The sequence below is a fragment of the Lolium rigidum genome, chromosome 1 (genome assembly GCF_022539505.1).
Source record: "Lolium rigidum isolate FL_2022 chromosome 1, APGP_CSIRO_Lrig_0.1, whole genome shotgun sequence".
NCBI lineage: Eukaryota > Viridiplantae > Streptophyta > Magnoliopsida > Poales > Poaceae > Lolium > Lolium rigidum.
This window is the reverse complement of record NC_061508.1, coordinates 88260819-88332272: the sequence shown is the minus strand read 5'-3', so window position 1 is coordinate 88332272 and position 71454 is coordinate 88260819. Positions and strand designations below refer to the sequence as shown.

The 71454-nt window shown below is 44.7% G+C and overlaps 5 protein-coding genes across 5 annotated transcripts in view; 3 read left to right on the top strand and 2 right to left on the bottom strand.

Annotated features, from left to right (window-relative positions):
• The first annotated feature begins 32588 nt into the window (after positions 1-32588).
• On the top strand, positions 32589-43972 carry LOC124677290 (dnaJ homolog subfamily B member 7-like). The gene is made up of 6 exons (XM_047213295.1): positions 32589-32714; positions 33110-33203; positions 33307-33377; positions 33468-33524; positions 34358-34645; positions 43940-43972. The coding sequence occupies exons 1-6, from the start codon at positions 32589-32591 to the stop codon at positions 43970-43972; spliced, it is 669 nt and encodes a 222-aa protein (XP_047069251.1).
• A 1159-nt stretch (positions 43973-45131) lies between these two features.
• LOC124648751 (sodium/hydrogen exchanger 6-like) lies at positions 45132-50920 on the top strand. Its single transcript, XM_047188464.1, has 22 exons — positions 45132-45306; positions 46495-46546; positions 46638-46697; positions 46814-46838; positions 46921-47006; positions 47093-47204; positions 47287-47349; positions 47442-47461; positions 47539-47633; positions 47808-47836; positions 48232-48263; positions 48355-48402; positions 48477-48537; positions 48620-48717; positions 48786-48861; positions 49005-49024; positions 49334-49431; positions 49512-49621; positions 49751-49840; positions 50360-50469; positions 50660-50751; positions 50847-50920. The coding sequence occupies exons 1-22, from the start codon at positions 45132-45134 to the stop codon at positions 50918-50920; spliced, it is 1626 nt and encodes a 541-aa protein (XP_047044420.1).
• Positions 50921-53155: 2235 nt separating this feature from the next.
• Positions 53156-57304, top strand: LOC124691634 (heat shock protein 81-1-like). Its single transcript, XM_047224944.1, has 3 exons — positions 53156-53320; positions 54484-54903; positions 55573-57304. Exons 1-3 carry the CDS (start codon positions 53195-53197, stop codon positions 57124-57126), a joined length of 2100 nt encoding a protein of 699 aa, XP_047080900.1. The 5' UTR covers positions 53156-53194; the 3' UTR covers positions 57127-57304.
• A 10067-nt stretch (positions 57305-67371) lies between these two features.
• LOC124648739 (pentatricopeptide repeat-containing protein At2g44880-like) lies at positions 67372-68592 on the bottom strand. Its single transcript, XM_047188455.1, has one exon. It carries the CDS (start codon positions 68581-68583, stop codon positions 67372-67374), a length of 1212 nt encoding a protein of 403 aa, XP_047044411.1. The 5' UTR covers positions 68584-68592.
• A 2664-nt stretch (positions 68593-71256) lies between these two features.
• LOC124677283 overlaps positions 71257-71454 on the bottom strand; it is a 1305-nt gene continuing 1107 nt past the window's right edge. The window contains exon 2 of the mRNA XM_047213289.1: positions 71257-71454. This exon is cut by the window's right edge and continues 81 nt beyond it. Within this exon, the coding sequence (XP_047069245.1) occupies positions 71383-71454 (72 nt within the window). The 3' untranslated portion in view covers positions 71257-71382.

The window sequence follows — 71454 nt, the reverse complement described above, 5'->3', positions numbered from 1 at the left end:
GTTCACTAGTGGTGTCTCTCCAATAAGATAACTAACATGTTGGGTGACAAATTATAGATGGGCAATTGACAAATCAAGATTCAATACATATCAACGATGATTACTATGAGATTTAATCAGGGCATTACGACAAAGTACATAGACCGCTATCTAGCATGCATCTATGCCTAAATAATCCACCTTCAGGTTAGCATCCGCACCCCTCCGAGTATTAAGTTGTAAACAACAGATAATTGCATTAAGTATGGTGCGTAATGTAATCAACACAAATATCCTTAGACAAAGCATCGATGTTTTATCCCTAGTAGCAACAACACATCCACAACCTTAGAACCTTCTATCACTGTCCCAGATTAAATGGAGGCATGAACCCACTATCGAGCATAAATACTCCCTCTTGGAGTTACAAGTATCAACTTGGCCACAGCCTCTACTAGCAACGGAGAGCATGCAAGAACATAAACAACACATATATGATAGATTGATAATCAACTTGACATAGTATTCTAGATTCATCAGATCCCATCAAACACAACATGTAGCATTACAAATAGATGATCTTGATCATGTTAGTCAGCTCACAAGATCTAAACAATGATAGCACAAGCGGAGAAGACAACCATCTAGCTACTGCTATGGACCCATAGTCCAAGGATGAACTACTCACGCATCAATCCGGAGGCGGGCATGATGATGTAGAGCCCCTCCGGTGATGATTCCCCTCCCCGGCGAGGTGCTTGGAGGCGATCTCCTGAATCCCCCGAGATGGGATTGGCGGCGGCGGCGTCTCTGGAAGGTTTTCCGTATCGTGGCTCTCGGTACAGGGGTATTCGCGACGAAGGCTTTAAGTAGGCGAAAGGGTAGGTCAGGGGGCGACGCGACGGGCCCACACCATAGGGCGGCGCGGGCCCCACCCAGACCGCGCGGCCCTGTGGTGTCGGCGCCTCGTCGCCCCACTTCGTTATCCCTTCGGTCTTCCGGAAGCTTCGTGGAAAAATAGGACCCTAGGCGTTGATTTCGTCCAATTCCGAGAATATTTCCTTACTAGGATTTCTGAAACCAAAAACAGCAGAAAACAGCAACTGGTGCTTCGGCATCTTGTTAATAGGTTAGTGCCGAAAAATGTATAATAATGATGTAAAGTATGTATAAAACATTCAAGTATTGTCATAAAAGTAGCATGGAACATAAGAAATTATAGATACGTTTGAGACGTATCAAGCATCCCCAAGCTTAGTTCCTACTCGCCCTCGAGTAGGTAAACGATAACACAAATAATTTCTGAAGTGACATGCTACCAACATAACCTTGATCAACATTATTGTAAAGCATATGAGATGAATGGAGTGATCTGAAGCAAAAGATTGCTAACAAAGATAATGACTAAACAAATGAATCATATAGCAAAACTTTTCATGAATAGTACTTTAAAGACAAGTATCAACAAGACTTGCATAAGAGCTAACTCATAAGCAATAAATTCTTAGTAGAATGCATTGAAGCAACACAAAGGATGATTAAGTTTCAGCGGTTGCTTTCAACTTGTAACATGTATATCTCATGGATATTTGTCAACATAGAGTAGTATAACAGGTGCAATAAGTAAACATGTAAGAGTCAATGCACACAGTTAACACAAGTGTTTGCTTCTAAGATAGAAAGAAGTGGGTAAACTGACTCAACATAAAGTAAAAGAATGGCCCTTCGCAGAGGAAACATGGATTACTATTTTTGTGCTAGAGCTTTTATTTTGAAAACATAGAAACAATTTTGTCAACGGTAGTAATAATTCATATGTGCTATGCATAATACTTCCTACAAGTTGCAAGTCTCATGCATAAAGTACTAATAGTGCTCGCACCTTGTCCTAATCAGCTCAGATAACACGGATTATCATCACATGACATATGTTTCAACCAAGTGTCACAAAGGGATACCTCTATGCCGCATGTACAAAGGTCTAAGGAGAAAGCACGCATTGGATTTCTCGCTTTTGATTATTCTCAACTTAGACATCCATACCGGGACAACATAGACAGCAGATAATGGACTCCTCTTTTAATGCTTAAGCATTCAACAACAAATAATATTCTCATAAGAGATTGAGGTTGTATGTCCAAACTGAAACTTCCACCATGATACATGGCTTTAGTTGGCTGCCCAATGTTCTTCTCTAACATATGCATACTCAAACCATTTGATCATGAAATCGCACTTACTTCAGACAAGACGAACATGAATAGCATCTCACATGATATCCAACAAAGGTAAAAAGTTGATGGCGTCCCCGAAACATGGTTACCGCTCAACAAGCAACTTATAAGAACTAAGACACATAACTACATATTCATCACCACAATAGTTTTTAAGCTATTTGTCCCATCAGCTATATATTGCAAAGATAAAGGAATGAAATTTTAAAGGTAGCACTCAAGTAATTTACTTTGGAATGGCAGAAAAATACCACATAGTAGGTAGATATGGTGGACACAAATGGCATGGGTTTTGGCTCAAGGTGTTTGGATGCACGAGAAGCATTTCCTCTCAGTACAAGGTTTGGGCTAGCAAGTTTGTTTGAAGCAAACACAAGTATGAACAGGTACATCAAAACTTACACAAGAACATATTGCAAGCATTATAAGACTCTACACTGTCTTCCTTGTTGTTCAAACACTTTACCAGAAAATATCTAGACTTAGAGAGACCAATAATGCAAACCAAATTAAACAAGCTCTACGGTAGTTCTCCATTAATAGATTCAACTACATGATGCAAGAGCTTAAACATGATTTATGAGAGCTCAAACAATTGCCAAGTTATTCCAAACCATATGCAGCATTTTCTGATTCCAACCAAATAGCAATTTAACGAAGCAATTTCAGCCTTCGCCATGAACATTAAAGCACAATTAAGAACACAAGTGTTCCATATGAAAAAGCGGAGCATAATATCTCCAATATAAGGATGATGGGATCCAACTTTATTCAAACAAAAATAAAAGCAAACCGACGCTCCAAGTAAAGAACATAAGATGTGATGGAATAAAAATATAGTTTCACTAGAAGTGACCTGATAAGTTGTCGATGAAGAAGGGGATGCCTTGGGCATCCCCAAGCTTAGATGCTTGAGTCTTCTTAAAATATGCAGGGATGAACCATCGGGGCATCCCCAAGCTTAGACCTTTCACTCTTCTTGATCATAGTATATCATCCTCTTCTCTTGACCCTTGAAAACTTCCTCCACACCAAACTTTAAGCAAACTCATTAGAGGGTTAGTGCATAATTAAAAATTCACATATTCAGAGGTGACACAATCATTCTTAACACTTATGGACATTGCACAAAGCTTCTGAAAGTTAATGGAACAAAGAAACTCATTCAACATAGCAAAAGCGGCAATGTGAAATAAAAGGCAGAATCTGCCTAAACAGAACAGTACGTAAAGACGAATTTTGCAGGGCACTTAACTTGCTCAAACGGAAAAACTTAAAACTAATTAAAGTTGCGTACATATCTGAGGATCACGCACGTAAATTTGCAGATTTTTTTGATTTTTTTTACAGAGAGTTCTGCGCGAATTCATGACAGACAGCAATGCTGTTTCTGCGCAGCAATCCAAATCTAGCATCAACTTTACCATTGAGACTTTACTTGGCACAAAAACATGATAAGGAGAGGTTCTACAGTAGTAAACAACTTCCAAGACTCAAAAATACAGTAGTAAAATAAAACATGGGTTATCTCCCAAGAAGTGATTTTCTTTAACGCCTTTCAGCTAGGCGCAGAAAGTGCAAATCAAGTAACATCAAGAGAAGAAGCATCAACATCATAATTTTTCTTACAAGCACAACTTGTTGCAGAGGATACCTTAAATGCTCCATTATCTAACTTTTCTATGGTGGTGCTAGGGGTTTTATCAATTTTAGGCCTATAATAATTCTTTGGTTTAGGCACCTTAGAGGCATACATGAATTTTTGCTCTTTACCCACATAATTAAGCTTTCTCCTTAAACTTAAGAGAAGAAAAAGTTGAACCGAAGGTTCCCATAGCCTTTTCAAGTTCACCAATCCTATTGATTTGATTATCATGGACAACACAAGTTTCTAGGACACCAATTCTTTCATCAATTCCTCCTAGGGATTCATCAAGTTTATCAGTATTATCAAGTAGCATTCCCAATTTAGTTTCAACACTTGGAAAATTTTTCTCTATGGTATCCAATTTTTTCATAACATCCTCAAGAGAGATTTCAATTTTAACTTCATTAACGGGTGGTATTCCAACTAGACTCTCAATGATGCAGCTAGCTTCTAAAGCAGGAGTACCTAGGAAATTACCTCCCGAAAGAGTATCAAGAACATACCTATTCCAACTAGATAAGCCAACATAAAAGTTCCTAAGAATGTAATAGTGGAGTGTTTCTTAATGCACCTATGATGAGCATTACTAATTCTGTACCAAGCATCTTTAAAACTTTCTCCACCTTGTTGCTTAAAAGAACGAACTTCAACTTCAGGATTACTCATTTTAGTAGCAATAAAAGTAAGCTAAGCAAATAGAATAAAGACAAGTAACTAATTTTTTTGTGTGTTTTGATATAGAGCAAATAAACAAGACAGTAAATAAAGTAACTAATTTTTTTGTGTTTTCGATATAGAACTAGTAAATAAAACAGAAAGTAAAGTAACTAATTTTTTTGTGTTTTTAATATGAAGCAAACAAGACAATAAATAAAATAAAGTAAAGCAAGACAAAAACAAAGTAAAGAGACTGGATGTGGAGACTCCCCTTGCAGCGTGTCTTGATCTCCCCGGCAACGGCGCCAGAAAAAGTGCTTGATGCGCGTAGATGTACACGTCCGTTGGGAACCCCAAGAGGAAGGTATGATGCGCACAGCAGCAAGTTTTCCCTCAGAAAGAAACCAAGGTTATCGAACCAGTAGGAGCCAAGAAGCACGTGAAGGTTGTTGGTGGAGGAGTGTAGTGCGGCGCAACACCGGTGAAACCGGCGCCAACGTGGAACCTGCACAACACAATCAAGATACTTTGCCCCAACGTAACAGTGAGGTTGTCAATCTCACCGGCTTGCTGAAAACAAAGGATTAAGCGTATCGAGTGGAAGATGATGTTTGTTTGCAAAGAATAGTAAAGAACAATAATTGCAGTAGAATGTATTCAGATGTAAAAGAATGGACCGGGGTCCACAGTTCATTAGTGGTGTCTCTCCAATAAGATAACTAACATGCTGGGTGAACAAATTACAGATGGGCAATTGACAAATCAAGATTCAATACATATCAACGATGGTTACTATGAGATTTAATCAGGGCATTACGACAAAGTACATAGGCCGCTATCCAGCATGCATCTATGCCTAAATAATCCACCTTCAGGTTAGCATCCGCACCCCTCCGAGTATTAAGTTGTAAACAACAGATAATTGCATTAAGTATGGTGCGTAATGTAATCAACACAAATATCCTTAGACAAAGCATCGATGTTTTATCCCTAGTAGCAACAGCACATCCACAACCTTAGAACCTTCTATCATTGTCCCAGATTAAATGGAGGCATGAACCCACTATCGAGCATAAATACTCCCTCTTGGAGTTACAAGTATCAACTTGGCCAGAGCCTCTACTAGCAACGGAGAGCATGCAAGAACATAAACAACACATATATGATAGATTGATAATCAACTTGACATAGTATTCTAGATTCATCGGATTTCATCAAACACAACATGTAGCATTACAAATAGATGATCTTGATCATGTTAGGCAGCTCACAAGATCTAAACAATGATAGCACAAGAGGAGAAGACAACCATCTAGCTACTGCTATGGACCCATAGTCCAAGGATGAACTACTCACGCATCAATCCGGAGGCGGGCATGATGATGTAGAGCCCCTCCGGTGAAGATTCCCCTCTCCGGCAGGGTGCTGGAGGCGATCTCCTGAATCCCCCGAGATGGGATTGGCGGCGGCGACGTCTCTGGAAGGTTTTCCGTATCGTGGCTCTCGGTACAGGGGTATTCGCGACGAAGGCTTGAAGTAGGCGAAAGGGTAGGTCAGGGGGCGACGCGAGGGGCCCACACCATAGGGCGGCGCGGGCCCCACCCAGGCCGCGCGGCCCTGTGGTGTCGGCGCCTCGTCGCCCCACTTCGTTATCCCTTCGGTCTTCCGGAAGCTTCGTGGAAAAATAGAACCATGGGCGTTGATTTCGTCCAATTCCGAGAATATTTCCTTAATAGGATTTCTGAAACCAAAAACAGCAGAAAACAGCAACTGGCGTTTCGGCATCTTGTTAATAGGTTAGTGCCGGAAAATGTATAATAATGATGTAAAGTATGTATAAAACATTCAAGTATTGTCATAAAAGTAGCATGGAACATAAGAAATTATAGATACGTTTGAGACGTATCACTGGGACAACATAGAAAATAGATAATGGACTCCTCTTTTATGCTTTAAGCATTCAACAACAATAATATTCTCATAAGAGATTCTGAGGATTAATGTCCAAGCTGAAACTTCCACCATGATACATGGCTTTGGTTGGCGTTCCAATGTTCTTCTCTAACAACATGCATACTCAAACCATTTCAACTCATGGCAAATCTCCCTTACTTCAGACAAGACGAACATGCATAGCAACTCACATGATATTCAACAAAAGTGTGACAGGTTGAGGGGTCCCCAGATAACATGGTTACCGCTCAACAAGCAACTTATAAGAACTAAGATACATAAGCGACATATTCATTACCACAATAGTTTTTAGGCTACTTTCCCATGAGCTATGTATTGCAAAGACAAGGAATAAATTTTTGAGAGGTTTTAAAGGTAGCACACAAGCAATTTACTTTGGAATGGCAGAAAAATACCACATAGTAGGTAGTTATGGTGGACACAAATGGCATAGGTTTTGGCTCAAGGTTTTGGATGCACGAGAAGCATTCCCTCTCAGTACAAGGCTTTGGCTAGCAAGGTTGTTTGAAGCAAACACAAGTATAAACCGGTACAGACAAAACTTACACAACAACATATTGCAAGCATTATAAGACTCTACACTGTCTTCCTTGTTGCTCAAACACTTTTACCGAGAAAATATCTAGACCTTAGAGAGACCAATCATGCAAACCAAATTTCAACAAGCTCTACGGTAGTTCTCCACTAATAGATTTAAACTACATGATGCAAGAGCTTAAACATGATCTACTTGAGAGCTCAAAACAATTGCCAAGTATCAAATTATTCAATACAATATGAAGCATTTTCTGTTTCCAACCAAATAACAATAAGTATAAGTGTTGCGGCTTTCAGCTTTCGCCATGAACATTAAAGATAAAACGAAGAACACAAGTGTTCAAATGAAAAAGCGGAGCGTGTCTCTCTTCAACACAAGGATTGCTAGGATCCGAATTTATTCAAACACAAACAAAAATAAAAGCACACAGACGCTCCAAGTAAAGCGCATAAGATGTGACGGAATTAAAATATAGTTTCACTAGAGGTGACCTGATAAGTTGTTGATGAAGAAGGGGATGCCTTGGGCATCCCCAAGCTTAGACGCTTGAGTCTTCTTGAAATATACAGGGATGAACCACGGGGGCATCCCCAAGCTTAGAATTTTCACTCTTCTTGATCATATTATATCATCCTCCTCTCTTGATCCTTGAAAACTTCCTCCACACCAAACTCAAAGCAATCTCATTAGAGGGTTAGTGCATAATCAAAAATTCACATGTTCAATAAGGACACAATCGTTCCCAACACATCTGGACATTACCCAAGGCTACTGAAATTTAATGGAGCAAAGAAATCCACTCAAACACAGTAAAAGAGGCAATGCGAAATAAAAGGCAGAATCTGTCAAAACAGAACAGTCCGTAAAGACAAAAAATTTCGAGGCACTTAACTTGCTCAGATCAGAAAACTCAAAACTAATCAAAGCTGCGTACATATCTGAGGATCACGCATGAATTTTTTCATAATTTTTAGATTCTTCTACAGAGAGAAAAACGCAAATTCGTGACAGCTAAAAATCTGTTTCTGCGCAGAAATCCAAATCTAGCATCAACTTCCTATTAGAGACTTTACTTGGCACAACAATACAAGTAAATAAAGATACAAAGGTATTGCTACAGTATTAACAATCACCTTGACTCAAATATAAAACAAAAATTGCATAAATAAAATAATGGGTTGTCTCCCATAAGCGCTTTTCTTTAACGCCTTTCAGCTAGGCGCAGAAGATTTTAATGATGCTCACATGAAAACTAAAGAATCTTGCAAAACAAGTAGTACTACAGAAAGTAAAAACAAATGTGGAGAAAGAAAGAAAGAAATGTTGTTTAGCTCTTCCATGCATTTAAAATATACTTGTTAACAAGGTTGATCAAGTCTTGCCACCAAATAAATTTTACATGTCATAAGAAGGAATAAACCTCAAAACAATCATGTTACCTTATATTGTATTGATATGGATCCAATCATAATATTTTTATATCCTTCTTTAGGCTCATATATAGGACAATCAATAACTCCCACTTTGATAGTTCTCAAATTAGAAATTGTATTAACTTCATATACTTTATCAATCCTCTTGGGAAAATAAACAGTATGTTCCTTGTCATCAACATTGAAAGTGACTTTTCCTTTATTGCAATCAATAACAGCCCCTGCAGTGTGCTAAGAAAAGGTCTTCCAAGAATAATAGACATATTATCATCTTCAGGCATTTCCAACACAACAAAATCAGTTAATATTAAGCAATTATTAGTAACTTGAACAGGAACATCCTCGCATATACCAACAGGAACAGCAGTAGATTTATCAGCCATTTGCAAAGATATATCGGTCGGTATCAACTTATCTAAATCAACTCTCTTGTAAAGGGAAAAAGGCATCACACTAACTCCTGCTCCCAAATCACATAGAGCAATTCTAACATAATTATTCTTGATGGAACAAGGGATAGTTGGTATACCTGGGTCTCCCAGCTTCTTTGGAACGTTGCCATTAAAAGAATAATTAGCAAGCATAGTGGAAATCTCCTCATTAGGAATTTTCCTTTTGTTAGAGACAATATCTTTCATATACTTTGAATAAGGAGGCAATTTAATAGCATCAGTCAAAGGGATTTGCAAAAACAGAGGTTTCATCCAATCGCAAAATTTATTATAGTGTTCCTCCTCCTTTGATTTTAGTTTCTTAACAGGAAAAGGCATTTGCTTTTGAACCCAAGGTTCTCTTTCATTTCCATGTTTCTTAGCAATAAAATCTTCTTTAGTGTACTTTTTATTTTAGCATGCTTTTCAGGTTCATCCTTAATCTCTTCTTTATCAGAAACGTCATTCTTATCATTATCTTTATCATGTTCATTACCACTTTCAGTTTCAGCATCAGAAATAGAAATACTATTAGGATCATTAACAGGTTCAGAGCATTCTACAACAGTTTTATGTTTCTTCTTCTTTTTCTTAGAGGGACCACTAGTTTCTTTAGTTCGTTGAGAATCTTGTTCAACTCTTTTGGGGTGCCCTTCAGGATATAGAGGATCCTGAGTAGAAATATCACCTCTAGTTGTTACTTCATAAGCATGTTTTTCTTTATGAGTATTTTTTAACAAGTCATTTTGCACTTTAGTAAGTTGATCAATTTGAGTTTGAACCATATGAAAATGTTTAACAAGCATCTTAACATCATCGGAGGTTCTCTCCACAATATCATGCAATTTACTAATAGCTTGAGAATTTTCCATTAGATGGTTCTCTACTCTCATATTAAAGTTATCTTGCTTAACAACATAATTATCAAATTCATCTAAACATTGATCAGGAGGTTTTGAGTAAGGAATGTCTCCTTTATCAAAGCGTTGAAGAGAATGTACCTCAATCGTGGATGAAGGGGGAGTTATCTTACATAAATCTTCTATAGGAGGTAAATTCTTCACATCTTCAGATTTAATACTTTCTCTATAAGAGATTTCTTGGCTTCCCTCATATCTTCATCATTTAATTCAATCATACCCCTGTTCTTCAATATTGGTGTTGGGGTTGGTTCAGGTGTAGTCCAATCATCATGATTTTGGCTAATTCTAGCCAATAATTCTTCAGCTTCGTCCGGAGTTCTTTTCCTGAAAACACAATCAGCACAACTATCCAGGTATGCCCTAGACTCAATGGTTAGCCCACTATAAAATATATCAAGTAAGTCATGCTTTTCCAAATCATGTCCAGGCCGAGCTCTAATAAGAGAGCAAAACCTTGCCCAAGCTTCAGGCAATTTCTCTCCATCTTCCTGGTCAAAACTATAAATTTTCTGCAAGGCAATATGTTGAGCACTAGCAGGAAAATATTTTCGAAAGAAAACATCAAGCAAACCACTTGGACTATCAATAGAATTAGGAGGCAAACAATTATACCAAGTTTTAGCATTATTCTTTAATGAGAAAGGAAAAATTTTAGCAACAAAATAAGTACGTATCTTAATAACATCAGAAAACAAGCTACTCAAAGTAGAAAGCTCATTCATGTGCTCTACAGCACTTTCTTTTTCAGTACCACAAAAAGGTGTTTTCTCAACAATAGATATATGAGATAAATCAAGAGAAAAATCATAATCCTTATCCTTAATGTTTATAGGAGATGTGGCAAATTTAGGATCAGGAGACAGTTTATATCTAACAGCATGTTGTGCAAGAAGCTTTTTAATGTTACTTGTACCAGTAGTAGCATTACATTTATCAATCAAATTATCATCAAGTTCCACATAATCTTCATCAAGATCATCAATAGAGTGTTCAACAGACTCAGGTGAATTAATAGGTGTAACCGCATTTTCATTAGAAATTTCAGTATTTTCAATTTGTCTAGACCTAGCAATTGTAACATCTAAAAAAGGACCTAATGAACCATTATCATCAAGCACAGTAGAAGCATCATCAAAATTATCAGAGAAATTTTCAGATTCAGCAGAAGTACCAACACGTGAAGCTTGTGGTGGTGAAACAAGTTGACTTATCACAGATGGTGAATCAAGAGCAGCAGAGGTACTCAGAGTTGTACCTTTTCTTGCAGCGGATGGTAATATGGCGACTTTAGCATCGCGAGTTTTACCCATGATGGAGGATTTGCAGCGAACAATATCAATTCAGGTGAACTTGCAAATAAAGCTATGCTCCCCGGCAACGGCGCCAGAAAATAGTCTTGATGACCGACAAGAATAGGGGATCGCAACAGTCTTCGAGGGAAGTAAAACCCAATTTATTGATTCGACACAAGGGGAGCCAAAGAATATTTGTAAGCCTTAACAACGGAGTTGTCAATTCAGCTGCACCTGGAAACAAACTTGCTCGCAATAGTTTATCAGTAGCAATAGTTTTATAGTAGTAGCAGTAGTGAAATATAAGCAGGAGTGTAATAAAGACAGCAGTAGTGATTTTAGTAAACAGCAGGATTAAAATACAAAAAAGAGAGTAGAATATACAGATTTTTTAGGCGACCATAGCAAAAAATGCACCATTACATCCCTCACTTTTGTTTTGGTAAATCATCCAATTATATCGGTGGTGGAGATTAAAACACGCCACTCCAAAATGCCCAAGCCAACAACTTCCTAGGTGATCACCTTATTTCACACATTCGTCCTCTTCCTAAACCCTAACCCCCGTGTGGTGGCGCCACAGCGCATCGGGGAAATCACCGTTGCCTATCGGCCTCCTAGAATCGACCTCTCACCCCTCTATCCGCCGCCGTAGGAGGTGTCACAAGGCGGGGTTCATGTTGGGTGTGACCTTGGGGTAGGAGGGAGGTGCCCAATCATACTTCTCTGGTAGCGGTGGTTCGGTGGTTCGCTACGGCGACGGTTTGAGTGCGGCCAGGCGGCGGGAAGGTCCTGAGACCGATGTGGCCCCGTCAGGGCCTGTAGGGATGTCATGGCGCACTTGTGTGCCTGGGTTGGCTCCTGCGCGCGATGATGACTTTTTTCTCTATCGGTACCTGATGACCCACAAGTATAGGGGATCGCAACAGTCTTCGAGGGAAGTATTACCCAATTTATTGATTCGACACAAGGGGAGACAAAGAATACTTGTAAGCCTTAACAGCGGAGTTGTCAATTCAGCTGCACCTGGAAACAGACTTGCTCGCAAGAATTTATCAGTAGCAACAGTTTTATAGCAGTAGGAATTGTGAAATAACAGCAGCGGTGAAATAAAGACAGCAGTAGTGATTATAGTAGACAGCAGGATTAAAATATTGTAGGCACAGGGATGGATGAACGGGCGTTGCATGGATGAGAGAATTCATATAACAATCATGGTAGGGCATTTGCAGATAATAATAAAGCGGTATCCAAGTACTAATCAATCCATAGGCATGTGTTCCGTATATAGTCGTACGTGCTCGCAATGAGAAACTAGCACAACATCTTTTGTCCTACCAGCCGGTGGCAGCCGGACCTCTAGGGAAACTACTGGAAATTAAGGTACTCCTTTTAATAGAGTACCGAAGCAAAGCATTAACACTCCGTGAACACATGTGATCCTCACATCACCGCCTTCCCCTCCGGTTGTCCCAATTCTTGTCACTTTGGGGCCTCGGGTTCCGGACAACAACATGTGTATACAACTTGCAGGTAAGATCATAAAACAATGCATATCATGATGAAACAATAACATGTTCAGATCTGAGATCATGGCACTCGGGCCCTAGTGACAAGCATTAAGCATAACAAGTTGCAACAATATCATAAAAGTAACATCTACTGGATACTAGGCACCATGCCCTAACAATCTTGTGACTATTACATGATCAATCTCATCCAATCCCTACCATCCCCTTCAGCCTACAGCGGGGGAATTACTCACACATGGATGGGGGAAACATGGCTGGTCGATGGAGAGGCGTCGGTGGTGATGGCGGTGATGATCCCCTCCAATTCCCCGTCCCGGCGGAGTGCCAGAACGAAGTTTCTGGTCCCAAGGCGGAGTTTCGCGATGGCGGCGGCGTACTGGATGGTCTCTGGAAATATGGTCGAACCCCCTGGCGTTTTTAGGTCGAAAGGCATATGTAGTCGAAAGGAGAGCGTCGGGGCCGCCGAGGCGCCCGGACCATAGGGCGGCGCGCCCCTCCGAGGCCGCGCCGGCTCGTGGTCTGGGGGCCACACCCCCCTGGTTCGCCCTTTTGGCCCTTCATCTTCACGGTAAAAATAGGCCCATTGCGATTATTTCCGGGGTTTTTCCTGAAAGTCGAATTTCTGCACAAAAACGAGACACCAGTGCAATTCTGCTGAAAACAGCGTTAGTCCGTGTTAGTTGTATCCAAAATACACAAATTAGAGGCAAAACTATAGCAAAAGTGTTCGGGAAAGTAGATACGTTTTGGACGTATCAACTCCCCCCAAGCTTAGCTTATTGCTTGTCCTCAAGCAATTCAGTTAACAACTGAGTGCGATATAAGAACTTTCGCGAACACATTTGTTCATATGATGTAAATATTCTCATGATATGGCAAGTGCTTAAGCAATTCATAATAAGGTACATGCAAATAAAGTCATCTAGTAACTGTGTCAATCATGAAAGAGATACCAACAAACTAATAACAAGCATCATGAAACACTTCAATAAGCAGGATTGCAATGTTCATAGAAGGATATGATAAAGTGGTATCTCGCTTGCCTGTATTTGTAGCAAAACATAAATGCACAGGCACCTCTGAAGTTCATAGAAAGACTAGAAGTAAATGTGTCAAAGATAAAAGCATCAAAGTTATACCACAGCTGATCATATTTTGGAACAAGCATATCATACTAAGAATGACAGTTATGCTCTCAAGAAGGTACTCAAAGAAAGGATGGTGACTCAACATAAAAATAAAAGATTGACCCTTCGCAGAGGGAAGCAGGGATTAACATGTGCTAGAGCTTTTCATTTTTCAAAGACAGAAGTAAAATCATTTTGAGAAGTGTTTGTTGTTGTCAACGAATGATAGTGGGTACTCTAACCACCTCGCCAACCAGAATCTCAAGAGCGGCTCCCATGAAGGACGTTATCTCTACCAGCAAGGTAGATCATCCCTCTTCTCTTTTGTTTACACATGTATTTTAGTTTCATTATGGATGACACTCCCCCCAACATTTGCTTACACAAGCCATGGCTAACCGAATCCTCGGGTGCCTTCCAACATTCACATACCATGGGGGAGTGTCTATTTGCAGGTTAAGTTGCTTACTGATGAATCAGAGCAAAACACGTGAAGAGAATTATTAATGAAGGTTAATTAATTGGGGCTGGGAACCCCGTTGCCAGCTCTTTTTGCAAAATTATTGGATAAGCGGATGTGCCACTAGTCCATTGGTGAAAGTCTGTCCGGAGTAAATGACAAGGTTGAAAGATAAAACACCACATATTTCCTCATGAGCTATAAAACATTAACACAATTGAGAAATAGTTTGAAGGTTTAAAGGTAGCACATGAGAATTTACTTGGAATGGTTTGAAATGCCATGCATAGGTATTTATGGTGGACACTTTGGAACAACTTGGTTTTCAGTGTTTGGAAGCACGAGCAGCATTCCCGCTCAGTACAAGTGAAGGCTAGCAATAGACTGGGAAGCGACAATCAAGAGAGCAATAACTGTCATAATCATGCTTGCGACAAAATAAAATTAACGGAGGCATAAAATTGATACAAGAACTCTGAAGCAAAGTAAATCATCGAGGCTTAATTGACTTTTGTTTAGTCATATGCATGCGTGAGCATGTGCCAAGTCGATTCAAGTGAATTATTCAGAGGAGGATACCACAATGTCATACCGATCTATGAATAAAACAATGCAAGCAAATATTCATGACATGCTACTCATTATTAATAGATTGGAACTAATCATGAGAGATCATAAACTACTAGACTTTCATTAAATGACATATACCTCATATGAACTAACTAAGCATGCTCACATGGACGAGTATATGTACAACAATGAAAAACAAGTAGAGTTCATACCAGCCTCTCACCACAGTCAAATTGCCGTAGATCGTCATTATTGCCTTTCACTTGTGCAGCTTGAATAATAATGTGGAATGAAACCAAGCTCCAACCACCGGAGACCTCTGAACTCCCTAATGAACTTTACAAAACCAAAGAAGAACAACAAATATTTTTGGTGTTTTCGGGTTAGAAACAAGAACAAAGGAAACAAGCAAACAAAGCAAAATCTTTTTGGATTTTCTCATAGCAAACCTACGATAGCAAATAAAGTAAAATAAGAACAAAGAACCAAATAAACAAATGGTGAAAAGAAACAATAGAAATATTGTTGGTCTTTTTGTGTTTTAGGAAAGAAACAAAGCAAAAACAAGAGAATGCAAACTAACAGAAACACAGAAAAGCAGGATTGCAGAAATCTGCCAAAACCTGACAGCAGTACAGAAATCGAATTTAACAAAAATCTTCCATTGCTCAATTCAAAAAGTGTTCAACTAATGAAAGTTAGATAACAACCTGGGGCACATTCTCAAAAAATTTCAACTCAAAATAACGTTCTGGCTGTGCGCACGATTTTTTTGGTAACAGCCCAGAATCTGTTTTTGGACAGCACTTCCCCAAATATCATCTCCCTCTCATTAGAAAACCACTCTAAGAAACTAAACAAGTATGTACAAGTATCCAGCAACCATAATATGCAAAGAATGAGTGATGCCGGTATACCTCCCCCAAGCTTAGGCTTTTGGCCTAAGTGGAGTTCATTCCCACGGTCCCCATGAAGTGGTGTCTCCGTAGTATGACGAAGAACGACCCGGTTCTAGGTATGTGCTGGAAGAAGCAACAGGGTACGTGACGGTGTAGTCGTAGGAGGGCTCGGCGTCCTCGGAGTCATGTTGCTGGTGGAAGCCTTGTATCTTCAGTTGCTCATCCACCTCCTCCTTAGAGCGCGACCATGGTTTCCTGTCAACACTGAACAAATCCGTTTGGGGCAAGAGGACTTCCCTCTCATCCCCATCAGCAAATAACATTCTATAAACAATATTATCCATACTAGAGTCAGCTGTAACAAATTGGTGACTCTTCATAGCAGCAATATCTAACCTAACAGGTGGTAGTTCCACATCAGTAGGGTCAAGAGGAAGATCTAGACGTGCCAAAATACGCGATGCAATTATTCCCCCATAAATAGGCCCCTTGTTAGACAAACGGCGAGCAACAAGAGCACCAAGATGATAAGGTGTCTCTCCAGGTGCCCCTTCGAAAAATAAGACTACCAGTATAATTTTTGTAAATATTTGAGAACTTCGAAAAATGCACATTTCTAGGTGTTTAAGTAATTATTACTGCGCAGGAAAATGATTTCCAAAATCTTAAACAACTAAAACATATTGCAAAACAAAAAGTGCTACAGCAAGTAAAACAAGTGGAGGGAGAAAGAAAGAAAGAAATGTTGTTTAGCTCTCTCATGCATTAAAATATATTTGTTAACAAGGTTGATCAAGTCTTGCTACCAAATAAATTTTATATGACATAAGAAGAAATAAACCTCAAATCAATCATCTTACCTTATATTGAATTGATATGGATCCAATCACAAGAGTTTGCTATTCTTCTTTAGGCTCATATATAGGACAATCAATGGATCCCACCTTGATAGTTTTTACATTACAAATTGTATTAACTCCATATACTTTATCAATCCTCTTTGGAAAATAAACAGTATGTTCCTTGTCATCAACATTGAAAGTAACTTTTCCTTTATTGCAATCAATAACAGCCCCTGCAGTATTAAGAAAGGGTCTTCCAAGAATAATAGACATGTTATCATCTTCAGGCATTTCCAACACAACAAAATCAGTTAATATTAAGCAATTTTGAGTAACTTGAACAGGAACATCTTCACATACACCAACAGGAACAACAGTAGATTTATCAGCCATTTGCAAAGATATATCAGTTGGTATCAACTTATCCAAATCAAGTCTCTTGTAAAGAGAAAAAGGCATCACACTAACTCCTGCTCCCAAATCACATAGAGCAGTTCTAACATAATTATTCTTGATAGAACAAGGAATAGTCGGTATACCTAGGTCTCCCAGCTTCTTTGGAACCTTACCATTGAAAGAGTAATTAGCGAGCATAGTGGAAATCTCCTCATTTGGAATTTTCCTTTTGATAGAGACAATATCTTTCATATACTTTGAATAAGGAGGCAATTTAATAGCATCAGTCAAAGGGATTTGCAAAAATAAAGGTTTCATCCAATCACAAAATTTATTATAATGTTCCTCCTCCTTTGATTTTAGTTTCTTAGCAGGAAAAGGCATTTGCTTTTGAACCCAATGTTCTCTTTCATTACCATGTTTCTTTGTAATAAAATCTTCTTTAGTGTACTTCTTATTTTTAGAATGCTTTTCAGGTTCTTTTTCAATTTCTTCTTTATCAGGCGTATCATTATTATCATTATCTTCATCATGTTCATTACCACTTTCAGTTTCTGTTGCCTGCCAAAGCCCACCGGCGAGCAGTGGTTAAGCAACACGAAGAGCCGGGAGGCTTCCAAGGCGGCAGCGGGCCCTGGTCCCTCGACGTCGTCCCGCAAATGCTCCGGCACACGACCTGGCGGCTGCAAGGGCGTGCCACCTGACCTATACCCGGCCAGGAAGGTGTGGATTGCTTCGATTAGTTCCCTGCATGGCAGTACACGTAAACATTAAATACGAGCCCTATCGGCTCTCAGGTTGCCTCGTGGATCGGCTCAAAGAGCCGATCGCCCCATGGTTCATGTTGGATTTTCAATGACATGGGGATCCCGCTTGATCACAACAAAGCTAAACCAATCTACGACAGTTTAGGGTTTTCACCGTATGATCGGAACATCCTACGCGTAGTTGAGCCTAATAGACACGAAAGATAACGGAAAGCTAACCCTAAAAGAGGCCTAAAAACCAACATAACGTTAATTCCCTGAACATCCCTCTTAGGACTAGCAAACCATACCTAACGCACTACCGGATCGTTCAACCCGTTTGCAAGGCCTAACCATACGGATATTAAACTAATCCTTGATGAACAAGGAGCACCTATAACAGATCGGATCTACTAAGTAACGAACAAGCAAGATGCTGCCCTTACACCTAGATAGGTGTAAGGGCAGCTAGATGTTGAGGGACGGCATAGCTAAGCAGATATATGCAAGAAAAGCATCTACGCAAGCCCCAAAACACCTATGGTAAATAGTGCTACTCGCCATCAACAACGCTTCAGTACGAGCAACACAAGGTAAACGAATAAACGTTGTGCTGCCTAGATCGCAAGATGCGATCTAGGCAGCATGATGCTTACCCGGGAGAAACCCTTGAAAGAAGGGGTGGCGATGCGCCTGATTTGTGTTTGTTGTGAACGTGATTGTCCTCCTTTTCCGATAACCCTAGATACATATTTATAGTCCAAGGGACTTTCTAATTTGGATGTGCACCTAACCGTGCACGAGTTAAACTCTATCTTTTAATCTAAACTACAATGCGATCTACTAATATTACAGATACACGGGCGATCTAGCCCAAACTCTTAGCGCAGGGCCGCTTCAAAGATGCTCCACGTGTAATCTTCAAAGCCCATCTTCACTTACGGCCCACCTCTTGATTTGTCCAAAATCTGGTGATAACACATGCCCCCCTGGTTTTGATAATGATAATTTCAAAACCACTCTGTTTTCTTCGAAGGGTCATGTCGTGGCAGAGCAGAACCATCACAGTATTCTTCATCATGATGACTTGCCCTCTCAACTTCTCTGCACGATTTAACAGTTTTAGCATCATGTCCTCGAGAACCGTCATGGCATTAAATCTTCACTGCATCCCCTCTATTTATCTGTGCCGGACGGTTCGCCACTCCATCCCCTTGCTCTGTTCTGTCCACCAGCACCAAAAAACCCTCTTCCCCTGCAGCAATGTCTTCCTCTTCTTCTACCTCCTCAGGCCTCTCCCTCCAATCATCGCCAAAGAATGAAGACGACCTCCACTCCAGGGCGAACCCCATCTCCTCCGACAAGGAGGAGAAAAAAGTAAAGAAGGAAGAGGCCTCCTCCTCCGCCAGGTACCCGCCGATGAAGCGCTCCCGCATGTGGGCGGACAACGAGGATGATGATGACGACGAGGAAGGAGAAGAAGAAGAGGAAGATGATTCCTCCTCTTCCGCTGGGTATCCGCCGACAAAGCGTTTCCGCGCTTGGGCGGACAGTGAGGATGATGACGATGACGAGGAAGAAGAGGCTTCGGCCGAAGACCTGGGTAGCAGCGACGAGGAAGTCTCCGGAAGCAGCGTCGACGGCGGCTCCGGCGCCGACGATGAGGCCAGCGAGGATTAGCACTGTAGAATTAGTAGTCCCTGAGCAATCGGCTCTTCTTTTGTTCTTCCTTTCTTGAGCAATCGGCTCTTCATTGTAAAAATCCTCTCTTATTAATGAAGAAAATTTCTCTCAGTCACCTTTGCTTTCTTGTCAATTTGGCCGATTGTTCAACGAAGTCACTGCTCAAAGAGCCGATGGCAACGCATCGGTCTCTCATGATAAACTTCAAGATAGATCCATCCGGACCCCTAAACTCCTGGTCAAACAGGGCCAAGCCACAACCGTGCAAACCCTAGATCTTGGAAACGCAGATCCAACTGAATGGAATGTTAAACTCAGCGGCAAAACTCTTGAAATAATGTCCAGTCTCCTCATTAACTTTAAATTTCAGACATTCTTCTACCGCATCCTTCTCTTCCAGATCCTCTTTGCCTTCAGGAGAGCCCTAGGACTGTCGTTGGATCAACTCGAATGCTGAAGCTGGCACTTTTGCAAAACAAGCACCATTCGCCCACAACTGTCCTTGTGATGCTCTATTTCTTTGCATCAACAAACTGGTCCAGAGCCCATCAATGATCATGGCTCGCCCTTCAAATTCCTCCCATCAGCCCCGGCAGTTCTCTCCAGCCGAATGGGCCATTATCGGCTTCCCAACTGTAGTGCAGCGTCAGCCGATTCCAACAAAGTCGACTCTCCAGATCATCGATGTTTCAGGGCGAGCTGCCCCCCGAGCCACTCCAGCTCTTCATCAAAACAGGGCAGGAAAGCTTACGCCCAAGGAGCCAATGTACTAGGACGGCTTTGGAAGGATCAGCAACTCCCTTGAACTAAGAAGCCTCAAACGTAGTGGCCCTCGAACTCCTCCTAGCTCCATTCTTGCGTTTTGCTGCTCAGATTGGCTCATCATCTCGGGCAGACTGATGCAGCTTCTGGTGAGGATGTTTGATGAAGTTGTCACCTTGGTCAAGCCCCAGGAGAAAACGTCACAGCCAATTGGATGGTCATCGGCTGTTCTCATGATCCCAACCTGATCTGCATGCTTACGCAGGCGCTGCTGATCTTGAAGATTTGCTAACGGAGCCACCAACAATTCCACTGAGGAGCTCCTCCAGTAGAGCCTCGCTACGTAAACCATGCTTCTGCTTGTAACAGTCGTATCCCTTGAGTCGATGGCCGTGCATCGGCTGTGCTAAATTTTTTTGTATTTTCGATTTTTTATTAGCCGATCGATTCATGAATCGGCTCCGCTGGGTACATACTTCATGGTGTCTTGTAACTTCTCCGTGTGTATGCCCCCCGAGCCGAATCCTTCAAGTGATTGAAGATATCGGCTTTTCAGCCAATTCAGGCTTGTCTCACAAATCACCACGTTAAAAACATGGCAACTAGCAAATGTGGTGAGACTGATTTTAGCCGATTGCTGGAGTCGGCTTCCCTTGCAGTTGTTGATCCAACTATTTGCTGATAAATGTTGGCCATGGCTTATCCCCAGGACCAATTTTGATCTCTTCTAGTCCGTCAGCTGTTGTAAACTCATATCCCAGCTTCCTATCGCCTGCCAAATCATTGATGAATACCGGCAGAAGGTATGGTGAGGATGATTTTGGCCGATCGCTAGAATCGGCCTCCTTTCCCATTGCAATGTTTACTGAGAGTTTACAACTTCCTGGTACTCTGATATAGCTACGTGGCTTACTTGAGGTGAAAACCTTGCTTTTTATTTTTTGGGGCCGATCGCAGGGATCGGTCTCGCCACGTACGTCCGTAGACTCGGATCTTGCTACTCTGTCAGGCCAGTGGATAAGACCAGCCTTACCCCGTTTTTTGTAGCTTCGATGCGTTCGCAGTCGTCCAGATTGATTCCAGAGAGCAGCTCTTGGTTGTTTGCTTCCCAGATGTTCATGGCGGCCAAAGAGATATCGACTGAATCATCTGCATGAACGACCTCCACTTCATCTCCATCCCACTGTATGATGCACTGATGCATTGTGGACGGGATGCAGCAATTAGCATGGATCCAATCCCTTCCTAGCAGCACAGCATAAGTGCTCTTGCTGTCGACGATGAAGAAGGACGTGGGGATGGTCTTTCGGCCGACGGTTAAGTCCACGTTCAGAACGCCCTTGGCTTCTACGGTTGGCCGTTGAAATCGCTTAGCGTGACGTTGGTCTTGATCGGATCTTCGGTAGAACGTCCCAAACGTCGTAACATGGAGTACGGCATTATGTTGACTCGCTGCTCCCGTGTCAACCAGACATCTTGCTAATAGGCTGCCCATTGATATAACCCTTCGGGTATAGGGCCTTGAGATGCTCGTAGCTCTTTTCTTTTGGCTTCTCGAAGATAACCGGTCGTGGCCCGCAATCAAAGCTGCGCCACCGATACCTCTTCATCTCTCGGAGCACAAAACTCGACGGGAGAACGAACACCATGTTTGTATCAGCCGATGTCCCCGCATCGGCTTTTGTCCGCTTGGGTCGCCACACTTTCTTTGGTGGGCGAGCCTCTCGTCTCCGGCGTTTGCTGAATTTTCACGGCCGGATCGGGTCGTGCTTTCCTCAACGTGTACGAGTACCGTGCCTCGGCTTCTTCCAAGTTCCTTAGCCGCTGCACTCTGCGCTTTTGGGAGTGGCTGAGCCCATCAGGACACCACCTTGGTCGGTGATATCTATCTTCTTCTTCTGACTCGTCGAAGTCTTCATCTTGAGATGACTCAGCTCGTTTGTTCTGAGGTGGGAGAAGTCCTAGTCGCTCGAACACTGAAACTTCATTTGTTCCCCTCCTCTTCTGTTTGCATTCTGGGCAGTTCTCGATTGTAGGCAATCGGCTCATTCCTGAGTCCCGAGCAATGTTTGAAGAAAGGACAGTTCCGAGTGCCTATCCACGTCCTCTCGTTCTCTTGACCTCCCTCTAGCGTGACGCTCATACCCTTCGTGTCGACGGTATTTCCGTTGTCCGCATCGAGCCGACGATATCTATCATCATCTTCGTCGTAGCGCCGACGTCAGTCGTACTGCTGCTCATACTTGTTGAGGAGATGTGCGGAGAGTGGTCGTTGATACCGGACGCTTATCACCTCTTTCTCGGTTAAATACCGTCTGTCATCAGGCTGGGACCGGTCGCGTGGATCGGCCTCCTTCTTATCCTTGCCACGAGAGTGACTACTCTCTGGCTTATCATCTCCATGGCGATCTGCAAACCCTGCCATATTGATACCAAACGAGAAACCTGGCTCGCGTCCTATGCACTGGCTAAGATCGACCATGTTGACTTCCGGAAACGGCTGCGTGTCGACTCTCATGGCAAACTGACCGAATAGCAATCGTCCTTGCTCTATCGCCATCTGAATCTGTCCGCGAAGGACTTTGCAGTCGTTGGTAGCATGGGTGAACGTGTGATGCCATTTGCAGTATGGCTTGCCGTTCATCTCTTGTGGCGTGGGGATTTTGTGACCTTCGGGTAACTTCACTTGTTTCTCCTTCAGCAGACAAATCAAAAATCTGCTCCGTTTTGCTCAAATCGAAGTCGAACCCCTTTGCAGGCCCTGGTTGTTTCACCCACTTGCAGGACACGGGTTTTGCCCCCCGAGTCCACTCCGCTACGGCGACCTCCTGATCTCCTTCGAAATCTTCATCTTCGTCTGTCTCGATCAGGGCGACGCGCTTGTATTTGTCCTGGTACAATTCTGGATGGCGCTGTTCATATGCCGTCAACTTCTGAACCATGTGCGCCGGTGAACCGTACTCGCTTGGAAGGTCGGATCTTTGAGCGGCGCCGATAATCCTGCTACCGCCAGCTCGATCGCTTCCTTCTCGCTTAGGCGAACCGAATAACATCGGTTCTCGACGGTCCCGAACCTCTCGGATGTACTCGGATACCGTCTCTCCTCGTCTCCTGCCGAACTTGGGTTAGATCGGCAAGGCTAGCTTCCGTGGCTTCCGAATGGTATTGTTCATGGAATTGCTCTTCCAGCTTGCTTCCACGTCCGAACCGAGTTTGGTAGCAACGAGGTGTACCACCCAAAGGCTGGACCCGTGAGAGACTCGCGAGAAGAACCTCACGCGTAGCTCATCCGAAGCCGAGACCATGCCCAACTCGTGCCAAGTATCGGCTCACGTGCTCGATCGAGCTGGTTCCTTCTGATCCACTGAATTTTGTGAAGTCAGGGAGCCGATACTTAGGTGGTAGCGGGATCAGGTCGTAGTCGTTGGGATACGGCTTGGAATAGCCGATCATCCTCTTCTTCGGCAATATGCCGAACTTGTCTCTCATGATGACGGTGATCTCATCCACCGTAGGAGCTGCAGAAGCCGATCGTTCATGACTTGTACTGGTGGCATATTTAGTTAGCCACGCCTGTTTCTCAGCATCCGCTCCAGAACCGCTTCCTCGCTCCGGCGACTCCTCCTCGCCGTGGCGATCCTTCCTCGTCGTAACCTGGGTCATCCAGTTGTTGCAGTCAGGGACGTATATGTGCACACGTATCCATGTGGAATCTCCTTGGGCGGCTCATACAGGAATTGGTAGTCGTCAGGATCACCTCCAGTCGTGTAGACAACATACGCCGGTGAACCTTGCTGTTGTGGAGCTGCAAACGTGTGTTGCAGTGGTGGCCTTGTGTAGAGCGGTACCTCCCCTTGGTGAGTTCCTAGAGCAGGACCTGACGGAGAGTACTTGTGCTTCGTGACTTCTTGCACCACATTGAGCGCGACACGCTCCAGAGTATTCACCAAGCTCTCAGCATGCCGATGAAGAGAGTGAGCAACGGCATAGTTGACTTCCTATCGCAGGGCTCTGGTACGTTCATCCGAAGGGAGAGATAGATCTAGTCCATCTAGCGCGCCTTCGGGTTGGAACCCTTTGAACTTGATCCCGTGCGAACGGGTTTTCTCGAAAGCGCCGATGAGATTGGCTTCCAGGATGACCTTGAGCTCATCATATCTCTTCTTATGCTCAGGAGGCAGATCCTCATACTTGACTGGTTCTCCCGCAATCTGCGGTGCAGATGAAGACATGGTTGTTGCGGAAGATTGTCCCGATGTCCCACCGGGCGTGCCAGAATGTGTTGCACTGCCAAAGCCCACCGGCGAGCGGTGGTTAAGCAACACGAAGAGCCGGGAGGCTTCCAAGGCGGCAGCGGGCCCCGGTCCCTCGACGTCGTCCCGCAAATGCTCCGGCACACGACCTGGCGGCTGCAAGGGCGTGCCACCTGACCTATACCTGGCCAGGAAGGTGTGGATTGCTTCGATTAGTTCCCTGCATGGCAGACACGTAAACATTAAATATGAGCCCTATCGGCTCTCAGGTTGCCCTGTGGATCGGCTCAAAGAGCCGATCGCCCCATGGTTCATGTTGGATTTTCAATGACATGGGGATCCTGCTTGATCACAACAAAGCTAAACCAATCTACGACAGTTTAGGGTTTTCACCGTATGATCGGAACATCCTACGCGTAGTTGAGCCTAATAGACACGAAAGATAACGGAAAGCTAACCCTAAAAGAGGCCTAAAAACCAACATAACATTAATTCCCGGAACATCCCTCTTAGGACTAGCAAACCATACCTAACGCACTACCGGATCGTTCAACCCGTTTGCAAGGCCTAACCATACGGATATTAAACTAATCCTTGATGAACAAGGAGCACCTATAACAGATCGGATCTACTAAGTAACGAACAAGCAAGATGCTGCCCTTACACCTAGATAGGTGTAAGGGCAGCTAGATGTTGAGGGACGACATAGCTAAGCAGATATATGCAAGAAAAGCATCTACACAAGCCCCAAAACACCTATGGTAAATAGTGCTACTCGCCATCAACAACGCTTCAGTACGATCAACACAAGGTAAACGAATAAACGTTGTGCTGCCTAGATCGCAAGATGCGATCTAGGCAGCATGATGCTTACCCGGGAGAAACCCTCGAAAGAAGGGGTGGCGATGCGCCTGATTTGTGTTTGTTGTGAACGTGATTGTCCTCCTTTTCCGATAACCCTAGATACATATTTATAGTCCAAGGGACTTTCTAATTTGGACGTGTACCTAACCGTGCACGTGTTAAACTCTATCTTTTAATCTAAACTACAATGCGATCTACTAATATTACAGATACACGGGAGATCTAGCCCAAACTCTTAGCGCGGGGCCGCTTCAAAGATGCTCCACGTGTAATCTTCAAAGCCCATCTTCACTTACGACCCACCTCTTGATTTGGCCAAAATCTGGTGATAACAGTTTCAGCATCAGAAATAGAAATACTATTAGGATCATTAACAGGTTCAGAGGATTCTACAACAGTTTTATGTTTCTTCTTCTTTTTCTTATAAGGACTACTAATTTCTTTAGTTCATTGAGAATCTTGTTCAATTCTTTTGGGGTGCCCTTCAGGATATAGAGGATCCTGGGTAGAAACACCGCCTCTAGTTGTTACTTCATAAGCATGTTTTTCTTCATGAGTATTTTTTAACAAGTCATTTTGCACTTTAGTAAGTTGATCAATTTGAGTTTGAATCATATTAAAATGTTTAACAAGCATCTTAACATCATTGGAGGTTCTCTCCACAATATCATGCAATTTACCAATAGCTTGAAAATTTTCCATTAGATGATTCTCTACTCTCATATTAAAATTATTTTGCTTAACAATATAATTATCAAATTCATCTAAACATTGATCAAGAGGTTTTGAATACGGAATATCTCCTCTATCAAAGCGTTGAAGAGAATGTACCTCAATTGTGGTGAAGGGGGAATTATCTTACATAGGTCTTCTATAGGAGGCAAATTCTTCACATCTTCAGATTTAATACCCTTCCCCATAAGAGATTTCTTGGCTTCCCTCATATCTTCATCATTTAATTCAATCATACCCCTGTTCTTCAATATAGGTGTCGGGGTTGGTTCAGGTGTAGACCAATCATCATGATTTTTGCTTATCTTGGCCAATAATTCTTCAGCTTCGTCCGGAGTTCTTTTCCTGAAAACACAATCAGCACAACTATCCAGGTATGCCCTAGACTCAATGGTTAGTCCACTATAAAATATATCAACTAAATCATGCTTTTCCAAATCATGTCCAGGCCGAGCTCTTATAAGAGAGCAAAATCTTGCCCAAGCTTCAGGCAATTTCTCTCCATCTTCTTGATCAAAACTATAAATTCTCTGCAGAGGAATATGTTGAGAACTAGCGGGAAAATATTTCCGAAAGAAAACATCAAGCAAACAACTTGGACTATCAATAGAATCAGGAGGCAAATTATTATACCAAATTTTAGCATCATCCTTTAATGAGAAAGGGAAAATCTTAGCAACAAAATAAGTACGCATCTTAACATCATCAGAAAACAAGCTACTTAGAGTAGAAAGCTCATTCATATGTTCTATAGCACTTTCTTTTTCAGTACCACAAAAAGGTGTTTTCGCAACAATAGATATATGAGATAAATCAAGAGAAAAGTCATAATCTTTATCCTTAATGTTTATAGGATATGTGGAAAATTTAGGATCAAGAGACAGTTTATATCTAACAGCATGTTGTGCAATAAGCTTTTTAAGGTTACTTGTACTAGTAGTAGCATTGCATTTATCAATAAAATCATCATCAAGTTCCACATAATCTTCATCAAGATCATCAATTTCAGGTGAATTAACAGGTGTAACAGTATTTTCATTAGGAGTTTCAGTATTTTCAATTTGTCTAGACCTAGCAATTGTAGCATCTAGAAAAAGACCTAATGAACCAGTATTATCAAGCACAGTAGAAGCATCATCAAAATTATTAGAGTAATTTTCAGATTCAGCAGAAATACCAACACGTGAAGTTTGTGGTGGTGAAACAAGTTGACTTATCACAGATGGTGAATCAAGAGCAGCGGAGGTACTCAGAGTTGTACCTTTTCTTGTAGTGGATGGTAATATGGCGACTTTAGTATCGCGAGGTTTACCCATGATGGAGGATTTGCAGCGAACAATATCAATCCAAGTGAACTTGCAAATAAAGCTATGCTCCCCGGCAACGGCGCCGTGAAAATAGTCTTGATGACCCACAAGTATAGGGGATCGCAACAGTCTTCGAGGGAAGTATTACCCAATTTATTGAGTCGACACAAGGGGAGACAAAGAATACTTGTAAGCCTTAACAGCTGAGTTGTCAATTCAGCTGCACTGAAACGGACTTGCTCGCAAGAATTTATCGAGTAGCAACAGCTTTATAGCAGTAGGAATTGTGAAATAACGACGACGGTGAAATAAAGACAGCGAGTAGTGATTATAGTAGACGACAGGATTAAAATACCGTAGGCACAGGGATGGATGAACGGGCGTTGCATGGATGAGAGAATTCATATAACAATCATGGTAGGGCATTTGCAGATAATAATAAAGCGGTATCCAAATACTAATCAATCCATAGGCATGTGTTCCGTATATAGTCGTACGTGCTCGCAATGAGAAACTAGCACAACATCTTTTGTCCTACCAGCCGGTGGCAGCCGGGCCTCTAGGGAAACTATCGGAAATTAAGGTACTCCTTTTAATAGAGTACCGGAGCAAAGCATTAACACTCCGTGAACACATGTGATCCTCACATCACCGCCTTCCCCTCCGGTTGTCCCAATTCTTGTCACTTTGGGGCCTCGGGTTCCGGACGAGCAACGTGTGTATACAACTTGCGGGTAAGATCATAAAACAATGCATATCATGATGAAACAATAACATGTTCAGATCTGAGATCATGGCACTCGGGCCCTAGTGACAAGCATTAAGCATAACAAGTTGCAACAATATCATAAAAGTAACATCTACGGATACTAGGCACCATGCCCTAACAATCTTGTGACTATTACATGATCAATCTCATCCAATCCCTACCATCCCCTTCAGCCTACAGCGGGGGAATTACTCACATATGGATGGGGGAAACATGGCTGGTCGATGGAGAGGCGTCGGTGGTGATGGCGGTGATGATCCCCTCCAATTCCCCGTCCCGGCGGAGTGCCAGAACGGAGTTTCTGGTCCCGAGGCGGAGTTTCGCGATGGCGGCGGCGTACTGGATGGTCTCTGGAAATATGGTCGAACCCCCTGGCGTTTTTAGGTCGAAAGGCATATGTAGTCGAAAGGAGAGCGTCGGGGGGCCACCGAGGCGCCCATACCATAGGGCGGCGCGCCCCCCCTCCAGGCCGCGCCGGCCTATGGTCTGGGGGCCACGGGCCCCCCTGGTTCGCCCTTTTGGCCCTTCATCTTCACGGTAAAAATAGGCCCATTGCGATTATTTCCGGGGTTTTTCCTGAAAGTCGAATTTCTGCACAAAAATGAGACACCAGTGCAATTCTGCTGAAAACAGCGTTAGTCCGTGTTAGTTGTATCCAAAATACACAAATTAGAGGCAAAACAATAGCAAAAGTGTTCGGGAAAGTAGATACGTTTTGGACGTATCAGTACCATATGAGCATCGGGGAGGCGGCCTCCTCGTGCCAGAGGTGGACGACTGCGTTGGACCTTGCGTGGAGGATCTTGGTATCCCACACCAATTTGGTGTGGATATTATCCTATCCGTTTACACCCATACTTAGACTCTATGAGCGCGGTGCTCTTAGGTATGTGCAATTTTATGCATCACTTATAAGTTGGCTGATGACCCACATGTATAGGGGATCGCAACAGTCTTCGAGAGAAGTAAAACCCAATTTATTGATTTGACACAAGGGGAGCCAAAGAATATTTGTAAGCCTTAACAGCGGAGTTGTCAATTCAGCTGCACCTGGAAACAAACTTGCTCGCAATAGTTTATCAGTAGCAACAGTTTTATAGCAGTAGCAGTAGTGAAATATAAGCAGCAGCGTAATAAAGACAGCAGTAGTGATTTTAGTAAACAGCAGGATTAAAATACTGTAGGCATAGGGATGGATGAACGGGCGCTGCATGGATAAGATAGCTCATGTAATAATCAAGACTAGGCATTTGCAGATAATAATAAAACGGTATCCAAGTACTAAACAACCATATGCATGTGTTCCGTATATAGTCGTACGTGCTCGCAATGAGAAACTTGCACAACATCTTTTGTCCTACCAGCCGGTGGCAGCCGGGCCTCTAGGGAAACTACTGGTAATTAAGGTACTCCTTTTAATAGAGTACCGGAGCAAAGCATTAACACTCCGTGAACACATGTGATCCTCATATCACAACCTTCCCCTCCGGTTATCCCAATTTCTGTCACTTTGGGGCCTCGGGTTCCGGACAGCAATATGTATATACAACTTGCAGGTAAGATCATAAAACAATGAATATCATCATGAATCAATAACATGTTCAGATCTGAAATCATGGCACTCGGGCCCTAGTGACAAGCATTAAGCATAACAAGTTGCAACAATATCATAAAAGTACCAACAACGGATACTAGGCACAATGCCCTAACAATCTTATGGCTATTACATGAACAATCTCATCCAATCCCTACCATCCCCTTCAGCCTACAGCGGGGGAATTACTCACACATGGATGGGGGAATCATGGATGGTCGATGGAGAGGCGTCGGTGGCGATGATGGTGATGATCTCCTCCAATTCCCCGTCCCGGCAGGGTGCCTGAACGGAGTTTCTGATCCCGAGATTGGGTTTTGCGATGGCGGCGGAGTTCTGGATGTCTTCTCGAAAAGTGGTCCAACCCCCAATGGTTTTCGCGACGGAAGGAATATATAGGCAAAAGGGCGGCCCGAGGGGGTGCCCGAGGGGCCCACCCCATATGGCGGCGCCCCCCCCCCCTCCTGGCCGCGCCGGCCTATGGTGTGGAGGCCGTGGGCCTCCCCCTAGCTTGCCCTTCTGGCTCCGTGTGTCCCTCGGAAAAATAGGAGGTTTGGCTTTTGTTTCGTCAAATTCCGAGAATATTGCCCTAACAGCTTTTCTGGAACCAAAAACAGCAGAAAACAGGAACTGGCACTTCGGCATCTTGTTAATAGGTTAGTCCCGGAAAATGCATAAAAATGATATAAAGTGTGAACAAAACATGTAGGTATTGTCATAAAACTAGCATGGAACATAAGAAATTATAGATACGTTGGAGACGTATCGTTGGCTTTCTTTAATTTTTTTTTGGGGGGGGGGGGGGGCTTTCATGGTGGATACTGCCCAGCTTGAGCTCTCAAGTATATACACAGGATTTAAATAATTGCTTGCATTTCTAACACAAGGACAAATAAGGTTTCCTTCAAAAAATCATATATTCAAAATGTTATCACACCACATATCTTTTTAACCGTTTTTTTTTCTAAAATCATTACCTGCGGTGCTTCCTAATGGTGTCTTCTTGGATCCGATTGTTTCTCCCCTCCCCTATGTTGTTTTTAGATGGTGCAACTCGCCAACTCGTGGTATACACTATTTCAAGACAAGGCATTTCTGAACCCAGGTGAAGATGCTCCTGGTTAAATAAAAAATTCTAATAAAGTAGTAAAAGAATTCAAAAAAATTTTTTTTTTTGGAAAATGAACATGAACAAGTGTTCTAACCATACACCAAAAATCTCCGGAAAAACATATGTAGTGGTCTGTGCCAAAAAGATAAATCAGAGTGATGTAAGAAACAAATCTAGATGTTCCAACCGTATTTTATCTTTTTTGCACAGACACCTACACATGTATTTTCTTGTAGATTTTTGGTGTGCAGTTAGAACACTTGCTCATATTCATTTTCCAAAATTTTCAGATTTTTTGAATTTGTTTACTATTTTTTGATTTTTTATTAAACCAGGAGTATCTGCACCCGAGTTTAGATCTGGTTTTTTCGGTTGAAGGTTATTTGGTTTTGCATGTGAATAGGATCTAGCACCGTTGCTTTACTGGTGGCATGATGGATTTTTTTGGATGCTGGCACTACTTGATGCGAATGTGAAAGTGCATGGAGTTCTATGTGTGATTTTAATAACTATTGACAATAACTATAGACTAATGTTTGCATTGAGTTAGATTAGTAGGAGCTATCCATAGAAAATGCTTGAACATATATGTTGATGTCAAGGATTGAAGAAAGAAAAATAAAGTGCAAAGTTCAAGATAAGCCATTTTAAACCAGGAGTATATTTATGAGAGCTCGAACCTTTACATCCTTCGCGTCATCTTTCCTGTTCGTTATTTGAATCTTATTCACGTGAAGTTTTAAAGCATGTAGTTATTCTCATGACAAGGTTTAGTTCATGAAAAACATATTTCATATAAAAAACTTGTCGCGTTTTCGATGTTGGTGATTTTGTTGGTTCTATGTTTTGGGAAGTTCTTCACCTCTAAATTCATGAAAAAAACTATCCTACTTCTTCACTTCTCTGTTGTGGGTGGTGCGGTCGGTGATTTCCACCACTCACGTCCACCACGAGCGGTGCCGCACGCCGGGGTACTTTCGCGACGGCATCGGTGACGGAACAGTAGATGCGCCGCAGGACTGGCGGAAGAGTAGCCGCCGCGGGAGCTGCCTCGATTGGCTGAGCGAATTGGTGGAGGGCCGCGGCAGCGCGCGAATCCAGCCTTGGAAGACGCTGGAGGGAAGCTATGTTTGCGGCGGGTGGCACTATCATGATTGGGGACAAGTTCGGTTGGCAGTGAGGAGAGAAAAAAAATTATACTCGACCGCTCGACCAAGTAATTAATATAAATCATTTTTAGATGAATAAATATAAATCTTTAGGCCTAAGGAATGGTTGGATATGCTCTACGAATAGCTAACCGTTTTTGTTGCTTTTGGCCATGCCTTCTCCACTAGCACCAAAATTACCTTATCCGTTAGCTTTGTCTTTCAAACGGCGGAAAGCCACCGACCAGATTCACCATTTCGATCGTTTCTGCTAAGCATTCTTAGGAAATACGCTATAAACTTTGCAATGATGTAAATGTGTGCTTCTAGATATGGAAATGGGCCATTTCGGCGTGGAGACAATGTTGTCCACCCTGGGATCTGAAACGGTCAGCACTCGGAGTGTCTGACCCCAGGAGGAATATATATACCGATATACCTAGCGGGGTGCACCAATTCGTTGAAGATTCACCAACTCAATCTACCGAAGAACCCATCATCCTAGTAGTAATTTATATTGAGATAAACCTCTTTTTACGGATCAAGCTGGGTCGCATTTTCGGCTTCTCGATCGCTATATAAGGAGAAGCTCACAGCCCGCCAATGCGCTGACACAGCCGGTGAAAAAACAAAGCCTGTTCGCGCCGCGCCTCTCCGGAGTCCGGAGACGACCGGCGAAACGACATGGCCACCGGCGGTGACAAGTGCGGCGGGGATCCGGAGGTCCGCGACGACCTGTACGCGGTGATGGGGCTCAATGAGGAGTGCTCCGATGCCGACCTCAAGGTCGCGTACAGGAAGCTCGCCATGGTGAGAAATTACACGGACTAGCTCCTCTTTCTCCGATGTGCACGTTCTTTAAAAGTTTCATTTGCATCTACGTTCCCCCGTTCTCGACCGGGAATTGGGGCACGGCCTGCATCTTGGACCATGGTATGATTTTTAATTTCATTCCTTGCCGATCTCGAGTCTGGAGCTAGAGGTTGGCGCCAAAGTTCATATATATATCTAGTAGTACCTATTTGACAGTGCTACAGTCCTCGTTTCTATTTTATGCGAGAACCATTTTTTTGCATGCAATCTTTGTCGATCTGGTATTAACCTATTATTTCGATCCACAGTCTGCCATGTTTGTATAACTGTTGGTGTATTCAATGCTAGACTAGTCGAGCATTGTTGCAGAAATTTATTCACACTTGTTGCAGAAATGGCATCCGGACAGATGCTCGTCCTCCAGCAGCACCAAGCAAATGGAGGAAGCCAAGGAGAAGTTCCAGCAGATGCAGGGTGCCTATTCCGGTCTTAATCTCCACCTCCTCCCCCGCATTTTTTGTTTACACAATCCACACCCAGATCACTCGCTACATATTGCAATAACGACTAACCGGCCCTCTCCCATCAGTCCTCTCCGATGCCAACAAGCGGCTCCTCTATGACGTGGAGATGTGCGAACAAGACGAGGGTAAAGACTACGTAAGAAGTTCTTGCACGTCGTAATCATGTTTAACGTTGGATTTGCTTATAGTTGGATTGACGTTTTCTGCCATCGTGTTGCAACTCCAGGGCATGGGAGACTTCCTTGATGAGATGGCTCATATGATGAGCCAGACGCCGCCAGCGGTAAGAACGGATAGCACCACGGCCCTAGTCGTGCGTAGTGTTGGTCCACTGCCACGTTTCTGATATATATGTTCTGGTTCATAATTTTGTTAGCACGTGGGGACACTAGGGAACCATAGCTAGCGTTTGCTGTTACTGTCTCTGGAATTTTGGCTTTGACTGATTTTAATCACTAAATTCTGCCAAGTGCCAACCATCATTTTATTTGTCAGTTTGTTCATAGAATATATCCTAATATTGATGAAAAATATAAACTACTGTTTTGGTCCAAAGCTCTTTCTATGCAATTCGTCTATGTGAGCACTTAGCTATGCTTACACTGATACACACTAGATTCATACCATGTTCTCCTTTGTGGTTCTCATATCCCTCATCATGAATTATTTGGTATGTATGGCTTTTGCTGCTGTTTGCTTATCCTTATTATGGGAAATTTTGGCATGCACACGTGTATGAGTATGTTTTTCTCCTGCAAAGTTCTTAGCTAAACATAAAGTCAAAGTTTGACACATTCACATGGCCCTCCACAAAGCCATAATTTGATAGCTATATGATTTGCATATGATAATTTATTTTTCAACTAGAAAACTCGTCAGAACATTAAAAACTTGTCCAAATATGACTGACAAGTCATCAAAATGTTGCCTCGAGACATTGTTTGTTCAATCTTTATAAGTTCACACGCTTAAAATAAAGGCTTGTTACGGCTCCATGTCTTCCATCGTTTTGTCAGATACTAAAGGTCATAGCTTAGATAAGATTTTTTAGAATTAGAACGCAAAACTACTGTGGGCTCCATTCATGCAAGCAAAACATATGACAATAATCTCGAGCCTTTGGATTTGCTGAGGCAGAAGAACTTTGAGGAGCTGCAACAGCTGTTTGTGAACATGTTCGAGCCTGATATTGACTCGAGAGTCTGCAACGAACCTGCCAAGGGCAATCATGACCTGGTCAGAGGACAGACTCCACCATCTCCACCACCTTTGTTAGCTTCCGAGGCAGAAGAACCATCATGTAAAGGCATTAACAAGCGTGGATCATCAACAATGGGTACTAGGAAGCCTCCAAGGTTTGGTGATGCAGGAGCGAATCACAGCCAGCCTGAGTTTTGTTCTAGGGTAAGTATATATTGTTGGTTCCTATTCATTCGTTAGTTTGTGATTATATAAGCACCAGGATAGGTCATCATTATTTGGTTACCCTCATCTAAATTTAGGGGTGCGGTATATTGTTGATGACGGCCATGCAATCACCGGCGGATCTTAGTGGAGGCCAAAAGGGGCCATGACCCCCCAACTCAATGAAAATTTGCACAATACTACTTAGTATTTACCATTTGTTTACCATACAAAATAGAAAAGATTTCAATTTGGCTCACTCAGCTTTCATCTAATATCTTTTTGCCCCTCCTACAATTATGGTCAAGGTCCGCCACTGCATGCAATGGTCCATGCATGATACATCTAAGGTGTACGGTATATTTGGTAGGACTGTAGGGGAACATTTTGAATGATCTTATCTTTGTGCAAGTTTTATTTCATGAGCTGATAATTGTTGTTTGTGGGCTATGTGTTTAGCATTTATGTGGTTACAACTTCATGTTACCAAGTGATACAAATTCTAGCTCCATTACTAGATGTTGGCTTGCTTATGAGCTCTACCTAGCTATGAGTTAGGTTTTTGGATAGGCCTTCAAATATATATCTTATTAATTATTGTAACATTGCTAGATTTTGCATGACCTATGTGGTAGAATAGTCTCCTGTGCTACTTTCCTCTCCTATATTAATTTTGCGAGTGAGTTTTTTGGGCATGAAATATCTTGTCTCATTGTCTATTTCATATAGGAAATTGTGAGATTATGGCATGTTTAGCAAGTTGAAGCCTGCATGGGCATTTTTGTTACCCTCCAAAACCCACCGACGGGCAATGGCTGAGCAACACGAAGAGCCGGGAAGCTCCCAGGGCCGCTTAGTGGATCCCTGGCACCTCGCGTCGTCCCGCAAATCTTCGGCCAACGTCCCGGCGGTTGCTAGGGCGTGCCACCTGACCTAGACCCGATCGGGAAGGTGTTAGTGCTTCGATTGTTCCTGCATGGTAGACACGTAAACATTAAATACGAGCCCTATCGGCTCTCGGGTTTCCCGTGGATCGGCTCAAGGAGCCGATCGCCCCATGTTTCACGTTGGATTTACAATGGCATGGGGATCCCGCTTGATCGGGACAAAGCTAAAACGATCCACGACAGTTTAGGGTTTTCACCGCATAACCGGAACGTCCTACGTGTGATCGGGCCTAGCAGCTACGGAAGACGATGCAAACCACCCCTACGAGAGGCCTAAAAACCAACATAACGTCGATTCCCCGAACATCCCTCGCAGGGACGGTGAACAACATCTAACGCACTACCGGATCCTCCGACCCCAACGTAAGGCCTAACTATGCAGATATTAAACTAATCCTTGCGGAGCAAGGAGCAACTATAACGGATCGGATCTACTAAGTAACGAACAAGCAAGATGCTGCCCTTACGTCCGGATAGACGTAAGGGCAGCTAGGTGTCGAGGGACGGCATCGCCACGCAGATATGCACGTGAAAGCATCAATGCAAGCCCCTAAACACCTAAGGATAAATAGTACTGCTCGCCATCAACAAGCCTTCGACACGAGCGAGTACAAGGTTGACGAATAAACGTATATCGCCTAGATCGCTAGATGCGATCTAGGCAACATGGTGCTTACCCGGGAGAAACCCTCGAAGAAAGGGGTGGCGATGCGCCTGATTTGTGTTGGTTGAACGATGATTGTCCTCCTTTTCCGATAACCCTAGATACATATTTATAGTCCAAGGGACTTTCTAATTGAGGCGTGCACCTAACCGTGCACGGGCCAGACTCTATCTCTTTAATCTAAATACAATACGATCTACTAATTTACAGATACATGGGCAACTTAGCCCGAACTCTCAGCGCAAGGCCGCTTCGAAGATGCTCCACGTGTATGTCCTTCAAGCCCATCTTCACATACGGCCCATCTCCTGATTTGGCCAAAATCGGGTGGTAACACATGCCCCCCTGGTTTTGATAATGATAATTGCAAAACCATCTGTCTCCTTCGAAGGGTCATGTCATGGCAGAACCGTTGCAGTTTTCTTCATGATGACGTCTTGCCTTCTCAACTTCCCTGCACGACTTGACGGTTCTGGCACCACGTCCTTGGGAACTGCTTAGGCATTAAATCGTTAAATCCCCTTTTTATTTGGCCACTTCCTGTAGTTCCCTTCTTCATCCTCCTCGCACTAGCACTTCCAAAAGCCCTCCTCGGCCAATATGTCTTCTTCCTCCTCCTCATCGGGTCTTTCCACGCAGTCCTCCCCCTTCCGCGAGCCGACGCCGGAGTGGAACCCGGAAGAAGCCCAAGCGGCCAACATCCGCCGCGCCATCGAGGCCGGGGATGAACCGAGCCACGACTTCTCTATCTGGTCAGAGGACGACCAATCCCTGACCGATGGGGAGAGCGTCCTCCGCAGCCTCGTCAATGGGGCAGCGGAGAGCGACGAAGACGACCTCCCCTGGGAGGGAGTAACCTCCTCCGAGGAGGTGGAGGAGGAGGAGGACGATAGCTCTTCCGATGAGCCGCCGGCCAAGCGCCACTGCCCCTGGCCCGGCAATCTCAGCGATTTCGACAGCGACGACGACGACGCTGATGAAGAAGACGAGGACAACGAAGGTCCTGCCGGCGGCCGCTATAGCAGTGACGACGAGCCGGCCGGGAGTAGCGCCGACGGCAGCGACGATGATGAGGGCAGTAGCGGCCCCTAGATAGGGTAGAGCTAGGAGTAGTAGACGGGCAATGTATCCCCTAGGAACTTCCTTTTGAGATCAATCGGCTCCTTCTATGTAAAAAATCGGGTTATCAATGAAGAATTTCCCCAACTTGATTTTGCCGATTTCTTGGCCGAGTGATTTAACCGATTTTCCCTCAACCAATGCTTAATAAGCTGATGTCAACGCATTGGTCCTACGTAATCCATCCTTCCATTCCTCAACTGACGACTCTGAGACCTAGTAATCTTCAAGAATTCATCATCTGTTGAAGAAAGTTGCAGCGAAGGATCCGCCGATGATATCCCAATCGGCTTCTACCACAGAACATCCGCCAGACCATCTGCCCCCCCGAGCCTCAGTCAAGGCGTGATTAGTGGTGAGGATGCACAGGTCGAACAAAGGGCTTTTGTAGGTAATTTGAGACAGGCAATGCGCAAAGCCAGCTAAACTTGCCCCCATTGATTACCCTCCCTCCGCTGGAAGCCGATGTTGTAGATGAATTACTAACAGCTCAACTGATGCTCCTGGCAGTACTACCGCATTCGTATCTTGAACATGCAGCTGGTAGCTCTAGCGTAATTGTACTAGTGTCGACGTCTAAGCATCGGCTATAGCTGAGATCCTTCGTACTTCCTCGATTTTTACCGGCCGACTAATTCTGAATCGGCTCACCTGGGAACATTTCCTGTACATGCCCCCCGAGCTCCTTTCGCTCAAGTCTTGCGCCTTGCTGATCAGATTGGCTCGCCGTCTCTGGCAAACTAATGCAGCTCCTGGTGAGGATGTTTCCTGATGCTATTCCCCACTCTGGTCACAGCAACGCCGACCAAGTCACCATCCTAGCCAAACCTTAAGCAAAGAATGTCATAGCCGATTGCTTCGTCATCGACTATCCTTCTAGTCTTAGAACAGACATGCCCCTTCGTCGGGCTCACCCTTAACCTGAACTGCATGTTTGTGCTGCTCCTGTTGTTGATCAGGGTCGGGATCCCTTAAACTTGCCCTAACCGATATTGCCAACACATGTTTGCCGCTTCTGCTAGCACTGCTGGACTTGGAGGTTTGCTGACGGAGCCAACAATAATTCCACTGAGGAGAGCCACCGGTGTGTTTGTCCTTCAGCAGAGCCTTGCTACTTGATGACTGCTCCATCCGGCTTCTGCTCGTAGCAGTCGTATCCCTTGAGTCGATGGCCGTGCATCGGCTTTGAATCCTTAAGTCGATGTCTACGCATCGGCTGTGCTCAAAAATTTCTGTATTTTCGATTTTTTGCGGCCGATTTGTTTACGTATCGGCCCCCACACTTGAGCTGCTCTGCTGGACATTTGACATCCGTTCCCAGCTCCGTATCCTCGTATCTCATCCATCTATGTGCCCCCCGAGCCGATTCTGTCAAGTAATTGATGGTATCGGCTCTTCAGGCAGCTGTTGGATCAACGCTGAACACAGACAAAGGTATGTTGAGGATAATTTTAGCCGATTGCGGGAATCGGCCTCCCTTTCCATTGCAATGCTTCGTGAAGGTTTAGCACTTCTTGGTTTCTAATGTAGCTACGTGGCATGTTGGAGATGAGATCCTTTGCTTTTCATTTTTTGAGGGCCGATCTCAGGGATCGGCCTTGCCACGTATGTCCAATGTCTTGGACCTGCTACTCCGTTAGGCCGGTGGATAAAACCAGCCTTACCCCATTTTTCGAGGCTTCGATGCGCTCACAACCCTCTAAACTGATCCCAGAGAGCGGCTCTTGGTCATCTCGCTTCCCACACGCTCATGGCAGCTAATGATATCTCGATTGAGTCATCCGCCCGAACGACTTCCACTTCATCTCCATCCCACCGTATGATGCATTGGTGCATTGTAGACGGGATGCAACGATTAGCATGAATCCAGTCCCTTCCCAATAGGACGGCGTAATTGCTTTTGCCGTCAACGATGAAGAACGCAGTAGGTATGGTCTTCCGGCCTACGAGTAAGCTCTACATTCAGAACACCTTTCGCTTCGACGCCCGGCCGTTGAAGTCGCTTAATGTGATGTTGGTCTTGATCAGACCATCGCTGGAATGCCCCAAACGACGTAGCATGGAATACGGCATTATGTTGACTGCCGCTCCGGTATCAACCAACATCTTGCTGACAGGCTGCCCGTTGATGTAACCCCTCAAGTATAGGGCTTTCGGATGCTCGTAGCTTCTATCTCGTGGCTTTTCAAAGATAACCGGTCGTGGACCGCAGTCGAATTGAGCCACTGAAACTTCCTCGTCGCTTGGAGCGCGAAACTCCGACGGGAGTATGAATACCATGTTTGTATCAGTCGATGTCTCTGCATCGGCATCAGCCGATGTCTCTGCATCGGCATCAGCCGATGCCTGTGCATCGGCTTTCGCCTGCTTTGGGCGCCATACTTTCTTTGGCGGGCGCGCCTTCGTCTCTACTGTTTGCTGAATTTTCACGGCCAGATCGGGCCGTGCTCTTCTCAATGTGTACAGTGATCGTGCCTCGGCTTCTTCCAAGTTTCGCAGCCGTTGCACCCTACGCTTCTGAGAATGGCTGAGTCCATCAGGGCACCATCTTGGTCGGTGATACCTATCTTCTTCTCCATCTGACTCCTCAAAGTCTTCTTCTTGAGATGACTCAGCTCGTTTATTCTGAGGTGGGAGAGGTCCTAGACGCTCGAACACTGAAACTTCGTTTGTCCCTCTCCTTCGCTGTTTGCACTCTGGGCAGTTCTCGATTGTTGGCAATCGGCTCATTCCTGAGTCCCATCAATGTTTGAAGAAGGGACAGTTCCAGTGCTTATCCACGTTGTCTTGCTCCCTTGACCTCCCTCTAGCGTAGCGTTCGTACCCGTCGTTGTCCCTGTCGTTCTGACGATACCTCCTGTTTGCATCAGACCGACGATATCCTCCATCGTCGTCGTCGTAGCGGCGACGTCGGTCGTACTGCTGCTCATATTTGTTGAGGAGATGCACGGATAATGGGCGTTGATACCGTATGCTTCTCACCTCCTCCTCGGTTAGGTACCGTCTATCGTCGTCTTGGGGCCGGTCGCGTGGAACGGCCTCCTCTTTATCTTTGCCACGAGAGCGGCTGCTCCCTGCTTGGTCCACGCCATGGCGGATCACAAACCCCGCCATATTGACATCGAAAGAGAACCCTGGCTCTCTTATGGAGTGGCTTAGGTCCACCATGTTGACGTCCGGAAACGGACGCATGTCTACCTTCATGGCAAACTGTCCGAAAGTTAATCGGCCTGATTCTATCGCCATCCGAATTTGTGCGCGCAATACTTTGCGGCCGTTGGTGGCGTGCGTGAACGTATGATGCCATTTGCGGTATGGCCTTTTGTTCATCTCCTCGCGCCGTAGGGATCTTGTGGCCTTCGGGTAGCTTCAATCGTTTCTCTTTCAGAAGCAGATCGAAGATCTGTTCCGTCTTGGTCACGTCAAAGTCCAACCCTCTTGGAGGCCCTGGCGGGTTCACCCATTTGCAGGACACAGGTACTGGCGTCCGAGTCCACTCGGCTACTGCAACTTCCTGATCTTCCGCAGAATCTTCATCCTCATCAGCATTGACCAGGGTTATCGCGCGTTTGAACTTGTCCCGGTACAGCTCCGGATGGCGCTGTTCATATAAGGTCAGCCTATCGACCAGGTGCGTCAACGAGTTGTACTCCACTTGGAACGTCGGATCTTTGAATGACGCCTGCAAGGCCTGCCACGGCCAGCTCGATCGCTTCTTTCTCGCTTATATGAACCGAATAGCATCGGTTCTTGACGGTTCCGAAACGCTGAATGTACTCAGCCACTCGTCTCTCCTCGCTTTGCCGAACCTCGTGCTAGTTCGGCAATACCGCCTTCGTAGCTTCTCGAATGGTATTGGGTGTGGAATAGTTCCTCCATCTCGCTTCCATGATTGCACCGAATTTGGCCGCAACGAGGTGTACCATCCAAAAGCTGGACCGGTGAGGGATTGCGAGAAGCACCTCACCCGTAGCTGATCCGATGCCGAAGCCATGCCCAGCCTGGGCCAAGTATCGGCTCACGTGCTCGATGGAGCTAGATCCTTCCGACCCACTGAATTTGTTGAAGTCCGGAAGCCGGTACTTGGGTGGTAGTGGGATCAGGTCGAACTCATTGGGGTACGGCTTGGAATAGCTGATTATCTTCTTCTTCGGCAAGATGCCGAACTGATCTCTCAGGACTGCGCTGATCTGATCTCGCGGTGGAGGTGGTGGCAGCTGAGCTTTCCTGGACTGGTGCGGTGGTATACTTGGCTAGCCACGCTTGTTTCTCGCCTCTCGCTCCTAAACTCCCCGCTGCTGCTGTCGTTCTTCCTGCCGGAACAATTGCTCCTGCTCCGGCAATCCCTCCTGGTGGAGCTTGGATCGCCTGCGTCCAGTTGTTGCAGTCCGGCACATACGTGCACACGTATTCGTGTGGGATTTCCTTGGGCGGGTCATGCAAGAACTGATAGTCGCCCGGGTCACCCCCAACTTTGTAGACGACGTATGCCGGTGAGCCTTGTTGCTGTGGAGCCGCCATTGCGTACGGCAGAGGTGGCCTGGTGTGGAGTTGCATCTCTCCCCGGTGAGTCCCTAGAACAGGTCCTGAAGGGGAGTACCGACGCTCCATGATCTCTTGCACCACACGGAGCGCAACGCGCTCCAAAGTGTTCACCAGGCTCTCAGAGTGCCGATGCAGTGAATGAGCCACCACGTAGTTGATTTCCTGTCGCAGGGCTCTGGTACGTTCCTCTGAAGGGAGAGACAGATCCAACCCATCGAGGATGCCTTGTGGTGCGAATCCTTTGAACCTGACGCCGTGCGACCGGGTCTTCTCAAAGGAGCCGATGAGTTCGGCCTCCAGGATGGCCTTCAGGTCATCGTACTTCTTCTTGTGTTCCGTGGGGAGATCCTCGTACGTGATCGGTTCCTCCGCCATCTCGGATGCCGATGTTGACGTGGATGTATGCAGAAGATCGTCCCACCGGGCATGCCAGAATGTGTTACCCTCCAAAACCCACCGACGGGCAATGGCTGAGCAACACGAAGAGCCGGGAAGCTCCCAGGGCCGCTTAGTGGATCCTCGGCACCTCGCGTCGTCCCGCAAATCTTCCGGCCAACGTCCCGGCGGTTGCTAGGGCGTGCCACCTGACCTAGACCCGATCGGGAAGGTGTTAGTGCTTCGATTGTTCCCGCATGGTAGACACGTAAACATTAAATACGAGCCCTATCGGCTCTCGGGTTTCCTCGTGGATCGGCTCAAGGAGCCGATCGCCCCATGTTTCACGTTGGATTTACAATGGCATGGGGATCCTGCTTGATCGGGACAAAGCTAAAACGATCCACGACGGTTTAGGGTTTTCACCGCATAACCGGAACGTCCTACGTGTGATCGGGCCTAGCAGCCTACGGAAGACGATGCAAACCACCCCTACGAGAGGCCTAAAAACCAACATAACGTCGATTCCCGGAACATCCCTCGCAGGGACGGTGAACAACATCTAACGCACTACCGGATCCTCCGACCCCAACGTAAGGCCTAACTATGCGGATATTAAACTAATCCTTGCGGAGCAAGGAGCAACTATAACGGATCGGATCTACTAAGTAACGAACAAGCAAGATGCTGCCCTTACGTCTGGATAGACGTAAGGGCAGCTAGGTGTTGAGGGACGGCATCGCCACGCAGATATGCACGTGAAAGCATCAATGCAAGCCCCTAAACACCTAAGGATAAATAGTACTTCTCGCCATCAACAAGGCTTCAGCACGAGCAGTACAAGGTTGACGAATAAACGTATATCGCCTAGATCGCTAGATGCGATCTAGGCAACATGGTGCTTACCCGGGAGAAACCCTCGAAGAAAGGGGTGGCGATGCGCCTGATTTGTGTTGGTTGAACGATGATTGTCCTCCTTTTCCGATAACCCTAGATACATATTTATAGTCCAAGGGACTTTCTAATTGAGGCGTGCACCTAACCGTGCACATGCCAGACTCTATCTCTTTAATCTAAATACAATACGATCTACTAATTTACAGATACATGGGCAACTTAGCCCGAACTCTCAGCGCAAGGCCGATTCGAAGATGCTCCACGTGTATGTCCTTCAAGCCCATCTTCACTTACGGCACATCTCCTGATTTGGCCAAAATCGGGTGGTAACAATTTTATACTTTACAACTTCTTTGGTTCTATGTTGTGTGGTGCGACTGGTAACTTGTTCGCCACATGATTTTATCATTTAAACTAAGAACATGCTTCATTCACTCCTAGTCCTACCTTAAATTGCCAGCCAGTTGATTGCTTTCTAATAATGCCGCATTTGTTATATGGTATTCCATATTTTGGTGTTGTTCTTTAAGAATCTTAAAATTAGGGTGCCTCCTGCTGAGCTGGTTGACGCTCATGTGACCGTTGACTTTGGGTGTCCTAGTGGTTTAGTAACCATGGTAGAAAAATACCGTGTTTGTATAATCCCTTCGCTTAGGTCTATGTACTGAGGTCAACTGATTTATGTGGGGTGCTAATCAATAGCCTGAAAATCATTTCCGGGTTGATCCTCATCTTGTTTGTTCGCAGATGAGTGACACCAAGCAAGCACCAAAGGAGTGAGATTGGGACACCAACATGAGAAGGAACGACCAGAAGCAGAAGATGTCATCCAAGCATGATGTTTCTTCGGAGGACGAGTTGCCAAGTCTGTGTCAGCATAGAGTGGCTTAACCTTGGGTGGAACCATTTGCCTCTTATGTCCTGGCCATGTCAAGGGTTATTTGTATCATATGACCGCTAGCAAAAAGAGCACCGGCGCTAGATGACGTACATGACTAAGAGGCGGCTACTTAAGAGAATTTAGTACATAAAATGTTACTTCATTCTTTCCTCCCAGCTTGTGTCATTGTGTTGTATCGTGGTGTTGGATTTTCAATTGATTAAGTGCTCATCTTTTATTATCTCTTAATAGTAATCCCCCGCTACCACATTTTTCAGCCCTCTCCTGCGTCCACGTCACCTCAATTCCCCCCCCCCCCCGCATTTTTGTGTCGCCAGTCGCTGGCCGTCCTGTGCCTGTTCGCATTTTCGTCCACATAGGCCTTGGCTGTCACTTGGGCTGGACTGGAAGCCCGCTTTACTAGCTCGCCCTTCTACTGTGCAAAGAAAAAACTTTTGTCCGTTCGTCTTCCTATTCCCTCATGCTGTCCACCGCCGCCATTACATCCGAATTCATGTCCACAAATCCTAAAAGATATTAAATAAAAATGCTGGTTTTCGGTTTAATGTAGTATTCTCCACCAGTACCCTCTATTGGTATAACTGGTTAGAACAATACATGGTAGCTTGTGTAGCACCAAATTTACAGATTGACTACTAAGACAAAAAACACTTTGTTCCGAATCTTTGGTAATACAGCTCCTGATGCAACACACGGGTATTTTTCCTAGTGTTGATTTCTATGAGAGGGCTTGTCCCTTTCTGTTTTTTTTGTTTTTGTTTTGTTTCTGTTGGGATTGGGAATTTTTTGGTAGGAGATTTTAATCAAGTCAAAATGCGAACCCGCGCCACGCTTTCCTCCTCTTCAGAGCCCACTACCCGGTCAAATACATCCTAGCCGTCCATCCAGATTCCTCAAGGAACCGCCCACGCATAAGAAAATTTCAGAGTAAAACAGACGGGAAAAAACCCCCGGAGAAAAAGTAGTAGACAGAAGAATCGAACGAGTCATCGAAGCGAAGAGAAGCATTCGCACGCGCGAGAGGCGGGGCAGGCAGGGATGGCGGCGGGAGCACCACCGCACGGCGCGCCGACGGTGGAGGAGCAGGAGGAGGCGGCGGGGGTGGGGATCCTGCTGCAGATATCGATGCTGGTGCTGGCCTTCGTGCTCGGCCACCTCCTCCGCCGCCGCAGGGTCTACTACCTCCCCGAGGCCAGCGCGTCGCTCCTCATCGGTACGTGCGTGCCGCGCCCGCGCCCTTTGCTATCTGGGGCGTTTCCGTTTCACTTTGCTCGTTCCGCGATTCAGATGGACCCGACTAGCACTTTCGGTGTTTCTGAGCGATTAATGTGGTCTCCGTGTCAGTGCTGTTTCGTGACACGTGGTGCTTGGCCGAGAAAATCGGAAGCAGTCGGGTTTACTTTGCTGGGGCTTTCAGGTTTGGGTGATCAAATGGTAGTATCATGTTTAGCTGATCAAATGGGAAGCAGTGCTATTACTACTACACAAGAGTTGTGTTGTGAAATGCTGATTGCCATGAGTGCAGAAGTGAAGGCGGGTCATCCGGTTAGTTCAGGCGCAACTTGTTTAGTGATCCGAACCATGGCTCTCTGATTTTCAAGGTTAGATTCAGGATTAGTTTGTAAAACAAAATAAATCCGTTTGACATTTTAGTAGAGGGATTACAATCGTGCCAAGTTCCGCTCCATTTCGAATTGTGATGTGCTAGATATAAGCTAAAATGTGAAGAGTAGAGTTGTTGCGACGCCGAGTAACGCGATGTTGTGAATCCACCCTTCATCTCAAGGGCCATCATTTCTGGTCTATTCTGGCATGACAAATTGCTTCATGTCGAGGGCAACTTCCTACCCTTTTAAGAAACCACATCAAATTTTAGTATAAAATGTTTCAATAATTCAAGAAAGAACTCATTGATGTAGTTTGAATTTGGCATTAAGCTTTTCCCTGTTATCAAAGACATAAAAGAAAAGGCAAGCAGCACGGTAGCTGAATGGATGAATTGCCCATGACTTGCTGCTTGTCTTTCCTTATTCTCGACAACAGTGACAGTTTTGAGTATGGGATTTTGCAAGGTTTCGGCACTTAAGTGTCTACGTCCATGAATTTCGTGAGAACTTATTGCACCATGCTCTAATTGAATTTTTTTACTATGCTGAAACCTGAGTCAAGCAGTATCTACTGGTTATATCTGGTTTGCATATGAGAGAATTTTGGTATTTTGTCACTGCAAGTGCAAGGCACATGGTTCCGCGATTTTCATCGCTGATCCTTGCTGTAATTTTTCTGCTCGGGTGCAAAAATACGAGGACCTCAGGAAGTTACAGCTTTAGTTATACTTGGTTCAGGAACTAGATAAATCTTGTGTATTGTGACTATAATAATCTACCTCCACTTATGGCAGGGTTGATCGTGGGAGGTCTTGCTAGCATATCTAACACTCAGAAAAGTACTAGGTCTTTACTTTCTTCATCCCAGAAACCTAATCGTCTCCAACTGTTCCTTCTTGACCATGCTGATATAGTATCCTTTTCTGTGTAATTTCAGGAGATGGTTCAATTTCCGGGAAGAGCTTTTCTTTCTGTTCTTGCTGCCTCCAATCATATTATATCCTTAGCATATGCTTCATTTTACCTCCCTTATGTAAAAAAAATGCTTCATGTCACTTCCCACTATTTCTTTTGTAAAGCTTACGCTGAATGTTTTGCTTGACTACACGCTACCCAGTCTGGCTTCAGCTTAGCACCAGTGAGTGTTCGATTTCTCATGCCCCCTACATTATTGAGATTATGTCTGGCTGCAGCTAAATCTATTATCCCTGTACTTGCAGAAACCGTTCTTCTCAAACTTTGGTGCTATTATTACTTTTGCCATAATTGGAACCTTTATCGCCTCCACTGTCACAGGTGTTCTAGTGTAAGAGTCTAAAATAGTTTGCTTGCAGGTTTATTGTATACAAACCCTTTGACTTGTGACCATCTGATGATGCGTTGTAATTGCAGCTACCTTGCCGGGCTAATACATCTTGTCTATAGGATGCCTCTGATCGAGTGTATGATGTTTGGTTCCCTTGTGTCAGCAACTGATCCTGTAACTGTGTTGTCCATATTTCAGGTTTCTGTCGTCACCTTAGACACTATCATACTGTGTTTACTTATTTTCTGGAAGCAAAATTACTCACTTTCCATTACTGCAGGAACTTGGTACAGACGTGAACCTCTATGCGTTAGTTTTTGGTGAATCTGTGCTAAACGACGCTGTATGATTTCTGTTTACGCAAAATTGTTAATATTATTGCTCTTACCGTTCCTTACACCTTGCTTGATATGAACCTGTTTTGCGGCGATGAAGATGGCAATTTCCTTGTACAGGTCAGGACGGTATTTGTCATCTTCTTTGCTTCATTATTTGCTTCTTCAGAATCTGTATTGACTCCCTTCATCTTCAGGACTATGGCATCTCTGAGGACCAATGCTTCTAGCCAAAACATTTTCGTTGTTATCTTGAGATTTCTTGAGGACTTCTTTGGATCAATGTCAATAGGTACCGTGACAAACTTTGTATGTACATTTTCATTAGCTAACCCGATTTCCTGCCTACAAGTCTGATGTCTCACTGCGGTTCATTTTTCATGGTTCCCTTTATGCTTATGCATTTAGATACAAACATCTGCATGGCATTTGTGAACTGACTTTCTTACTACTTTCATCTTTGCAGGTGTTGGAGCTGGATTTATTTCTGCTCTCATATCCTTCAATCACCCTACTTTTGTGGAGATATACCCATTTAAAGCTGCAATTTGTTGGTTATGTTACTATTTTACACGAACCAAATAGGATGTAGCTCTCTTGCATTCCTCTAAAGAATACCCTGCATGGGGAAAGTTGAATTTCGGAAGTGTTTTCTTTAATCTTGAAAATGCTTTCTGGAACATCAATCACACGATATTGGTTTGCTGCCCTACTTAAATATGAGGAAACTATTTAGATATATTCAGTGAAAAAAATAAACCCAGATGTGTTTGCTATATATTTGGATTGAATAAAAACTAGTCTTGACTCATATAGTCATCCTGTTAAGTTGTATGCTGCATTATTTTGTCATACTGATAGCCATTTGTTATGCCTTAATTCTGTATAACCTCTTCAAGTATTCAACACTCGGTGTTGAGAAGTAAGTAACATCCCTAATCATTTATTGCTTCCAGAAACAAGAGTTTATCTGAATATAATAGACAATTGAACTCCTGACCTTTTATTTTCAGCCTTTATAACCTCGAGAGCTGCTTGTTTGTACTATTCCCATACTTCTCGTAAGCACACCTAACTTGAATTGCATTTTGTCGAGCTTTGAGGTTTGTACGTTCAGTTATGCATTTGTTCGCAGGTACATGCTAGCTGAAGGCTTTGGTCTGTCTGGCATAGTCTCAATACTCTTTACTGGAATTGTGGGTACCAAGTTAAATGACACATTCAGGGAATATTTTTTTTGTGTGAAGTTATTCATGGTAGTGGAATCTTTCTTTTCAGGTGATGAAGAGATACACATTCCCAAACTTGTCAGATGACTCTCAGCGTTTCACTGCTTCCCTTTTCAATCTGCTTTCATCATTAGCAGAAACTTTTGTGTAAGTCAGCATTTGTAGTCTTTCTGTTTTGGTAAATCTATTTACATGTTTGCCTAAACTCCTTACAGGTTCATATATATGGGATTTGATATTGCAATGGAGCGTCAAAGCTGGTCACACATCGGGTTCATATTTTTCTCAGTTGTATCCTTCATATGATTGGGAGCTACTTTATACTACACATAATTTCTTCCTTATAAGACACTGCTATTTTAGTTTTTCCTCCTTCCTTATGAGATACGCTGCTATTTTTTTTCCTTAGCGTTTATTTTGTTTGATTCATGAAGATCTTCATACTAGTTGCAAGGTATGGTTTCACTGAACCTTGTTCTGATTCTATTTTCACATTTCCTAAGGTTCGTATGGAGAGGTTTATTTGTATGTCTCCCAAATAGCTAGAACAGTCAGTATCAAACATAGGATTAGTAAGATCCAGCAGAGCTACACAAGCTTTATAAAAACTGTACTGTGTTTGGTATACAGTAGATTGATGCTGAAGCTGAAGCACTTGCTGGGCAAGCTCTGAATTTCTTAACTGAAATAAGCGACTGCACATTGTTCATCTATATGAGTTTGCTCAAGTTACTAAGTTTTGCCGTGTCCTCTTATTTTGAAGGGCTGCAAATGTTTTCTCGTGTTCTTTCTTGGTAAATTTGGTACGGCCACCCCACCGGCAAATATCCAGGCAGTATCAACAGGCACTTTGGTATAGTGGTATGTAGTCTGACAAACATGCTCACTCAATTTTTTTTTTTTGTATCTTATAAGCAGTTTTGGTGCATTTACGTTTGCAGGTCTTAGAGGGGCTATGGCTTTTGCCCTTGCTCTTCAATCTGTTCATGATCTTCCTGAGGGCCATGGTCAGACAATTTTGAGCGCTACCATATCTATCATTGTTCTAACAGTAAGATATCAAAGAACCAAACTATACTAGAGTGGTCATTTCTGTATGGCAATAGAAAGACATGCTGGTATTGCTAATGCCACTTAGTGTTGACCATCCCAAATAACTTCTCTCATGGTGATGATCCAGGTACTTCTGATTGGAGGTTCGACAAGCACAATGCTTGAAGCTCTACACGTTGCAGGAGATGGTAATAATGGCCATCCTCGTTCAGTTGAGGCAAGTATTCTGCACTTTGTAAAAATAACCGGAGTATACCCTATATTCCTGCACATCAGGGTGACATGGTTGCAAGGCCTAATGTAGTTTTGCAATTGAACTTCTTATCTATCAATGCATCGAGACACAAAGCTTTTGTTTTTTCCCGGGAGAGAAAATAGGGCATGATTACATGTTTGTCCAATATAGCTTTTCATGACTGGTAACATTTCGATTTCCCTAGAAAATTACCAAAAAAGCACCTATATAGTGTGGTTTACGGTTGGGTTGTCACTGCTTATGTCATAAATAATGCTTTCATGTTTTTTTTTTGGCTAAAGGGATAATGCGGCCATGTTCCTTTGGCGAAAGGGATAATGCAGCCATGTTGTGGCCCATATATGCATACATTTGGTAGAAATGAGATTTTTTATGGATTATTGGGTGTATTATTTATTGTGCTCATAAGAGGCTTGTGGTTTAGCGCTTGAGCATCCTTTATGATTGTAAATCTTTACTGCTGCGATTATTGACTTGCAGGACCAGGATAACTATGAGGGGAACAATTTGTGTAACATAGAACTAAACAATGTAGAAGGGACTTCTAGCACAAGCAAATTCAAACAGAAACTCCGAGAAATCCAGAGAAGGTATTTTAGTAGTTAAAAATAGTCAATCAAAGTACACCACATGTTTTTCATGGCTGCATGAGTATTGTAAGTTGCTGACACACTATATTTAGTAGACTGCACTAGTTTTTTTTTAATGAAGTTTAGGTTCGTCATTCTACAAAAGAATTCCTCTATGCATTGGAATCACTTGTTTCGAATTCTCTTGCAGCACTCCTTCGTTCGCCACATTGGACAGACACTACCTCACTCCATTTTTCACGTCTCGAAATGGAGACATCGATGATGACGATCATGATCCTAGTAAGTCTATTTTAACGCATTGCCCCTCAGTCTTATCTATACCTTCGATGTGTCCTTCTGGACCACCTGCCTCTGAATGCCTGAATGCCGTGCAGATGGAGCGCCGCAGCGATCTAACGAGTTGCAAGGTGTGGAGAGCCATCGTTTACCGACTCGAGAGATGGACTGAACTGAGGAGAGCTGCATTTCAACGGAGTAGGCAAAGTGTGGCGTGACTAGCGATGAAACTAGACAGCATCTGACACTCCATAGGGATTTAATCTAGATCCACATGTAAATACTAGGCCTACACGTTTTTGTTACCAGTTTAGCAATGACAGCAGATGTTTTATCAGTCGCTTCCTTCCCTCGAACAATTCTCTGCAAAGAAGCTCTTGCATCGTGCCGGCTTTCTTTTCTGTACAGTTGCTAGATGCTCAACAGACAACAGACCTGGTCCCGGATCCCAGGGGACTAATTCCATCACCTTGCCACGCAAAGCGTCATTCCTTGCCCTTTTGCTCTTTTTGTGTCTGCATTTGCTGCATGTTCAGGGCCAAAAACCCACTTGAAATCGAAAGCTCATTTCTGTTTACTGCTACTATGTCTGTATCGTGGAACTCTGTCGAGGAATACATGGGTTTGCAGCTCACTCGGGCTGTAGCTGTCTATGCTCTGCGGTTGCCTGTGTTTTTCCCCATCGACTTACTTGGACCGCTGGATTGAACACATCTTGAAATTGTTATGGCCGTCCGTCCGGTATGTTTAAGGATATCTCCAGCGGCATTTATTTTGGTCTGCGTGGATAAAAAAAGTTCTGCCTCCAGCATAATGGTCCGATGCATAGTTACCGGCATTTCCGCGCCGATGCATTGCTGACATTTAGGTCAGGTTTGTGTCCAGACGCACCTGTTCACACCTCCGATTACATGGTCTGACACCTCTCTCTTCGCCCTAAATTAAATTAATGCATGTCCCATTGCTGGCCACACAAAAGACATTTCCCCCTCTATCCTCTCGCGTGGCCCATACTGGCTTCCCTTTCACGGTAAAAAATGACATTGCCACTAATGCAAAGATAGATGCATACGGACGTGTTAAAAATGAGAGTCAAATTCGTATTCGCGGTTCAACGCAAATGGTTACTTTCAGTCCAAAATCACCTTGGGACTCAGGCTTCAGAGTACCCATGGTTCACCCATCATGCTTCCAGAAACCTATATGCACGTTTTTAAATAGCGTGAAATTTTTAAGGCAAATAAATGCATCAATTTTTTATTATTCGTAATTGTAAATACAGAGAAAATCTAATGGTAACTGGTAATACGTGCCAGCAGCCATGTGATATTTTCCACAAACAAAGTTGTCATGTGATATACAGAGGAGAGAGGACACATGAGGCGATCGTGAAAACCATCTAGGGTTCCGTCCCTTTCGCCGGTGACACTGCCAGTCTGTTCCGTCTTTGGTGGCCTTGGGACCATCAAGGCATGGCAGATAGCTGCCTCTCGCTGGCGGGAAAGTTTTCGTTCTTTGTTTAGTTTGTTTTTAGTGTCTTATTCGGGATGGTGAGGCGGCGGCTACTTCCTGAAGTCACAATAAGATTTTCCCCGCCCTATCCTCGTTCCGGTGGTGCGTCTAGTGCCAGTGGAGGGCGTGTGGAGTTGTGTATCCGGCGGATCTCCTAGGATTCGGTCTGTTTTCGTGCTCGCTGGTGTATTTTAGGTTAGCCTTTTCCGATCTACGGTTGTCATCATTGGCGACGGTTGTTGCTCTGGTGTGGTAGTCCTTTGGGGCCTTAGCACGATGAATTCCGTGTGTCTACTACAACAAACTCTACTCCAACAAGCTATGTATGATTCCGATGATGGAGGGGCGAGGACGGCGGCGCACCTTCGGCTCGCTAGTGTGTGTAGTCGTTGCTAGGCGATCCATTGACCTATTTTAATCTTTTATTACTTTTAGGTTTCTTTGTACTACCGTTGATGGTTATTAATATATCGGTGCAATTTTCGAAATAAAAAGTTACCATGTGATATGGTCGAAGTGCTAATTACCGAGACCTTTCTTTACAAAACTCCAATCAAGCTCTCACGGTGTCCTCCTTTCATTAAAACGAACCCAACCCAACCCGAGCTCCAGAACCTTCCAAAGCATGTAAGCCCAAACCAAGGCAAACCCCAGCCTAGCCCGCTGACATGTGGGCCAAGCACCCACCGCCGGGCCCAGCGGCGACTAATCCGCACGCCCCAACCGCCCGTCGTCTCCCTCTTCGCGCACCCGGTAGAACGTTCCAGAACCCGTCTCCCCACTATATATCCCCCTCCCCCCGCACCCATCCCCTCTCCCATCTCCCATCTCGCAGCAAAGCCGCTCCAAAACCCTAACCCTAGCCCTCTCCTCCCCCCACCTTGCCTCGTCGAGCGCGCGCGCGCGCGCGTGTTGCAGGAGTTCCGGCGGCGCCATGGCCTCGGAGACGGAGACCTTCGCCTTCCAGGCGGAGATCAACCAGCTGCTGTCGCTCATCATCAACACCTTCTACTCCAACAAGGAGATCTTCCTCCGCGAGCTCATCTCCAACTCCTCCGATGTAAGCTGCCGCGCTCCTCTGCTTCTCGCTGTTTTTATTTTAGATCCGTGCGCGCTGGGGCCCTTTGTCGCATCGCTAGATCGGCGCGTGGTTATGTCGCGATGCAGAGGTTGGGGTCGTGCGCTCTTGGGTGGAAGGGGTTTCAGTCTATCGACCCGTAGACGAATCTGTTATTTGAGCGCTGTTCTGTTGTTACCGTGGAGTAAAATTGTAGCCATAGATTTGTTCAACCCCTGGCAGGCCTCGCGATTTAACTGTTATTCATGCTTAGGAGCCGTATAATCACCCCTCTCTGCTGCATGCTTGCTTGATTGCTCTGTATTGCGTTAGGATTTGTACCTACTTGAAACCTAGAATGCCCGCATGGCTAGATTTGTCTGCTGCCCTGTTTATTGCAATCTATCTGCAGGTGAATCTGTGGCCTCTGCGTACTCTTCTGTCATCCTGAGTAGAGCTTAGCCATAGATTTGTTCACTCCCTCGTCTGCTGCATGATTGGACTGCTATTCAGGATTTGGAATCACTATTACTCCCTGTTCCATCATCCCCTGTGCTGAGTTTTGAAATGCATTGGTCTCAGATGCTGCTACTTTTCATGATTTTTTTACTAGACTAGGTACGGAGTCAGATATTTTGATGGAAGTTCCTGAAAAGCATTATTCTCACAGTTTTCAAATTAGACACTGATTAGATACGGAGTACTGATTTGTAGTTTAAACTTGCCCAAACTCAGTATCAACATGTCGACTGTGCTATACATGTTAGCATTTTAACTCGCAATCGTAGAAGCTGTAAATCTGCAAGAGGTTTCATTTGATTTATGATCACTCAATTTCTTATCCCCAGTAGGTTTGCTGGGCTGGTAGTAACTCCTGAAAAGCACTGTTCTCACAGGTTTAATTAAACGTAGAATTTATGATAGTGCGTATGGAATTTGAACCAAACTGAAAAGATAGTATGTGTGCTTGATTCTGTAGACATTATGATTGGTTTGTTATTTACTGGGATGCATTAGACTCTCCTTAAGATGTTTCAGTTACTTTTGCACTATTGAGTGGTTTTTATATATGAGTGGTTTGTTATTTGCTGAGATGCACGAGTCTCTCATTAATACATTTCAGTTACTTCTGCACTCTTAACTTGTTTTATCTATGAGAATTTTAGGCGTTGGACAAGATCAGGTTCGAGAGCCTCACGGACAAGAGCAAGCTGGATGCTCAGCCTGAGCTGTTCATCCACATTATCCCTGACAAGGCCACCAACACACTCACCCTTATTGACAGTGGTATTGGTATGACCAAGTCAGATCTTGTGAACAACCTTGGTACCATTGCAAGGTCTGGGACGAAGGAGTTCATGGAGGCATTGGCTGCTGGTGCTGATGTGTCCATGATCGGTCAGTTTGGTGTTGGTTTCTACTCAGCTTACCTTGTGGCTGAGAGAGTTGTTGTGACCACCAAGCACAACGATGATGAGCAGTATGTGTGGGAGTCTCAGGCTGGTGGGTCCTTCACTGTTACACGTGATGCTGGAGAGCCCCTTGGGAGGGGCACGAAGATCACTCTGTACCTCAAGGATGATCAGGTACGGCCTACTCATATATTGTTTGGTTGGACTTGCTGCCTACTTCATGTTCTGTTTGCAGCTTTATATAGTCCTGGTGGACTTATGTTCATAGTTTTTCTAGCTGGCACATGAGATGTGCCTGTAGAAAGAATAATGCAGTTTTTAACTCTTTTTTGAATGAAATGATTCCTAGTTCTGTCTGATGATTAGTGGTCAGGGTTAATTTACATCGAAAGTTGAATCTGCTAGTAAGAATTTCCTATTAGTAGAAACTGAATATTTAATAGTAGTCCCCTGTTGATACTTGCTAGTGATGGTCACAAATTTTTTCTGCTTGGCTTATGAGATGGAAATTGAGAGTAGTTTTCAGTCAGTATTGTATTTATTTATTATTGTTGCTATGCAAATTTATAATTATACTTGGTCATTCAGGAAGTGTTACTATGCAGTTGAGAATTATAGTTGGTCATTAACAAATTGGTAGGGCATCTCTAAACTGAGATTAATTGGTCATCTCTCTATCATGGAATCTGTTGTTTGCAAGTGCTATGAACTTTGCGCACCCATAAACAATAGTAGTCTGTAGACATTTTGTTAGTTCTGCTATATACCAAATTCTTTTCATGATGAGAGCTGATACTTTGCAGCATTGTGGCTGGTCTAACACGTTGGTATTCTTCTCTGTAGTTGGACTACCTTGAGGAGCGTCGCCTTAAGGATCTGGTGAAGAAACACTCTGAGTTCATCAGCTACCCGATCTCTCTCTGGACTGAGAAGACCACTGAGAAGGAAATTTCTGATGATGAAGATGAAGATGAGAAGAAGGATACTGAGGAAGGCAAGGTTGAGGAAATTGATGAAGAGAAAGAGGAGAAGGAGAAGAAAAAGAAGAAGATCAAGGAGGTTTCTCACGAGTGGTCCCTGATCAACAAGCAGAAGCCCATCTGGATGAGGAAGCCTGAAGAGATCACCAAGGAAGAGTATGCTGCTTTCTACAAGGGCTTGACAAACGACTGGGAGGAGCACCTTGCTGTCAAGCACTTCTCTGTGGAGGGGCAGCTTGAGTTCAAGGCTGTTCTCTTTGTTCCCAAGAGGGCTCCCTTTGACCTCTTTGACACGAGGAAGAAGCTGAACAACATCAAGCTGTATGTGCGCCGTGTCTTCATCATGGACAACTGCGAGGAGCTGATCCCAGAGTGGCTGAGCTTTGTCAAGGGTATTGTTGACTCTGAGGATCTCCCCCTGAACATCTCTCGTGAGACGCTCCAGCAGAACAAGATCCTGAAGGTTATCCGCAAGAACCTTGTGAAGAAGTGCATCGAGCTCTTCTTTGAGATTGCTGAGAACAAGGAGGACTACAACAAGTTCTATGAGGCTTTCTCCAAGAACCTGAAGCTCGGCATCAATGAGGACTCTGCCAACAGGTCCAAGATTGCTGAGCTGCTCAGGTACCACTCCACCAAGAGCGGTGATGAGCTGACCAGCCTCAAGGACTATGTGACGAGGATGAAGGAGGGCCAGAGCGACATCTACTACATCACTGGCGAGAGCAAGAAGGCTGTGGAGAACTCTCCCTTCCTTGAGAGGCTGAAGAAGAAGGGCCTTGAGGTTCTGTTCATGGTTGATGCCATTGATGAGTACGCCATTGGCCAGCTCAAGGAGTTTGAGGGGAAGAAGCTTGTCTCTGCCACCAAGGAAGGTCTGAAGATTGATGACAGCGAGGAAGAGAAGAAGCGGAAGGAGGAGCTTAAGGAGAAGTTCGAGGGGCTCTGCAAGGTGATCAAGGAGGTGCTTGGCGACAGGGTGGAGAAGGTGATTGTCTCTGACCGTGTGGTGGACTCTCCGTGCTGCCTTGTCACTGGCGAGTACGGCTGGACTGCCAACATGGAGAGGATCATGAAGGCTCAGGCTCTGAGGGACTCCAGCATGGGAGGCTACATGTCTTCCAAGAAGACGATGGAGATTAACCCGGAGAATGCCATCATGGAGGAGCTGCGCAAGCGTGCTGATGCTGACAAGAACGACAAGTCGGTCAAGGACCTGGTGATGCTGCTGTTCGAGACTTCTCTGCTCACCTCTGGCTTCAGCCTGGAGGACCCCAACACCTTCGGCACCAGGATCCACCGCATGCTCAAGCTGGGCCTGAGCATCGACGAGGACGAGCCTGCTGAGGCTGACGACACCGACATGCCGGCCCTGGACGATGACGCCGGCGAGAGCAAGATGGAGGAGGTCGACTAAGCGTCTGCATTTCGTAGTTAGTTTGTCTTCTGGGTTACTGTCGCATGGTCTGTTTTGTGGTTTACTGTGCCTAGCCTGCTGTACATGGGGCTAGGGGATGGTGGTATGTGGAATCTCGGAACTGCGTATGGTAATCGTTGCTTATATATTATTATCCTAGTATCTTCCAATTAGTGTTCCTTTTGTTTTCTGCTGTTTCATCATCTTCCAGTATATTTTCCTGTTCGATTCTTTCTGGCTGGGTTATTTTTATCTGTACTTGTGGTGAGTGCCATGTCGTTCTGCAACTCTCCGGCAACTATGCTTTTATCTTGTTGATTCTCTTAGTAATGTCATGACCTTGTCTTTTGTCTTAGTTTCTTCTCTAGTGGCCTGCTCTGTTTTTATCTGACCAAACCCGCAGCCCTGCCTCCGTTCCCCTCGACTCATCAATTTGCAGCCCCTTTTATTCCGACGGTTACATTACGAAATGCAGAGTGTAGTAGCTATTGTAACCATCGGTGTCATACTCGTACAATGTATGCCCCTACTAAATGTCTGAAGATCACGACATCATGTTTGTATTGCCCGTATTGGCACTTCCATGTGTTCGTATAATTTCAAATTGTTTACAATCTTGTGATGGCTTTCCTTTCACAGTACTGACATCTTTCTACAGCACTGATTTTTGTTGCTTCACTGTTTTTGCCATGACAATTCCAAATTTCTGATGATTTTGTACACTGTTACATGGTTTTGTACACCTAACAAAAGCTAATGCACTAAGGCCGGTGCCAACGCGGGCTGGAGCGCGGGTGCTACCGCCCGCGGCGGGGCGGGACTGGAGCGGCAGGTGGTGGCTGGCTCGCCGCGCGTTGGCGGCGGGAGCAGGGCGGCGCGTTGGCGGGCCGGGGCGGGAGGGGGGCGGGCGAGAGGGCGGGCGGTAGGCGGGCGGGAGTGGGGCGAGAGGCGGGCGGTAGCGGGCGAGAGATGGGCGAGAGAGGGGCGGTAGTGGCTGAGGTGGCGCGATCTGATTCGTCCTCCTCAGCTAGCCGTTGGGGTAGTCGTTGGTACTTCAAAAAACCCTAAAATTTCAGCCCCCCTCTATAAATACCTCCATATGGTTTCACTCACTCCACACCCATTTCATCTCCTCTACTCTCCATTTCCACTCCCTCTCAACGCCATGTCTTCGTCCAGCAGTTCGAGCGACGGATTAGAGGGTGAGCTGATCGTTGCATTCAAGGCGGAGTACGAGGAGGAGATGCTGAACGAGGAGGAGGAGCCAAAACGGCCGCGACGCCGCTGAGAGTTCATCAGACGTGATCGTCTTGGTGCCCACGATCGGCTGTTCGAGGACTACTTCGCCGACGACTGCAACTACCCTTCGAGCTTCTTTCGGCGAAGGTATCGGATGAGGCGATCCCATTTCCTGCGCATTGTGGATAGATTGGGTGAATACTCTCCGTATTTCACCCAAAGGAATGATGCTCTCAACCGTGCTGGTTTTTCTCCCCTGCAAAAGTGTATTGTGGCTTTACGTCAGTTAGCTTATGAAGCCTCTGCAGATACAATAGATGAGTGGCTTAAGTTAGCTAGACAAACTTCATCAGATTGTCTAGATAGATTCTGTGAAGGCATCATTGCCTGTTACGGGGAACACTTTTGTCGTCGACCAAATATCGAGGATACTCAACGTCTGTTAGCGAAAGCCGAGGAGCGTGGCTTTCCGGGCATGTTAGGGAGCATAGATTGCATGCATTGGCAGTGGAGGAACTGCCCAGTGGCTTATGCTGGTCAATTCACAAGGGGAGACATCAAACACCCTACCATAATCTTAGAAGCCGTTGCGTCGTATGATCGCTGGATCTGGCATGCCTTTTTTGGAGTGGCCGGGTCCAACAACGACCTCAATGTACTCAACCAGTCGCCGTTGTTCACTGATGTGCTTAGGGGAGAAGCACCCGTAGTGAACTTCACGGTGAATGGACACGAGTACAACTATGGTTACTACCTTGCCGACGGCATCTACCCCTCCGGCCGGTGTTCATGAAAGGTGTTACTCTTCCACAAAGTGAAAAGCGGCGAATGTTCACTGCTGCTCAATCAGCTTGGCGCAAAGATGTGGAGTGTGCCTTTGGAGTGCTTGAAGGCTAGGTTCAACATTCTAGCGAGTTCCGGGACGCTCCTACTCGAGGCGTACTCTTGGGTTGATCATGCGTGCATGTGTCATTCTGCACAACATGATCATCGACGATGAGCGTGGTACAAATTTGGAGCACACCTATGAGACCGTTGAGTCCAATGTCGGCACTCGCAATACACCACCATGCACCACCAAGCCTAGCAGCCAGGATTCAGATGGACAACGAAATGAGGGACTCACCGGTGTATACACAGCTCCAGCAAGATTTGATTGAGCATGTGTGGGCTCATAATGCCTAGATTATGTAATTTTTTCAAATTTTTATGTAATTTTTTCAAATTTTTATGTAATTTCTTTTTATGATGTAATCGGTAACAATTTTAGTTCAATAAAATAATTTCCTTGCATTATTTTTAATGTTGTAATCTGAAAAAGAAAAGCTAATGTTGAGGAGAGAGAAAAGCTGATGTGGAGGAGAGAGAAGTGAGAGCTCTCACTATAGCCCATGTATTCTTTCGCCATGGTACTTTCTCAATCAGGAATGGAGCACAGATACGGTTCTGGGAAGATGCTTGGCTAGACAATGCACCCTTAAGTGAACAGTATCCTGCTCTGTATAGGATTGCTCGTCGCCAAGGTGATACCATTGCTACTGTAATGGCTACCTCACCTCCGAATGTGACGTTCAGAAGGGTTTTACTTGGACAAAGACTTGTGGCATGGAATACCCTAATTCAACGGCTCGGAGATATTCATTTATCACACTGAACCGGACGAATTTAGATGGAACCTTCATGTAGATGGTACCTTTTTCGTAAAATCTTTCTACAATGCGATCCTTCTTTCGACTTACCGAGTTGACAACAATAAGAAGATTTGGAAGATGAAGATACCATTAAAAATTAAAATTTTTGGATGGTATCTTCGTCGCGAGGTTATTCTCACCAAAGACAATCTTGTTAAGCGGAATTGGCATGGAAGTACACGGTGTGTTTTTTGTCATCGGGACGAAACAATCAAACACTTATTCTTCCAGTGCCGGTTCGCGAGATCTATATGGTCTCGTCATCCAAGTAGCGTCTACCTTGTATCCTCCGACTAGTGTCGCCAATGTCTTTGGCAATTGGCTTCATGGTATAGATTCAAGGTTTAAGTTGCTTCTTAGGGTGGGGGCGCTAGCGATTATCCGGGCGCTTTGGCTATGTAGAAATGACAAGATCTTTAATGACAAAAAGTGTTCTTTGTTGCAGGTCATCTACAGATGTACAGGTATTCTCCGTTCATGGTTACCTCTACAGCGAGTGGAGAACCGACAGATATTTACGGAGGTCTGTACACGGTTGGAGGCTACGGCGAGGGATACTTTTTCCCTACATGGGTGGCAGCATAGTCTACGGATAGATGCCCCACCTACACTTTAGGCGTTATATGTATGATTCATCGTTCCGATATGTATCTCGCCTAGTTTTTATTATTTATCCTTTTGGACTTGAGACAACAAAACGGCTGTGTGCATCCTGGTTATGCAGAGGCTGGATGTAATTGCTTATTAAAGTAACTAGATGATACCCCGCGCGTTGCGGCGGGATTCGCATAAAGAAAAATTGAATATATTAGACAAATGAATAAGAACAAATTTGATTTTCTTCTGTAATTTACCACAACCTCTGCTGGGAAATTAAAAATTATTACATGAGATTGATCAATGCATGGCCGGAAAGAAATATAAGACACGTGCTCTGAAGTAGGAGTTAGAAGAAAGAAAGTACCACATTCCATGTTGAAGTGTTTCTACAATGTAGATGGCATGCCCGTACATAAATGGTTTGCGCATTCTTCTCGAATTACGAAAAACCCAGGTTATTTGTAGACTAAACCAACCAATCTTCACGAAAGACTGTAAATATATCGGAATTGCTAAGTTTCAGCTAGCTGAGACGTAGCTTACGTCTCAGTCACGTGCTCTAGCGTTGGATTTTGTTTCTGATTGGAGATTCGTGTTTGCTCCTGTTTGTACTTTGTTTAGGCCCGCATTGAAACACATTTATGTAATTCGACTGAGACATAAGTTAAGTCTCAGTCGACTGAGCGTTAGAGACACCCTAAATATATAGTCCATTAACACGTAAAGAGTTGAAAGATTGTCAACTGCTGCACGTATCTTTCCGTATTGGTATTGCCATCCAGAATTTTAGAGTTGAAGATGATTCATTGCCTCCAATGAAAGTCAAAACATCTAGCAAACCCTGCGCCATGGAGTTGATGCCCTGATAGTTCATCAAGTGTATATTTTTCTTCACCCAATATGTATATACACATATCAGCTCAACTTGCACACACAACCTTTTGTTGGAAAAATAATGCAAGTCTATATTGACAAATATTACAGAAAAGGCACATGAATATTGAAGTTAAACAGTCAAACATTGAACCATGCCAAACTGACAAAAAGGTTAGACATTTCGTCCATGCCATATTTTCATCACCACTACCAAATTCCACTACATGCTAGTTGAGCCTGGTATGTTTTCACCACCACTGGTAAAAAAGGATAGCAGTATTTTAGTTCATGACTCCTCCTTACATACATAATCTTATAAAAGAAAAAATACATGTCGGCATGAGAATGCTATACAATATCTGAAAATACAAACCTTGGGTGGTGCTGATTTCATAACATGAATATACCAACAAATGAACTGCATCCACGACACACAAAAAGAAATCTAGCAGTACCATTTTCTTGACTATCCTTCATGTGAAATTCGTCTTGATCCACACCTGAACCAAACAGAAAGGGAAAGTTTGAAGTTCAATCGTTGTGAAACAAAATTAATGCTGTAATATTGTGCTACAATTGAAGGGCGGAGACTAAAATAAAAGGTAAAATAGATGCATCTGCTCATCCAATCCAATGTAAATTAAAAATTAAGAGCAGGAGATGAAAACTTGCGTACAAACGGAAGCAGGAGAATTAAAATATACGCCGTACATGCGATGATTGCTTGAATCCAATAAAAATAAATCGAGGGATTTGAGGTAGCAGCAGGCAGGATCAAACCAAATCGGGTGCAGGAAAAAAAGGCTAGCAGATCTCAAGCCAGAAATCCGGGGATTTGAGGTAGCGGCTGGCAGAATCATATCAAATCAGGTCCAGGGGAAAAATGTCGAGCGGGTTTGAATCCGGAGCTCAGCCAGGCAGATTGGGAATATATGTTGAGGGATTGAAGAAAACAATGGAGGAATTAAAACGGGGAGCAGCCATGTACCAGAGTGGAGGTGGAGGCACAAGCAAGCGCGTGTTTGATGCGGACGGTAGCACGGCGTGGTTTTAACCTGGAGGCTGCTCAGGATGAATTGAATCAAGCGGTTTCCAGTCATGAATGTTGTGATGATTTATGGCCCAGTTTGATGAGCATTTGCGAGGGGGAGGCCTTGGGTCGCGGCGGCAACATTTGTGGTGAGGAGGCCGGACTGTTAAGGTGGCGGACGATCGAAGAAGACGAACCGAGGCGGAGCGGTGGTGGGGGAGAGATCGATGGGGAGAGACGGAGAGTACGCGAGAAAGACGAAGAGAGTCGGCCGGTTCATGGGCCGGTGTCGTCCCATCTGGTCCACTCGCGTTGTTCTGCCAAGCAAGGGCCATCGGGCGAGTACGGGCGTGTCATCTGCCTAGTAAGGACTATCAGGCGTGTGGGTCTAGCGAGTAGATAGGTGAAAATTTTACTTCGGTGACGTGCCTCGCTGTGAGACCAGCAAAATAGGGCTATCTATTAAGAAAGAGAAGATAAAGCATCCTTTATCGAAACAATTGGCAAGGTGGGGTGAGAGTGGGGTGAGAGTGAGGAAAAAGCTGACGTGGCGACGCTAGAGTGGGGCGGTGCATGGCACCAGCCTAACAACCAGCCTAACAGTAGTCAGCTACTTATTCACTTTTCAGATAACTAAACTCAGTGACATGACCGCGCCATACTTTCTAGTATTTTCATAAATGCAGCTGCGCCATACTTCCTCAAGTTGAGGAACATTATAATGTTTGTTTTCCCAGGATCATAATATTTCTGTCGCATGTATAGAATTCATGAAATATGCTTGATTAAGATTATTGAGATTTACTGAGATTGTCAAATTGGTTAGTGGGATTGTGAAATGATTACTGAGATTGTCAAATTGATTGCAGGCACTTTAACCTCTACCTCTTATTATTCTTCTTCAGAGAGGAACTAGCAGCGGGTAAATTTATGCATTGTTCCTTCAAATGTTCACCTCAAATATTGAATGATTCTAGGACCTACATGCTGTAACACGAATCCAGGTGACCGAGGCTATCCCCTTCTGTAATAAGAAAATAAAAAAAGGAAACGAAATCCAGGCGATGCATTATGCGCAAATGCTAATCCAGAGTAGCTCCCTCTGTCCCCTCCCTGTTGTGGAGTTCGTGATGCTCCACGGCCGGCCTCGGACGAGCTCCTCCACGTTCAGGTTCGTGCTTCTTTTTAAAAGAACATAAGACATTATGCCCAACTTTAAATTAATAAAGCCAAGTTACGGCAATATTATAGGATGCTGAGAAATACAGCTAAGCAGATCACCCACAAAACAGGCATACAACGAAAAACAACACGACACACAACTTGCAAATGCTTGGATTTTCGTCCACTAAAACATTCGCGGATCGAGGTAGAGCGGAAGCAGAGGAAGAGGCCAGACCATCGAAAGAAGGCCTTCATCACCAATGAGCATAGACAAATTGCTTCACTGTGCATCACGTCCATCATCCAGAGGGCTTTGTACCGACAAACGATGGAGGGCTCACCCTAGAGCGCGAAATGCAAACGAAAGCAAGACCATCAACGAAGAGAAGAATCCGAGCATGCATTCCCAGGGGAAGCCTGGCACTCCGAAAGCCACATTGTCGTCCCCCACTCACCGCAACCACGATGACTAGCTGAAAAGGACCAAAGGCTACCAAGGCAACGCCTTTAAGAAGGGAGCGACGCTAAGGCGCCATTGCTGTCCCGGCCGATAGATTGGACATGAGTTTCCACCCGAAGCCAATGGTGGAGGGGCTTGATTCACAATGACGCCTCCAAGGAGGGAAACGGCGCTTGAGATCGTCGACGTCACCGGCACCGACCTCATCGGGCAAGGCTGTCGCTCGAATAGAGACCACCGTCCATGGAATCCCCAGCCACAACACCTCGCACAACCAGAGAGGTGAAAACGCAGATCTGGGTAGGCGACGCCAAGATTTGGGCAAGAGCACGAAGACTCCAACACCACGAATGCCTCCCACGCAACCCATCCCGTTGCCCACACAGCCGAGATTGCCAACTAGCACCCACACGACGGCACCCGTCGCCAGGCGCCGCCATGACCACCATAAGGAACCGTCGCACAAGATTCCAGGAGCAAACCCGTCTCCCTCGAGAGAATGAGCCGCACACGCGCAGCTGGCCAGCCCCACTGTCACACAGACGCACCTCCGACACCTGCAACCCCGACACAAACCCTCCAAATCTCAACGGCACCAGGTCCGCACAGATCAATGCGGACCCGAGCAGCTCACGCCCGAAACACAGCCCAGGAGATAAGGTGCATAGCCGTAGATCGACTCCCTAGTAAGCTAGGTCAGATCCGGCGGCATGCCAACGCCTTCAGGACCGAGCCAGCGAGGGGTGACCCCACTCGCATGCACCGGTAGACGAGCCCGCACTACCAGGACCCTCCACAACTTTCAGCCCCGCCGTGAAGCTCAAGTTGGACTTGAATCGGTGGGATTGGAGAAGTAGGTGAAAACGGGAGCAGGATGGAGGCTGGAGGAGGTAGAGAAGGCCCCTCCGTCGGTGACGGCGAGGGTGTGAGCACAAAGGAGGCAGCGCTGAGGCGGAAACCCTAGTCGCCCCCATGTCCCCAAGCGAGAATGACACGGGGGCGTGCACAGCGTTTTCTGTTCCTGAAAATTTTCGATCAGTTTCGTGTTGTAGCACGGAGGAGACTCTGGTCCCCTTCCGGGTCGAGCGCTCTAGTCCCCTTCTTGCCGGGCGCTCTGGTCCCATGCCTCCTCTTCGAGCGCGAGCACATGCGCAAATCGACGAGAGCTCTAGCTCCAGCTCATTGTCTCGATTATCGCGGACTCGCCTCCAACCTCCCCCCACCCAATTCTTCTTGTTTCAGGGACCTCAGTACAAACTCGGCGTCATCTGCGAAATGGCCTCCGTACATGCGTGATCTGCGGAATGCTCCGGGTGCCACAGAGACACAACATGCTACCATGTCAACTTTCTGACAAGCAAGCCGGAGTTATAACATGCTTCTGCTGATGCTCAATGTTGCAAGCTTGCAAAGGACGTGTACATTGATTAAGATTATTGTCTTCCCTTATAAGTTTCATGATCTAAACTAAAAGGCAGAAGCACCCGGGGAGGTGTCACTTGGTGGATAATATGCCGAACCTCTGTAGCGCAACTCCAGCCATGGAGGAGTTATCACACAACAGAGGCAGGGGAGAATTAACTAGGAGGAGACAATATATTTGAATCTTTATTGGTCGTAAGGGTCTTGAGGCAGACATTATATAGCCCACATACATTACTTGAGGCCTAAGCAACGAAAAAAATAGCGTGCTATTTCGGCGTTATAGCGGCGCTATAGCGTATTTGGAGAGTGAACGCTACTCTATGCACATTTGGCTCGCTATGGCGCTAATCACGCTATTAGCGGCGCTATGCGCGCTATTTTTCATAGCGTTATAGTGGCGCTATTTTTATATTGTTATAACAGTGCTATTTTCGAGCAGCCGACTAGCTATTTTGGATCTTTTGGCCCACGAGCTTCTGAAATCCCCATTCTAATCGTAGCCATTCAACCCGTTGAAAACCACAGAAGAACATGGATAATTCTCACTCCTCCTCACACAACTCGTACATGTTGAAGAAGAAGAAGAATCAACATCACAGCAAGTAAAAGTTGTTGATGCAATCTGCTTAAAAAGAAGTTGCTTCTAGTTTTTCATTATGATGAGCTGAAATATGTGGTTCTTCTTCTGAATCAGATGATGACCGCATGAATTATCCATATAGTTCATCACGTTTTGATTAATTAGTACTTCTGCTATGTAGTTGGCTCTTTAATTGTTTGCATGTTGGCAGGTTAATAGTTATCTACTTGTCTACTTATTGGACTGATAAATCTTTGTCTTTCAAATCTTTGTCTTTCAGTGAGATCAAGAATTTGTCAACTCGATTTGTTGATTGTTGTGATGTGGATAATTTTTGAGATGCTGGAATCCTTAGTATACATACTATATTTGTTATTTTTTAACTTTTTGTGAAACGCTATTTTGTAAAATAGCGTGCTATTAGCACGTTATAATCTTCATAGCATATTTTGAAAGGCCACGCTATTTTGTTTAGCGCGCTATTTTTTTCCTTGGGCCTAAGGCCAAAATCCTAACAAACAACTTGGGAAGGACTAAACAATTTGGAAACTAACTCTAGAGATGATCCTATTAATTTAAAAGGATACATATTGATTCCCTGCTATTCGCTGCTTGCTGCATCAACTAAAGCCTCCACGTGAAGGAGTCTCTTGTACTTAGTGATGTTGTCTTTCTCTACTGTCGAGGAAAACACTGTTGCTGCAGCACTATATTGTACATCTTCTAACTCATATCTTAAGATGGTGTCTGAATACAAATGGACAACCAATCTTAGTATGCACGTAGTAGTTGTAAATATAACTCCAACATAATTTAAAACTGAAAACAACATATTTTATGAACTCACTTACGAAACATTTGTTTGTTGTTGTACAGATTGTCCAGGAAAAAACAAACAAAGTGACAATAGCTAATTCTATCAGTAAGTTTTTACAAATTTAATAGTATTTTTATAAGAATGATACTGATGGCTAATATCACAGAACAGGAAACAATTATCTGCAAGAGGAAACATACATATGCTCTGTTTGATCTCAAGTCAGCCATGAAGCACAGTAGGAAGTTGAGCACTTTAGCAGAAACTTCCTGATTCTTAATGGCTTATATGCATAAACCATAAAGCACACCCTTTAATTCTAAAGAATGTGATCAAATATAGGCTTTTACAAGAAACTCAAACCTATTGAATTGAGCTGGATGATCCCGGTGATTTCCTGATGACGTGCTTCTGCAAAATGTGCCTCGCATCTGAAGCCTCTCCCCATTTGCCAGCAGCAGCATAAACGTCAGATATCAACACATAGCAGCCAGCCTGCTGTGTGTTGAGGCCAATGATTTTACTCTGGACTCTTTCAGCCACATCAAATCTCTTGTGCATTCGACATGCACCCAGTAGTGCGCCCAAAATCATGACATCTGGGGCCACCGGCATGCTCCTAATCAGCTCCTCTGCCTCTTCAAGAAGCCCTGCCCGGCCTAACATGTCAACCATGCAGCCATAGTGCTTCGCCTCTGGCTGCACTCCATAAGTTGCCATGCTCTGGAAGCACCGTCGACCCTCATCCATCAGCCCGCCGTGGGAACAAGCAGTCAACACACCAACAAATGTTATGTCATTCGGTTTTTCTCCTGACCTCTTCATCTGCTCAAACACACTGATGCAATCCTGAACATCACCATTTATTGCCAACCCAGTGATGAGCGCATTCCAGGCGGAGACATTCTTCTGGTGCAAGGAGTGGAAGATTTTGACGGCCATATCGGTTCTTGCACACTTGGCATACATGTCTATGAGAGCAGCGCCAAGATTGAACTCATTGTCGAGCACCATCTTGTGCTTGTCAATGAAGGCGTGAGCCCACCTCCCTTCTTCCAGAGCTGTTACATGTGCGCATGCCGAGAGCACACTCACCATGGTCACCTCATTAGGACGGACACTGCTCACGCTCTGCATTGACCTGAACAGATCAAGAGTTTCAGCATAGCGTCCAGCCTGTGCATACCCAGAAATCATGCACGTCCAGGAAACCACATCCTTCTCTGGCATCACGTCAAACAGCTCCCGCGCGCCATCCATATCGCCATTCACTGCATACCCCCGGATCATTGTGTTCCATGACACGAGATTCCGTACCGGCATCTCATCGAACATCTTCCTAGCCAGCGGCAGTAGCCCATGCCGCGCAAATCCAGTTATCATCGAGTTCCACGTCACAACGTTCCTCCCAATGGCCGGCATCTCGTCGAACATTTCCCTGGCCACATCCAGTTCGCCGGAACCCGCGTAAGCCCCCACCATCGCGCTCCAGGAGACCCCATTCCTTTGAGGCATTTCTTCGAACAGCCTCCGGGCATTGTCGATCTCCCCGCACTTGACATAGCCGCCGAGCATCGTGTTCCAAGATACCACATCGGCGACCCCTGCGCACGAGTCGAACACCTCCCGCATCGAAGAGGTGTCGCGGAACGCGGCGTACATCGCGAGGAGCGAATTGAACACGAAGACGTCGACCAAGAACCCGCGCCGGAGTGTCTGGGCGTGCACCTGCGCGCCCGTCCGCGGGAAAGAGGCGAGCTTGGACGCCGACTTGAGGAGCGCAGGGAAGGTGAATCTATCCGGTGCGTCGCCGGATCGGAGGATGGAGGAGAAGGCGGCGAAGGCGAGGCGGGGAGAAGGGGAGGTCGCGGAGGCTTGGATGAGCAGGTTGTGGAGGAAGGTGCATGAGGAAGGGAAGAGCGGGAAGTAGAGGGTGGAGAGGGCGGCGGCGAGGTGGGGGTGCGAAGGGAGGAGGGGCACAATGCGTCGGAGGTGAGCGGTGCTGCGGAGGAGGTCGCCGGAGATGACGAGACGGCCGAGGAGGAGCGGGAGGAGGCGGGGCGGTGGTGCCATTCCGTTTCGATTTTGGCCGCGGAGGGGAATAGTTTGTCTGTTTGAAAACATGATGCTTCTCACCACATTACCCGTTCGATTGTCATTAGACGGCCGAGATGGAAGAGAGAAATTACCGATTACAGTCGTCTCTCGTTGACAGTAGAGACCAAATGTCATTTGAAAAACTAATTCAGAAATTTCAGAAGTTTCTTTATTAGAGTAATTTCAGAAGTAAAGAGGTCGCAGTGGTTACGAGTAAATTTGTTTTTCCTAAACACAACATAGATATATTTTTCCTAAACACAACATAAATATAAACACTCACGAATACGTAAATACACGCACCTCTATGCACGCACATCCTACCCATATGATCACCTCGTTGTCGACAAAAACATCATCTCCCACAGAAAAAATATTCCACCTTTTATAACACACCAATGTGTCAAACCTAAGATTTAAAACTCTAGTGGACTGTGAAGGTATAGGGTTTAGTGCCCTCTTAACCCTCTAACCGCAGATTGGTTCTCTCGAGTACGAGTACTCCTTTTGTTAAAATTTAACTTATTTTACTGGTCAGCAGGTTGATTTATCATCACATAGAAACCACAACGGCTGTTTTTGTTTGTGATCAAAAGAAACTCAACACTACCACATTTTAAGAAAAAGATAACTAACATTGTTTAGAAAAATGATGAACTTCTATTAAGAGAATGTGCCGATCGAAACGTACATTAAGATATGATGATATTCAACCAGCCGCACCGCTTCCACCTCTGTCTTCACCATACATCGGCTCTTCCTCCTTGTGATCGGCCTCGCCAAACTTGGGAGAGATGGTGAACCTGGTCTATAACTGAATTTCTAATGAAAAATAGTATTTTCAATAGATTTTGATAATTGTCTTCTTTTTTACCTCCGCATGAAAGTAATGGTATCGTTTATAATAATAAACAAGTGATGTTCGGTGTTTCTTTCGACGGCAAGGTCTCGTTCTTCATCTTAATGGTTGGCGCAAAGATTAGATCTCTAAGTATGGTTCTTCAGATCAATTTTGTAATAGGTTTTGGACTTCTTCTCACAGCGGGTGATTGATTGGGATGAGGAGGATTGTCCTTACAATATTTTTTTCCGGCTGCTATATCCTCAACAATGGTGATTCGTACCATCAACTCTCACAATGGTGATTCGTATCATCGACTCTCCAACGATGTTAACCAGATTGTTCAGTTTTTTATTTATTTTGTAATACCAGTGTTGGTATTCTTACCAATATTGGTTGCGCCATGCGCCATATAAATTATTGGCTGTATCTCTACCATGTATTATTCTCTACTATAATATATCATGGTATTCATTGCCAAAAAAATGGATCACGTCGATGTACGAAAGGACAGTGATCCTAGAATTAACGCGACATTTTGAAACTATAGTGCTAAAAGGAAGGCAGGAGGACAATGGTTATATTTCGCGGAAGAAAACTGAAAGCCCACAAGAATAAAATGTCTTCCTTCCAGGATGTGTATCATAGCAGCAAAGTGTTCTCGAAACTATATTTAGGAGTTAGGAGCAAGATCCCACCACTATGCATCTTCATCTAAAGAACTGTTACCTACTTATGCCAGGCTTCAGACTGATGTCGTGGCAGAAATTAAAGAATTAAACTTAATTACTATATCAGCTTAGATACTAAACCGTTTTCCCAACTCCCCATTTCAAAGTTTGATGGCCTTTGCCTTCACATTTGTCATGCTAGACAGCACACTCGCTGACTCTGAACCCACCATGGTTGGTGTCTTGACATGATCCACAAGGTCAACCCCCCTCTGCAGTTTTCTCCTTGTGTATGTGTTTGGAAACCTATGTTCTTCTTCAACTTTTGTAACAGAAGGTGACATTGTCTCCAGTCCATCATGATGTTTGTGCATGGTTTCAGACTGCCCCAGCAAGTTGTTACAAGGAGGGTTTGTGTATGGGTTTGGGAACCTATGTTCTTCCTCAAATTTTGGAACAGAAGGTGCCTTTGTCTCCAGTCCATCATGATGTTTGTGCATGGTTTCAGACTGCCCCAGCAAGTTGTTACAAGAAGGGTTTGTGCTTGTAATAAGGGTCAGCATCCCAGAAATTCTGTCAGCATTTCTCGGGCTGGGCATTTTCGTGCATACATTTCTTTGATGGCCAAGGACAGTTCTTGCGTAGGGATCAGCAGGATTCATGGCGCTCCGTTGACCAAAGCTATTCAAAAGGTTCTTCTCGTGGGTGGATTCTCTTGTGCCATTTGCTTCATTTGAATATGCTAAGCCCGGTTTATATGTTGACTCATACCCTCTCAACATTGCAGAATGGTTGCCTCTTTTGAGCTCCTCTAAAAAAGTATGCTGGACTCCAGAT

What these genes read in the sequence shown, in the direction of transcription:
- LOC124691634 (XM_047224944.1), top strand. Translation starts at nt 53,195, where the DNA reads ATGGCCTCGGAGACGGAGACCTTCGCCTTCCAGGCGGAGATCAACCAG. An exon ending in TCATCTCCAACTCCTCCGAT is followed by an intron (nt 53,321 to 54,483) that starts GTAAGCTGCCGC and finishes TGAGAATTTTAG; the next exon opens with GCGTTGGACAAGATCAGGTT. An exon ending in TGTACCTCAAGGATGATCAG is followed by an intron (nt 54,904 to 55,572) that starts GTACGGCCTACT and finishes TCTTCTCTGTAG; the next exon opens with TTGGACTACCTTGAGGAGCG.
- LOC124648739 (XM_047188455.1), bottom strand. Translation starts at nt 68,583, where the DNA reads ATGCTCGGCGGCTATGTCAAGTGCGGGGAGATCGACAATGCCCGGAGG.
- LOC124648751 (XM_047188464.1), top strand. Translation starts at nt 45,132, where the DNA reads ATGGCGGCGGGAGCACCACCGCACGGCGCGCCGACGGTGGAGGAGCAG. An exon ending in CTGGCTTCAGCTTAGCACCA is followed by an intron (nt 46,839 to 46,920) that starts GTGAGTGTTCGA and finishes CTGTACTTGCAG; the next exon opens with AAACCGTTCTTCTCAAACTT. An exon ending in CTGGATTTATTTCTGCTCTC is followed by an intron (nt 47,837 to 48,231) that starts ATATCCTTCAAT and finishes ATTCTGTATAAC; the next exon opens with CTCTTCAAGTATTCAACACT.
- LOC124677290 (XM_047213295.1), top strand. Translation starts at nt 32,589, where the DNA reads ATGGCCACCGGCGGTGACAAGTGCGGCGGGGATCCGGAGGTCCGCGAC. An exon ending in GATGCAGGGTGCCTATTCCG is followed by an intron (nt 33,204 to 33,306) that starts GTCTTAATCTCC and finishes CTCTCCCATCAG; the next exon opens with TCCTCTCCGATGCCAACAAG. An exon ending in AAGACGAGGGTAAAGACTAC is followed by an intron (nt 33,378 to 33,467) that starts GTAAGAAGTTCT and finishes TTGCAACTCCAG; the next exon opens with GGCATGGGAGACTTCCTTGA.